This window comes from Oryza glaberrima, chromosome 12, assembly GCF_000147395.1.
Source record: "Oryza glaberrima chromosome 12, OglaRS2, whole genome shotgun sequence".
NCBI classification, from domain to species: Eukaryota; Viridiplantae; Streptophyta; class Magnoliopsida; order Poales; family Poaceae; genus Oryza; species Oryza glaberrima.
In genome coordinates this window covers 13618427-13689864 of record NC_068337.1, presented here as the reverse complement: position 1 = coordinate 13689864, position 71438 = coordinate 13618427, and the positions used below count along the sequence as shown (strand labels likewise).

The window sequence follows — 71438 nt, the reverse complement described above, 5'->3', positions numbered from 1 at the left end:
GGAATCTTATTGTTATTCAGAATTCTAATTTGGTACAAGAAAACTAGGCTTGCACAGTTAGAGAAGACTTTAATCATCTGAAATTATTCTGAGTTTCACTATTTATTCAGATCATATACAAAGGGATATACACAATAAATTTGCTAGTGCCATCTCAAAGAAGGGTAACTTGGAAAATAGCACTGCAAACTTGGGCTGGTAAATGCCATTGCAAAATCTGTGAATTGCAAAATACCACTGCTGTCCATTTTGTCCATCCAAAAGTAACGGCGGGTCCTATTTTGGGGAGAACATTGAAAATGTAAAAACTACCCTGGTTTGTTTCTTGTTCTGTATTATTTCTTCTTCTCTAGTCCTCTAATGTACAGTCAGTTGGAAATCAATCTCTCTTCCATCTGGCCCCTAATTTTAGAACGTCATCCTCAGGCCATGCACTGGGTTGGAGGAAGTGGGCAGCGGCTGATGGGCACATTACATGGAGTACATCAAAGGAAGGAAATAAGAAAATAGTTCGGCCTGCATGATTGTTCATTTGAGGCCTTTGGATGGAAAATATCACAGCAAATGTTATTCTCCAGCTTATGTGACATTTGCGTGGTATTTGGCAGTGCGTTCCTTTAATTATCTACCAGTACTCAGTATTAAAACCACATCATTGGTTTCTCAAATTAATCAATTTTACCAACAAAACTATCATAATGTTATTTATATTTTAAGATTTTGATATATGACGTAGTAGCCATATTGGATTTTATACTTGGATACTTCAATTTAAGATGTATTGATTTCTTACTTCATATAACTAAGCTGGCCAGAAGCATCACTGTAGTCAGAAAAAGAAACAAATGTTGCGTCGTATTATAAAAACAAAATATGTATACAACTGTCTAAATGCTTCTGAAAATTCAGGAAATAGGTCATATAATAGCAACATAAAAGTTTGCAAAGCGACAATGAATCACGCAATTTTTGCTATCTGCATCAGCTATAGTTTCATAAATGCCCTCAGTGCCATTTTTTTTACAGAAAAGTACCACTCAAAGTAGAGTACCAGTTTATTTGTCCTATAATAACTTCAACTTCTCACCCAAATTAAGGGCAAGTTCTAAAGAGCTGATTAAACTTAGCTATTCCTCGATTTCCGTTAACACACTTTTCAAACTACTAAATGGTATGTTTCGCTCATCTCAAAAAAAAATGGTATGTTTCGTGCGGAAACTATCTATGTAGAAGATGCTTTAAAAAAAATAAATCCATTTTTCAAGTTTTTAATAATTAATACTCAATTATTCATATGCTAATTATGTTTCTCATTTTGCATGCAGCTAATCAGCCAAAACAATCCCATAAAAAGAACACGGCCTAAGGTGTGTTCTTTCCCATGGGTTCCCAACCCATCTCCCTCGTTTTCCGCGTGCACGCTTTTCAAACTGCTAAACGGTACGTGTTTTGCATAAAGTTTATAGGAAAGTTGCTTTAAAAAATCATATTAATCCATTTTTCAAGTTTTTTATAGGTAATACTTAATTAACCACGTGTTAATCTATCGCTCCGTTTTCCGTGCGAAGGGGAGGGGTTCGCAACCCCTCCAAAAGAACACAGCCTAAGTTTGACAACTCCAAATTTAAAGACCAAGAAAACAAAGGGAAAACAGCAATTTCTTTTCCAAGGAACTAACATTATTTACCTAACACTGCAAACGTACAACAGCAACAAATAAATTACTGATAAGCCTTTTCCTTCAATGCACATATTACTCATAAAACTATGCATGACTACTCATATAAGAAATGGTGCAGAGAAGAATCAAATAGTTACCATGGGCAGATGACCCTGCTGTGCTGCCAGTGTTAGCTCTTTTAGATGGATTCTTGCCATCTAAAAGTCTGGAAGCAGACCTGATAAAAAAGAAGGAACATAAGCTACATGGAGGATAAAATTTAACAGACAATTGCAAGAAGTTTTAGGAGACAACTTTTCTACAAGTCAGCAATTGAAAAGAGTTGATTTTTGTCCTACTAGCTGGCATCACAAGCAATCTAAATGGCACAAAAATTCCAATGACAGAAAAGGCACCAAATCAAAATCTAAAAAAAAAAAGCATAGGAGAACAATAGGTTTGTCTGGCATAACTTTTTTGTAATGCAAATGGCAGTAGCACACCGCCCTTCAATTAAATAGACTAGGGCATTCCCCAAGTTAATCCCAGGTCAAGGCATGTTTTCAGAGTTCGTCTGATAATTGCCTATCTTACAGTTTTAACTGTAGCCTAGCACTTGTATCATCCAAGAGACTACGATATGGATTTTACTTAGTTCATAGATTTTTTTTTAAAGGGAAACAAGTTTCCAAAATCATCCAACAGCTTGTATCAAATTGATGGCCTTCATGCAAAACAATGTTTCCATTGATATTTGACAAAGATTCTGCAGATGGTTTTTGCTCAAAAAAATAGAGCTAAACTACATTCTGCTCAGGCAATAACTATGATGGGATGAATTTCTGTTCAACAGATCGATAAAAATGACAGTAAGTCAATAGCTTAATATCAAGTGAGGAAAATGACAAACAACGCTAGATTAAGAAGCAAGTTCCAGGGAGGATTATTTGATCAAAAAAGTTTCAGGAGGGACATGCTCAGTTCACAAGTAACCATGTCATGAAGAAAATAATCTGAAGCTGTTAATTGAAACTCTAAAACTGAACATTGTACATTGCAAAAATGAGGTTTAATATTGTAAAGATGTCGTAAGAGCGATGTACCTTTTCCCCTTGCTGCTTTCTCCTGGAGTCCTTGATCCTACATCTTTTGCCTCATTTTTCTGTTTGCTCAACTGGAGAGATCTGATTAAAATGTTTGTGGTGTCTGTGTCTATAACTTGTCCCTCTAAAATGACAAAAACGGTGATCAGTCAATGAACAGAGCAAAACAGCCTTAAAATGATCTGTTTGTGTCATCAGTAATCAGCTTTATCATAAGAACATAAGTAATGAAAATATGTAAAAGATCATGGTCTGACAATAGATCATATACTAACAACTGCCACTATAAAATGTAAATCATATACGTCCAAAAATGATATTCAAAAGATAAGACTCCTAAGAAACACATGGCAAAAGTTTTGTGACAGCAGCACAATGTCTCACTCGATCCGAAGAAAAAAAAAGCAACATCAGAAATTCTTCTCTGTAGCTTCATTTTTTCCTTAGGGACAGCTCACTTTAGGTAATCACTAGAAAACTCAAAGGCAGTAAAATTCACTCCCAAACACTACTAAATCTAAATTTCATTGAATGGAAAGCAAACCATTTATCCCCATTGCCAAGCTACTAAACTCCTACACTGTACATCCAGAAGGTTTAAATCTATTTAACCACCAAAGAATGGTTCAGTACAATTTTTCACAAACACCTGCAATTCTCACTCCGAAAACCTGTAAACTACTCCAGGAAACCATAAAATAAGCATGACAACAGTCAACAGTGCCACCACAAATCCAAAGAACAAATATAGACTTTAGCTTTCCTGCAAGAGACATTCTGAGTAAACCCATAGAAATTCCAACTCTTAACATCAGCAAAACAAATTCAGTAACCACAAATTAAGCATGATGCCAACAGCATTGCCAATCGAAAGAACAAAACCTAGGCAAGATGACTGCGTTCTTACAAGGAAAATTCTACATAAAACCCTAGTAGAAAGGATCATCCTTCTACTTCAAATCTGTCTCTCCACAGTACACACCACTAGCACTACAATCAGCCCTCATTCCTAAAACAACAAATTAGCACCATCACAATAATAAAAGTAAAGCTTGATTATCCTAGAAAATCACAAACAAACCTGGAGGAGCGGTGTCGTGCAGGCAGACATAAACCGGGAGGCCTCCCTGCGCAAAAAATAATAATAAAAAATCATAAAAATCAGAGGGCTTTTCACAAGAACCCTTCTAACATGCCAAGAAAAAGGCTGGTCCATTTTAGGGGTGGGGGGGAACGAACGCACCATGCTGGACGCGATGCTGTCGGCGACGAAGTTGCCCCGCGAGGGGAGTCCGGCGAGCAGGCTCCCCGCCCGTGCCGCCTCCGCTGGCTTCCCGGCCGGCGACGAGCTCTTCCGGCCTCCGCCACCGCCGCCATCGGCGCCCATCGCCCGTGCCCGTGGGTGAGCACCAATGGCTCCACCGCCCAGCGATTCGGAGACTGTGAGACAACAACTGAGGGTGGAATCCGGGAAGGAGAGGAGAAGATCTGAGCAAGCAGAGGCGGCAGGCAGCGAGAGGGAGGGGAAGAGGAAGAAGAGGAAAGGTTGGAGCTTTTCTCAAGAATTTTGGAAGGATTTTGGGGGAAGGAGTTTGATTTTGTTTCTTTGTTTACCTGTGTTTAATTATTATTGTTGTTGTTGTTATTGCTATTATATACTCCCTCCATCTACTTTTGATAGTAATATTTCCAAATCTGAAAAATCTATTTTTGATAGGTATATTTTAATCCAACAACCTATCATCTTAATGTCTTTCTCGAATTTAATGCGTGATTCTCTATTCCTCCACACAAGATTGGCTACATGGGCATCGAGAAATGAAAATATTAATGAATCGTTTGTTCACGAGGAATGACTAGTAGCATGTTTAAATGGATGATAAGTAGAATTACTTATCGTTAGTCTGTGTGCCAAAATGAAATATGACTATCAAAAGTAGATGGAGGGAGTATACAGTAAGCAATAATATTAAGTGAAGACTTTCCAAAACCTAATGTTTTGTCTTGTTTTTTATTTAAAAGAAATGGTTGTGGGATATAATTATAAAATCTAATAAACGAACTCTCGGGGTTTTCTAAAACTAGCTACTCCATCCATTTCATATTAGAAGACTTTCTAGCATTACTCATATTCATATATATCTTAATAAATCTAGATATATATAATATAAAACAGAGGAAGTACTAACTAGCTGCTTCTCATAATTTGAACTTCCCAATTAGGGCCTATATAGGCCCTCTATTGATTTTTTTTAAGATGAACTAGGTATTGATTCTAGGAATCAAGACTTTTTGCATTTAGTGTATAAAAGTTATAGCAAGTTTTTCTAAAATGCTATCTAGGCCAGGGTTTACGATTCCGACATGCCCTTCCGTTTCGGGCACCAGCGGAATTCGGAATTTCGCGAAATCCGGTGAAAAACCGGTAAATTTCGAACAAATTTCATAAACCAAAATTTGAATACAAATTCCCTGAGTTTGCCGATAAGTTCTCAAAACCAGTCGGTTTTAGCGAAATTCAGATCGAAATCATCGAAATTTCGATCAGTAACTGGGCCTAGTACATATATTCTGGCCCATGTAAGTGTTTTCCTTTTTTTTAAATTCTTTATTCTTTTATTTTCTGAGCTAAGTTTTAGTAAACACATAATACATCATTTTTTAAAAAATTTATATCCTAATAGGTTATATGAATATCATAGTATTTATAAGATTTTTTTTTCTTTTTTATCAATTCAAATTTGAATTTGGATGAAACTCCTCGAAATCTCATATGGTTTCTACTTTTGAGCCTCATCGAAACGTCAAAATTTCGCGAAATCCAACCAGATTTCGACGGAATCGTAAACCCTGATATAGGCAATATTAGATGTTGGGATTAGTTTTCTCAAAAAAAAAACATGAGGTAGGAGTTAGGCCCCATTTGTTTGGTCCATTGGCTTCAGCAACTCTCTTGTTATTCGTTAGCATCTTTTTTCGAAGAGCGTGTTTTATGAAAATAAATTGTATATATGATTTTTTTTAAAAAAATCAAACAAATCCATCTTTTAAGTTTATTATAATTAATATTCATTTAGTTATACGCTAGTGATTTATCCCATTTTTCAAGTCTTCAACCGTTTGTACACCTAATTTAAACTTAGCCTTAGTTTTAAATATTTTTCAAAAACTAAAATACATCCTGTAGGAATACAAATTAACATACATTTTATTAGATATCACCTATTGCTAAAGGTTAGAGATGCTTGATACGAAACTTCACACTGCTATGTTTTTGTAGCAATGGCTTTGTAGCAAAATAAAATAAAGGTTTTATAGTTTGAAACATTTTGTAGTAAGAGGGAAGCTTTGGAGGCTTGTTTATTTTAGCTCTTCTTTCTAAGATAGGGTATGTCCATTCTTAGTTAATGTTGTCGAATGATAACCGCGTCATGTCGAAGGACGTGGAAACCCGTTGGGTGGTTAGAATAGTAAAACAATATATTAATTGGTTAAAATTTTTGGGGTCCCCCGTTACATGGCCCTAGGGGGCTATTTATAATCCTAGTACAGGCTCATACCCACTATGGTTTGGTTAGTACAGGGGAATTTATATTGTTACCCTTATGATAGGGATATTACAATGGGTATACCGTGCCTTTTATCTTTATGGGCCCCGAGATGGTCTTCCTGGGCCGGCCGTTAGGTGGTGAAGGGCCTCCATGGGCCACTAGGCCTCTCGGGCCCTTAGCCGAAGGCATCTTCTACTCCAGACGACGGCTTCATGCTTCGCTTGACGGCCTTCGTCCTTGGTAAGCCTTCGGCCGGTCACCAAGCTTGGTGGCGAACCCATTGATCTTCATCGCCAGGCTTTGCCCGATTCTTGGTGACGAACCCCTTGGTCTTCGCCCTACGGCTTCGCCTGGGGGTTTCGCCCAAAAGACTTGGCCGATATTTTTGATGGCTTAGGTGGTTTCGGCAGGTTAGTCGAAGGTCCTCATGACATACCTCCAAAATAGTTAATTTAATATATCATAAGGAAACTTTTGGTTGAGTTCGTCTTATAATATAGTTCTTCTAGTTTTTATAATGTTTGATGTTGTTGACTTGTGGACATACATTTGGCAATTTGTCTTATTAAAAATTTGTGTAATTATTACTTATTTTATTGTGATTTGTTTTGTTATTAAACATATTTTAAACATGACATATTTTTTTTCATATTTGCACTAGTTTTCTAAATAAGACCAATGGTGCACGGATGTTCAAAAGTGAATGGTGTTAAATATTAAAAACCAGAGGGAGTAGAAGTTAGAAATGTAATTTCATCTTCCATATCAAAAACTGCATGAAACTTCCAACTAAAAAATACAACATAACTCAAACTAAACAAATGCCACCTTCAACTATAAATGCTAAATTCACCTTGAAAACAAATTATTTTCAACTAAAATGTGCAATACTTTCAATTGAAGAAAAAATGTTTCCACAAGATTTCATTACTTGTAATCACTAAGGGCGGCCTCAACTGCCATTAGCCTTCGTTCCCCTTCTCCTTTGTCTCTAGTGTTTGGCCAATGACAAGGGGAGGGAACCCTTTTTCGACTTACTCCAGTAAGGTTTTTAGGTTTCTTCCAAATAAAGTATTTAGAAGATTTAGGTATATTAGTTAGATTATGATTGGTCTTTTATGATGTCTATGAAGCTAGCATTGTCTAGAGTTTTTTACTTTCTTTTTCTATCTATTTATTGATGTTTGCATTTGGATCATTGATGAAGACTTAGGAATGTTTGTCTACCAGGTTGCGGATTGTCCGGTCAGTGGCAACAGCTTTGGTGTTTGGATGACTGATTTTTCTGGTGACTCCAACTTGTAGATTTGCCATGGTATTGGAGATAGTGCCCTATACACGTTCATATCTTTTATGGTGTTTCAATAATGTCGAGCATTATTGGTAGATAATGTCTTATACACGTTCATATCTCCTGTGGTGCCCTATACATTATCTTCTATTGTACCAACATAGTTTTAATCGTCTTTTTATATCGGTTATAATCAACCTTGTTATTTCTATCTACATGTATCAAGCTGGTAAAAGATTTGATCCTCCGTAAGGCCCAACAAGCCCAAATGCAACCATACCCCTTTTTTTTTCTGAAATGTGTAGCCCAACCATATCTAGTTGGCACTTGAGCTTAGGGGCAAAAATAGTCCCACTAATACATGATGTGTACCCATAGAAAAGAGCATTGTTGTACGTATGATTATTTTCATAGAAAAGAGCATTGTTGTACATATGATTATTTTCTACGATGGTTGTATGATGAAACGTTTCTCTCCTAATGTTTTTTCGATAAAACAGATCCCCTTTCACTGTTGAGCCCATATCGAAAGTCCAAGCTGTAACAACCCTCCCCCCAGAACCACGTAGCTAGTCCAACCGTCGGGCAGGCCCACTTACACATACCACTTCACTTACACTTTCGTCCTCGCTTCATGTAAAAAGTCCAAGTCCCGACAGACAGGCACACTTACATATACCACTCCACTTACACTTTCATCCTCGCTTCATGTAAAAAGTCCAAGCTATAACAGCACTCCCTCCAGAACCGCGTTGCCAGACCAAACGACGGGCATGCCCACTTACACATACCACTCCACTTATACTTTCGTCCTTGCTTCGTGTAAAAGGGTTAACCTGGCATGGTTGGAGGGAAGAGGCTTTATAAGTTGATTCCACTCATGCTAAACTAGCAATGTGGTACTAAACATGCGCACACAGCTCACATGGGCCACACAGGCCTTATCCTAATTGGGCCAGGCTGTCACATACACCCCTCCTTAAAGGACCCGACGTCCCCGTCGGTCCAACTTACCCATCCAACCGACGGACAGGCCCACTTATACATACCACTCCACTTACACTTTCGTCCTCGCTTGGTAGGCCCACTTACACATACCACTCCACTTACACTTCCGTCCTCGCTTCGTGTAAAAGGGTTAACCTGACATGGACTTCGTGTAAAAAGTCCAAGCTGTAAGAGCCCTCCCTCCAGCCAGCCCAACCGACACACAGGCATAGTGCACGCCGCATAGCTAGCCCAACCGATGGGCGGACCCACTTGCACATACCACTCCACTTACACTTTCGTCCTCGCTTCGTGTAAAAGGGTTAACACGGGAGTGACATGGTTGGAGGGAAAAGACGTTATAAGTTGGTTCCACTCGTGCTAAACTAGTAAGGTGGTACTAAACATGCGCAGACAGCTCACATGAGCTACACAGGCCTCATCCTAATTGGGCCAAGATGTCACACAAGCTCCCGACGTTTTGGGCTGCTATCTCGTTGGCCTGATTGCACAACCAACCAAAGCAATCTTCTTCCTAATCATATCTTATATAGTACTTGTACTTGGTGCTCAACATTGAATTTATCATGTGTCATCTGATTCATTTTGGACCCCCTCAGCAGCAAATCATCCACATCAGATTTGGCAATGTCATCTTGTACTTCATTAGTAGACAAGTTGGTCTTCATTGCTGAAACTGGTAAATTGAAAATAATGGCATGTCTTGCAAAGCAAATTTTCAGATTAAATCTATAATAAAAAAAATACAATCATTTTATGGCCATGGACATTGCCTAGGAACATAAAAGAGAGAGACTAGTGCACCAAAGAAGATGATTGTCAAGCTGGAAATCAAGCAAATAAGATGACATACCTTCGTCTTAGGATGGCGTATGCTATCTGAATTAGTTGCAGACTTGCATATTAGATGAAACCATGGAATAGGGAACATTAGGTTTAGGGTTCAACAAAGAAAGATGTAAAGTTAGATGAAAAGAGGTGAATTGACCTTTAGGGCCCACGAATGCTCTTGGACTGCCCCGTACGCGTGAACTCGCGTTAGGTTCTCTTACAGTCTGTGCCGTTTCATTTGATCGTATCAAAACCATAAGAAAATGATCCTATGCCTAGCATTTTTCTTTTGGTAATGCGATAATCTTTTGGGGGAAAAACTATTAATTACACTTGTATTTTTTTTAAAGAATATGTGGATTTCTGTGTTCCGAAGGAGCAGCAGAATCTGTAGATGATCCTTTTGTTTCCAACGGAAATATGTGGTCTAAAACTAAGCACAATTCATCAATATGTATGCAGTTTTTCTGTCTGTGTTACGATGGATTTTTTTTCTGCTGTCATGAAATACCGAATACTATATGCCAGAAAGAAAAAAACATCATCTCATTTTAAATACAGTTGTGGGTTTATTGTATCCAACGTGTGACCGTCCATCTTATTTAATTTTTTTTATGATTAGTATTTTTGTTGTTATTAGGTGATAAAACATAAATAGTACTTTATGCGTGACTTATTTTTCAATTTTTTTCATATTTTTTAAATAAGATAAACAGTAAACGTTAGGCACGGATACCACAACTATTATTAAAATGGGACGGAGGTAGTATCTACTATTAAAGCACAAGCACAGTCGTCCTTCTTTCCTGTCCTCACCAATTCTAAGTATTAAAATAAAAACCATTTTCAAATTCCACGTATAACAAACCGTTCCAAGAAACCGGTGCATAAGAGCAGCAGGTACAATAGCAGGCTATTAGCCAGCTATAAATATATTTTAATAAGATAAACGATCACTGGTGGACAAACCCGTCTTAATACCGGTTCGCAACCCCCCTATAGTACCGGTTATACAACCGAGACTACGAATCCTAAAGATGCCTATTTTTAGTCCCGGTTGAAATAACCGGGACTAAAGATGGATCTTTAGTCCCGATTAGTGTTAAAAACCGGGACTAAAGATTTAGTCCCGGTTAACAACCGGGACTAATGTTCTTTTTTCTTTTTTTTCCTGCTTTCATATTTTCGAGCACCACCATTCATATTATCCACAAATCATTTTAACACCACGGATCCTTCCCAAAATCCCCAAATACATCAAGCTGCATTTTTATCCCTAAATACATCACAGATCATTCACAAAATCCCCAAATACATCAAGCTGCATTTTTATCCCCAAATACATCACAAATCATTCACAAAATCACAAAAACATCTTCACAAATTCATTCACACATCACACATCACACAGATCGAAAAAAAATCGACATCGCACAAATCAGCCGCACATATCACATAGATCAAGAAAAAAAACATCACAGAGATCGGCGCCGGCCGTCCGCCGCCTCACCGGCCTCCCACCCGGCCGCCTCGGGCTCTGCCGCCGTCCCGGAAGCGCCGCTGCCCCGGGAGCACCGCCGCCCGCCCGGGGAGCGCCGCCTCGCCGGCCTCGTCGGCCGCCTGCCCGGCCGCCCGCCGCCTCACGGGCCTCGCTGGCCTCGCCTGCTCGGCACCTCACGGGCCTCGCCGGCCTCGCCTGCCTGGTCGCCCGGCGCCTCGCGGGCCTCGCCCGCCTGGCCGCCCGGCGCCTCGCGGGCCTCGCCAGCCTCGCCCGCCTGGCCGCCCGCCGCCTGCCCGGCTGCCCGGCGCCTGCTCGGCCGCCCGCCTCCCTGCCGCCGCCGCCCGGCCTCACGTGGAAGGAGGATGAAGAGAGGAGAAGGGGGAGGAAGGGGAGAGGAGAATGGATGGAGGAGGCTAACGCTGAGAGGGATAAGGTAGCTAGCGAAGGGATGGAGGACGGTGGGATCGAAGGGATAAGGGATAATTAATAAGAGAGGAGAGGACGGTGGACTGGCGCGCGGTTCGGTTGATTTTTGATCCCGGTTGGTATAAACAACCGGGACTAAAGATCCATTTTTAGTCCCGGTTGTTTATACCAACCGAGACTAAAAATGAGTTGGGGCCTAACTCGACCCGACAACTTTTTAAACCGGGACTAAAAGATTAAGGGACTAAAAATGATCTTTAGTCCCGGTTAGTAACACCAACCGGGACTAAAGGTCAAAAAGTTTTTAACCGGGATTAAAAATCATCTTTAGTCCCGGTTTTTATTCGAACCGGGACTATTGTGGATTTTGGGCTACTGAGCAAAGATGGTTTCTCCACCAGTGGATGAGAGAGAAGAGCAGCGGGCTACAGATTTATAGCCAGCTACAGTACGGACTCCAAGACAGAATGTGTGTATGACAGGTGGGACCATATATCAATAGTATAGTAAGCAACTATTATATGAATTGGCTATTAGATTGGCTATAGATGAATTAGAGCTAGTAGTGGGTTATACTATTGAACTTGCTCTAAAGAACTAACCGAGGAAAAAAACGATGCCTCGATCAAAAACTAACCAAGCGAGAAAACAAAATAAACCATGTCCCCCCAAAATCCCGATGAAGGGTAGAAAAAATTGAACCGGTTTTAATGTTCCGTTTCAACGCAGGCATCCATGCATATGACTAGTCGGGTAAAGTGAAACTCGTTGATCATTTTAGTAATAATCAATCAAGGAGAATATGAGGTGCAGTTTAGAAATGTCTTCGGCCATTTTTATCCATTTCATCCGCATATGCACAAGGGGAATAGTGACAGTGTGATAGAGCGTATATAAGTGTGTGAAAGCGCCTTAACAAAAATCTAAGGTTAGTCAAGCTTAATGGCTAATGCTAATGACTGTATAGGCTAATGGACTACTCCATATCTCAACACATATGCAGCAGATAGCTGAGTGTGAATACAATAGAGCTTGGAAACACATTGGAAACGTGCGTTAGCTGTTAGTTATAGGAGGAGGGGCAAAGACTAATTAATTAACCACGGATATTATTTCAAGATGAGACAAGATATGACAATGATCTTATGCATTTTTTTTTAAAATTATTATCATGATTAATATTTGTGATGAACAATTGGCTTTACAAATGATTTATTCGATGAAATTGTTTTGAGAATGTACTGTGCATGGATGTTGGTGAGTGTGGGTAATGTGCGTTGATCATGTTGTGATATCTGAGTACAGAAATGGTTATTTTGTCTGATCGTGTGTATGTGACTTGATCAATGGTGAGGGCCGGGATTATGCGCGGGGAGGAGCAAAGGTCTAGTGCGGTCGGGATATCATGTGAGAAGGTAACTAGAGTTAAGGTTCTTGGAGGTCAACTTCGATCAACGGTGAGATCGGGACTAGACTCAAGGAGGAGTTGAGTCCAGATGATCAAGGATGCTGGTGACGAAATTGGATATGATGTTCACGGAGGAAATTGGTTAAGAAAAACTGGTGTAGCGAAGGTACTGTATCATGCAGTACGTTCGAGAGGGTGTTCACGGAGGAAATTGGTTAAGAAAAATTGGTTAAGACAGCCGACTTTCGAGAGGGTGTTTTCTCTTAAACCATATATGTGTTTGCAAATCGCTCTGGTGGCGTTGTTTCTTGGTTTGTCTAGTTTATTCATTTAAGTTTGTAACTCGATCCAACAGTTGGCTTAAGAGAAATCGAGTTTTTACATAAGTTTTGTCGTGCTGTTTTCTAGGCTGACGGTCAGACCGGCCAGGCCTCGGTCACACCGACCCTAGTAGGTCGGATATACCACTGGACAGGTGTTCTATTGGTTTTTAAGATTGGGTTGTGTTTGAACTATCAAGATTCGATTATTTGACTTCCACTGATGTAATCTACCATTTACCATTTCTAGTAGGTTTGGTTACTTGAGTTCGATCCTATAATTTCCCGGTGTCACCTTCAATTTAATTGCAAAAGAAAATAGAAAAAAATAGCATATCCTCGGTCTCTTCAGATTATAAGCAATGTTAGCACATCTGTATATACCATGTGAAACTACGTAAGTTGTTGTGTGAGTTTAGTATGATAATAACAAATAGAAATAATGTGTAAAATATCTAGACAACATAATCTTATATAAGTTGATTTGGTTTATGATAATTTAAATACTATATAGAATGATGATTCAAATATGAAAGTAAGATGATGTGGTTTTATGGGAGAAGAAAAGTAGGGATATAATTTGGATCATAGATTAATCATATAAGAGTTAGAAACAATTGAGGTGATATGGCTTATGAGACAATAAAAGAAGGATGATAATTTGGATCATAAATCAATCATCTAAGTGCTATAAACAATTGAAGTGATATGGCTTAATAAAAGAAGAGAGAAATAGCATTAATTAAGTGATGATGAACTATATAGGCATATAGGATATTATAAAAAATGATGGAGATATATATTGAAATATTATGTGAATTATGTAGGATGAAAATTAAAAAATCACCCCAGAAGTCACTTTGACATTTCACTGTATAAATTATTTTTTTTTGTTAGTTTTGTTGTAAAAACTACCCCAGTACGTACATGCTTAACCAAATCAATATGATTTTTTTATAAATTATGAGTCATCACTATGGACTTTACCAAAATTACATACTTCTTGGAGTATAGTATTGACACTTTTTTTACAGATCCATCGAATAGAATTGCTGACAAGAGCTTAAATGTTATTGCATCGAGTTTCGCTATATGTAGAAAGAAATTTAATGAAAGATGAATAATAAATTTAATGCAAACACTTAGACAAGATTGACTCAACTAACTTAGCTACTGGTGGCTTGACTTAAAAGTATTAAAATATGAGTTAAAAGTTTTAAATTTTGTATTAAATGTTTCGAATTTTGAGTTGAGAGTTTTAAAATTTGGGTTTTTTTAGCTCATGAGTTAAAACTTTTTAATTTGAGTTGAAAGTTTGTAAGTTTTTATTTGAAAGTTTAAAAATTAGGGTTTTCTGATATAGGAGTTAAAAGGTATCAAATTTTTAGTAGAAGTTTTACTCGATTTTTTTAAATTTGAAATGACCTTTCAGTTGAAATGGTATCTTAGAAAAATTGTACTCCATTTGAGTAAGTCTTCAAAAAAAATCAAAATATATCAAAAATAACTTTCTAAAATGTTCATTTAGATAAATTTCAATCTAATATAAATTACTTTATAGAAAAATTGCTTAAAAATTGTTACTACCTAGCTATGCAGCCTATAAGCCTACCCGTGTGTGCTTCTAGCGAGTATGCGCTTTTAGATAGTACACATGTATGTAAAGATTTTCTTTTGAAGTGTGTGCTTATAGGCTTAAGCGAGTGTCTGCTCTTAGATAGTACGAGTGTCTAAAAAAATCAAAATATAATGAGTGTGTGCTTCTAGCGCGGCTGCACCGATTAGCCTTCGTACTATATACCAAATACTAATTGGATATTTCCTATGAGTTCTCATGTACACATCTAGCCATTGATTAAATGGATCATAATATGACAGCCATTGAGTTATGAAACAGTTATATTTGTCCTCCGAACATGAAAGTTAATTACAATAACCGATGTATTTCACACAAATTAAAATTTTAAATCTTTATAACATAAATAACAGTAGCCTGTGTAATTTACGGGTTGGCGATTAGTATTATCCTAATCGATCGATTATCAATGTTTAATTGACGACTTGGTGAAAAATATTTTGGCACAGAAAAATTGGATATGGGCATCATAAGTATCCAAAAGCTGGACAGCATTTCGGGTGTTGAAATAATGGCCAAAATTTTCATAGCGTCCCATAATCAAATAACTTGCATGAGGATTTTAGGGGTGTGTTCAAATGGCTAGCTACCAAGTTTGCTGCCTAAGGGCGCAAGTTTTCTCCGTTTCTTTTTTTAAAAGATATACCACAGTATGAACGAGACGCGCATATACACTCACGCATGTGAACATACGTGTTAAGAAAGTGCATGGTGATCTCATCTGTATAAAGGGATGGGATCGCAACCGAAGACAACCACGCCTCTTACACTCGGCGCTCCTTGGCAACGGACGCGATGGAACCATCGCATCTACGGTTGCCATCCCTTCCCCATCTATAAAATATACCGCATTATCAATAAAGGAACTCCCTATCCATTCGCTCAATTCGCTTTTTTCATTCAATCTCTCTCGCACTTTCTACTCGCAATAATACGCACCCTATCCGTTAAAGCTTGTGTATCCAATATACTGCCTATCATTAAATGGATAATTAGTCGACATAAATAATACTAATTAATTCTAGTATTTGTAGTTTGGTAAAAAATAGTCTTAGTATTTGTCACGGACAAATATAATCTTATCCACGAACATAACCAGTTGCTTAGTTCGCATGCCATCGCATCTCATTTGCATGAACTACGGCTGAAAAATACTAATGGAGATACTTAAAGATTGTCGCAGTAATTATGGTATGGAAGAGAATTTTATAGCTCGAGAAAATCAAGTTTAGAAGGACGTACAGAGTTAATTTGGAGGAATTAAATCTGAAACCTGGATCGTCCTTTCGGCGGTACACGAAAGTGTAAAAACACTACTGGAGAAAGCGTTTTTTCTCTCGGTTGATAACCCCCTGTACTCCCAGTTTTGCAATCGGAAGTAGAAATCCGGAAAATCTTTAGTACCGGGTAAAATAATCGGGACTAAAAATCCATCTTTAGTCCCGATTGGTGGCAGCGCCAATCCCGATTAGACACTATTTTTTTAATTATTTTTTCCCAAATCAAGTTGGAACTGCACAAATCGAGTTGCTCCCTGTATCCCCAATCATATCCTCAAATCAAAATCAAAGTATCATCACAAACATAGATTCACATCACAAATTCTCAAAAAAAATACATACAAATTCTAAAAGAAATACATCACAGATTATACATCACATATCCAATGGATCACAACTTCTAAAAATTCTCAGATCCAATGTATCAAAAATTTTAAAAAAAAAACAAAATCGAGTTGCCGCTGCCGGCTGCCGCCTCCCGCCTCCCCTCTACCAGAGGGGAGGGCGCTGCCGGCCGCCGGCTCCAACCGCCCTCCCATCCGCCCGCCAGCGCGGCCACGCCGCTGCCCCATCCGCCCTCCGCGCGGTCCGCCGTGCTTCACGCGGCCCGCTGCGCCAAACGCCGCCGCCGGGCTCGGCCGCCTGGAGAGGAGGCGGGGAGGGGGAGGAGAGGGGAAGGGGGAGGAAGAAGGTGAGAGGAGAGGGGAGATGACTGAGATGGAGAGAAGAGGGTGTTAATTATTTAATGGGAGGGGAGGAGAGAGGAAGAAGGAGGGGATAAGATTGACGGCGACTGATCAAGAACGAGGCGCGCAGATCGGGGTGAACTTCTTGGTTTGTATAAGCAACCGGAACTAAAGATCTATTTTTAGTCCCGGTTGTTTATACCAACCGGGATTAAAATAATTGGAGCCCTGACTCATCCCAACAACTTTTTGAACTAGGACTAAAAATGATCTTTAATCTCGATTGGTGTTACCAACCGGGATGAAAGATCAAAAAGTTTTTAATCGGGATTAAAAATTATCTTTAGTCCCGGTTTCTATTCGAATCGGGACTATTATAGATTTTGGACGATGGTTTCTCTAGTAGTGAAATACTAAAATATGTCCACACTTGCAGTGTGAATACTAACGTGTATACATGCGTACGTATAGGCTCGTGTTTATATATAATACGACGCATTCATCATAAGCATGCATGTAAACATACTTGCCGAACCAGCACCTCTAGCTATGGCTCGGAAGATGTGTAGTCCGATCGATCTCGCTGGCAAATAGCAATGCGGTAAAAAAGATTAAAATATATGTCGCGACGAATAGTCTGAGCTCTAGAACATGTCACGTTCCACCGATCGAGTTTGTTAGAACTCTAGAATTTATTATTTAGACGTCTCCGTAACTCATTCTCTATCTGTTTTATATATTATAAGACATTTTCAATTTTTTATTTTCAAATTTAATCAGGTTTGTAGAAAATATAGAAATATTTTTGACGTAAAATAAATATATCATAAAAAATATACTTAATATTTTATTTAATATAAAACTAATTTGATGGTGGAGATGTTGTTATACTTCCATATTAACTTAGAATGATTCATCATATTCCCTCTGTTCCTTGTTTCTTTCTGTTTGACATCGTTGCAACAATTATAAAGGTATTTTTTTCGGACACCTCTCTTTATTTTGAAAGGTGATCCATATGAAAAATTCATTGATGATGTTCGATCAAGGCCTGTTTGTCAAAACCGATTTTCGTAGACGAGCTTCTTACTAGGCTCCTTTGAGAAAATAGCTATTTTGATAGACAAATCTCTTGATTAAGAGATATGTCTACGAAATTGATTTTCACAAGGGGGTTTCTCTTCTCCTCCTACCTATTGCACGCTCCCCCATCCTAATATCTTTGTTCTTTTCCTCTCCCCTTTGCCTTCCCTCTCTTCCCCTCTTTTATTTCCTCCTTCGCACTCCCACCCCCACTCTCACTCCCCTCACTCACTGCTACTTTTCCTCTCTACTCTTCTCTCTCTCCCAATGGGTCGACTAGCCTCCTTACCTCTCTGAATGGAGATGGCGGACTTCGGGCTTGGGGCGGTAGTGGTGACCGTGGCACCAAGAGCAGTGACCACGAGTCCACGACCACAGCGCCGTCGGTAGGCTTAAGAGCGGCGGATCTCCCCTCCTCCCCAACCCGGGGGGAGGGGGGAGGGCGGATCCATTGCTCGCAGGCTCTAGCGCGACAGAGAGGAGGCGGAAGGGCAGCGCAGTTAAAATGGAGGCGGAGGAGCTGAGGCGTGTGGACTGCGGCGGTGGCCTCACGATGACCTGGCTAGGGTTTTGGAATTCTTTTATTTTTTTTATTTTTTGAAAAAAATAATTGCTTCCTTATTTGGCTACTTGGAAAAATTGGGTCTTTATAATGACCTCCTTAGGATGTCTATCTGTGAAAATTATTTGTTACATCCGGATGTGATGCTCGCACGTTAAAATACCGATTTTCGTAGACACCTCACACCTGTTACTTGAGATTGGAGGATTTTTTTTTATTTTTTAGACTTTTATATTTTAATTTTATTAATAGACCATTTCCAAAAGTATTAATTTGGCCACGCCAGCCCCTTGGTGTGGCCAAATAACTCTATCATACCAGCCACGCCAGCCTCTTGTCACGCCACCACTGATGACGTGGCAGGACATCGCTGGCACGCCTAGCCAAAAGGTTCAGTTTTCGAAAATACTTTTGGGAGTGGTCTAATAATAAAACTAAAACATAAAAAAGTCTAAACAAGTAAAAAAAAAATTCTGAGTGGAGCTCCCTGATATGAAAACTAGCTTTGGCCGTTTGTGAAGATCCTTTCTGCAGTAGTTTCATACATTACGGGATGATGAGGATACCATATGTGAACGGACGGAGTAATTAAGCAACGTGCTTGTTCAAGTTTAACCACCAGTCCACTAGCTTCTTCGGCGTTTTGCACGTATACATTGACCGTCAAAAACAAACTGTATCTATCTATCTATAGATCGATCAGTCAACAGACGACCTGGTAGTCATCACAAGACGATCGACGCAAAGTCGTCGTACATATTCACGCAGTAGCTATCCAGTACTCTATTCCTAGCTGGAGTAGTAGCTAGTTCAGTACTACTACAAGTCAGTCGTGTGTACAAATTGTTCATTAGCATGATTTAATTATGGCACGTGGTCCTTACCTTCCACGTGAGAAATATTATTGTTAGGGTAAGTTTTTATATGAACCTACTACGAAATTAAAACCGTTTTTTCTTCACGACAGTGTGGCTCGAGCGCGAAGGCTAGCTAGAAACTCGTTTATATTAGCGATTAATTTCCATGTTCACACGCACATCGTCGCGCAAGTGGCCGGGCCGCACGCGCGCACGTGTGGAAACGACCGACCGATCGATCTGGCTAGTGACATTTGTTTTTTTTTCTCTTTTGTGTCGCTGTTAACTACGTGTATCTTATGAGTTTTTTTTTTTTAAAGAAAAAACACTATGTGCCCTCTCAACAAAGAAAACACTATGTGTAGCTTAGTTTTCTTCTCGGTATGATCATATATATACTTCCACTACTGCTTTGTATACTACTCACTCCATCCTAAAATATTTAACAACTTCTAACATTTAATATTTATCCCAAAATATAACAACTTCTCCACCTATACATTCTCTTCTCAACCAATAACAATCTTCCACCCTTCAAATTCTTCTTATACTCCTCTTCTCATACAATCACATACCTCCCCCATTTAATTTCACCTACTTTGTTAATACCCGTGTTCAACTCTAAAATTTCTCATATTTTAGGATATAGTTAGTACTTATCACTAACCACTATTCATATTTAAACTTTTTTGCAGGGTATTCACAGTTAATCTTTAACCATTCACAATTTTCTTCAAAAATCTAAATACACAAATAGATGTCATCTCATTGAAGTATATTGCATACTATTAAAATTTCTTGCATCATAATCTAATTAATTAAAAATAATAGTGGTCTCAAAGTTACAACAATACTGGTCACCGGTAACAATCTTAACAAGTGAAAGACAATCTGATAATACAAGCATAAAGAGCCACATAATGTAGTAAATAATGAGCATAGGATTGGTAAAAGGACAAAAACAGTAGAATGAATCTCAGCCATCCAATGGGAGAGTGGCAAGGATGGTGCTACATAACACTGGAGGTTTTGAGTTTTCAGGACTGGTAACCTTTTAAATGTACCTTACGTACAATTAAAAACTCCTTGTTTTTAGAATTTTGGAAGTTTGGAGTTTTTATGACTGGTCTTACTATTGAAATTGTATTCTTTACAATTATTTTTTACATTGTACTCCCTCCGTCCCCTAGTATAAGGGATTTTGACATTTTGCTTATATTGTTTGACCATTCGTCTTATTCAAAAAATTTTGAAATTATTATTTATTTTTTTACTTACTTTATTATCCAAAGTACTTTAAGCATAACTCTTCATTTTTTATATTTGCACAATTTTTTTAGAATAAGATGAGTGGTTAAACAGTGTGAGCAAAATATCAAAATCCCTTATATTAAGGGACGGAGAGAGTATAAACTATCGATCTCCAGTTTTGTTCAGCACAAAAATTAACCATCTCAATTTTTTTTGGCAATGAGCAGATCTTCTGAACTGAAAAATTATGAATTTAGATTACCTAAAATTTTAATAAAATAAAACAAAACTTACAAAATTTTATAGGTTAACTAACTAAACATAAGTAAGAATTAAGATGAATCATGAGCAAGTGAATGGATATTGGGTTAGTGTTAAAAACAAATGAATCCTCAATTTATACTAAATAGATCACAAATCCACCTCCTTATTAGTGTATCTATAAACAATATAATTAATTAGTTCAACTAGCATATAAAAGCATTCAATATAGAGGAAGGTTAAGGCATATAGTAAATATAATTTATTACTACAAATAATATATTTTTTTAGATAATGCAATATAATATCTCATCCTTTGCTCAAGAAGAGCTACAACCAATTATTACAAAGTAGCACTCGAGATAAAAGTGTAGTTCAAATAAAATAGAACACACCAAACATTTAAATAGGAAAATTCAAAATAAGAAGATCACATTTATTCAAGCCTATTTGTGAATCTCCATCTATAGTTGGCAAAAAGTTGCATAACCGACGTTTCCAACTTACGACATGCAACTTTCAGAAATTCTCCATCTTCATCACACCTTTGTAATTGTGCCTAAAACCGGAGCCAATGAGTTGCCCTGAAAATTACCTTTATAAAGAAAATAGATGGTGATTTGTCAATAACCATATCATTTCTACTCAACTATATAGCCCAACAAATGGCCGAAGCTCCGACAAATATCAGTTTACTATTTTTCTTGTCAACCCCTAAAAGCCACCTATCAAAAATATGAGATATACTAAGTGAAAGATTAAAACCAAAAGAAAACTGAACCGCTTTCCATATAAATAATATATGACGGGTGAAAAACATGTGCCATGTACTGTGTTGTTGAACACCATGTCATTCAGCAACTTGTTGTGTACTATTATCACTACCACAAATTGGCAATATAATTAAACCCGGCTATCGCTGTCGGATTGGTTATAATTGGCAGTGATGAAGTTCTTTTAGGCCAGTTTGGTCTGGTGTCAATTTTTTTCTAGTTCTTCAGCTCTTTTTGTTTTCCACCAAAACTTTGGCAATGCCAATTTTTTTACATCAAACCAAATTGGTGTTGCCAATTTTTTTGGCAAGCTTGCATGTTTGCACATCAAACCAAACAGGCCTATAATCTCCTCATGGCTAACTGCCTATATATTGCCAATATATTTGTCATTGTATAATTGACACACTCCTTCTGCTAGTTTGTTTTTCTATAAAAATGTTTGGTATCTCCTGGTTTATGTTCCAATAATGGTCCAAAGGTATTGATAGTAATAAGCATGTGAGATGTTCCCAAAATAATTTGCATGCGCGTATATTGAAGAAGACAAATGACGACCTTCCTGAACAACAAAAAAACTGTTGCACCCTTTTGTCATGGAAGATGTTATTGACTTCTTCAGTAGTTTTATTGGATATATGCATGAAAATAATATATGAATAAATATCTTTAAAATATTGTCATAATGTTTTGCAAATATATTATCATAAAAGCATTGATCAAATTTGCATTGAACGTAGTGTTTGGCATACTACCTCCCGTTTCAAACCAACAAATTTATAACACATATAATTATGTAACTAATTAAATAGTTAAACTAAGTAATAGTGTATTAGGCTCCCCCAAGACTCGACTCTTAAGCCCTTTCTTTATGTACATCCTAGCGAACCGTCACTGTGGTTAACTGTGTTTAAGTTGACATACAAACCAGGGGGAGTATTTTGATAATGGAGAGGGCAAATGTTGGCCATGTGGAGCTACCGCCATACTACTCTATACTTATAAAGGAAGTCGTTTAGGACAATGTTTAAGTCAAACCTTGCGAATATAAATCATGAATAACTCTCAAGTTGTTGAGTTTGAAAATATAAAAATTATATGTATAGATTTGTCTTGAAAAATACTTTCATAAAAGTATACATATATCACTTTTCAATAAAATTTTTATAGCAATAAGAAGTCAAAGTTATATTTTAGAGACCGTGTCGCTGTCCTAAACGACTTCCTTTACGAGTATGGAGGGAGTACGTGGGAAGGACATTGAAGTGAATATGGGTCATAAAGTGGATACCACGTTTTTAAACATATAGAGTTTTAATTTTTAAAGCTTTGAAAATACTGTTTGAACTACGTATGTCTAATTATTCCGGTACTTGAAAAAAGGTTACGTTGGTCGATCGCTTTTCTCACCCTTCCAGTGATGATTTAACCTCATCACTCTCCTCTTATATATCCTACATTATAGACCAAACTTAACTCTCCTTTCCTAGAAAATGGACGAGAAATGAATAAATTTTGATTTGAGGAATATTTACAAATAAAGATAAAGATATTCAAACTTAGAAAAAAAATGTACACAAAAGCATTTAACATATGTACTAGGGCAAAACATAGCGAAAATTACACAATAACATCCATCAGTCCACCACTGGCTTTTGCATGACGATCTTGTCAATGGAAAATCTAGAAAATTGAGATATTGGTGTCATAACGTAAGTGTTAATAATGCTTAGCTATGGTGTTATCTTCTCTCCTATACCATCCAACATTATCTTCTACTTTCTGTCTGTTGTTTTTCTTTGGCGTCATTTAAGCCACTCCCCATCGTTTTCTCCTTAGTGAAATAATACACATACTTAAAAGAATATTTTAGTTATATATATTCATGGTACATCAAGTTGACAAGTAAATACAATTTAGTGTAGGAACTTGATAAATGAGTATGGTAGTACAACAACTTGATAAGTGGGTGCAACATAGTATAAGAATTTAATAAATGAGCGTATGGGTACAACTACTTGAGAAGTGGTGTAAAAATTTAATTATTTTGAGAATTTTTAACTATATGAACTCAGTTTTTACGTACACACGGTTATTCAGTTATTGATATACTTATGTAGATTTGTATAGGCATACTTTTTTTTTGTCATACTGCGTAGAAATTTTTCTATTTGGTATTTGAGACGGTGAAAAAAATAATCTAAATCGATGGTGCAAATTAGTTGAGCAATATATTCTTATAGATTACATCAAACATTATAAGATAATACTTCGGGATTGCTACGTGATGACAAATTAACATCGTGAAAAAACTTACATAGCACCAATTAACCAAAATAGCATATATCTAGCCAAGTTATTGCACTAAAATACTAAAGTACCAAATTCTTTTATTAAAGCGCACCCTTGCCAAGTTATTGCACTTAAATGTCCCATTCTCAAATACTAAATCGCACCCACCTGTCTACTTATTGTACCATAGGTGTAATTTACTCTATTTTAAAAAGATCGTAATACTTAACCCAATGATTTTACTAGAAATACTCGGCACTTCAGAAAATAAAAGGTAGAAATTTCGTTAAATTTAATCAAAATAATGCATATATCTATTCAACTTAAAGTCACCATAGGTACATATATCTATTCAAATCAAAACAATGGAGAATATTTGTATAGATATACAATAAGTACTCCCTCAATTTTTAAATATAGATGGCACTGTTGATTTTTTAACACACTTTTGATCATTCATCTTATTAAAAAGTTACTTAATTATTATCTATTTTATTGTGAGTTATTTTATCCTGTTGAATAGTATAGGAAGAGAGAAATACCACGAATATTTGACCCATTTTATTAAGCCTTTATAGGGCCGGTATATATAGAAGTATGTTGGGAGAAGATAAGAAAGGATTACAGATATGAAGGAGTCCACACACAAATCAATCATATTCTATTATGACTCTAATCAATTCCTCCAGGCAACGGTGTAGACGATGGAAAAAATAAAGGAAAAATGATGGCCGCCCTTGGAGATCGCTACTCCCCGCCGGGGAGGAGGGGCAGCGGCGGCGGAAGCGTTCGAGCGGCGCTAGATCGCCCACTCGATACCATGTTGAATATTATAGGAAGAAAGGAATACTGTGAATATTTGACTTATTATATTAAGCCTGCGGAGGCAGGTACATATAGGAGTACATAGGAAGGATAAGGAAAAATTACATATATGGAAGAACCGAAGGAATCCACAATGAGTCAAATATTCGCAGTATAAGATATTATGACTCAAATATTAATATCTAACTACCATATACAATATATTTCACAAATACTTTAAGCATGATTCATATCTTATACACTTACATTAAAATTTTTTTTAACAAGATAATTAGTCAAACGTATATTCGAATGTTAACAGCGTCGTCATCTATTAAGAACCTATTAAGAAAAATACTAAAATTGGCTTCATGTCTCGCACGTGCCATTTTGCCGCTGCCTCCTCCTCACCGTCACCTTGAGGCCGCCGGCCATGTGCGCGGTGAGCAGCGGCACGAACTCCGGCGAGCCCTCCGGCGCCACGGGGCGGAGCTCGAACCGCCGGAGCACGGCGCTGGCCACGAACTTCATCTGCACGAACGCCATGTCCTTGCCGAGGCACGTCCGCGGCCCGCCCTGGAACACCGGGTACTTGAACGGCGACACGCCGCCGCCCGCCGCCGCCGCCGCAAGCCACCTCCCCGGCCTGAACTCGCCGGCGTCGGCGCCCCAGATGGCCTCCATCCTGCCCATCCCGTAGGGGAAGTAGGTGACGCGGTCGCCGCGCCCCACGCGCGTGCCGTCCGGGAGCACGTCGTCCTCCGCCGCGTGCTTCGAGTCCCACGCCACCGGCGGGTACAGCCGCATCGTCTCGCAGAGCGCGGCGTGGAGCACCCGCGCCCTGCGCGAGCCCTCGAGGTCCACGCCGGCGAGGCCACCGCCATCGCCGCCGTCGCCCATGCACGCGTCGACCTCGTCCAGGACCTCCCGCTCCACGTCGCGGTGGCGCGTCATTAGCCAGAAGAACCACGTCAGCGCCGACGACGTCGTGTCGCGGCCGGCCATGATGAAGCTCACCACCATGTCGCAGATCGCCTCGTCGGGGTACCCCGCCGCGGCCATCCGCGACACCAGGTCGTCGCGGCCGCGCGCCGCCGCCAGCAGCTGCTCCCGCCGCCGGCGGCTGCTGCTGTCACGGACGAACTCCATGATCGCGTCGCGTATCACCTTCACCTCCTCCCTGAGCCGCCGCTCCGAGCCGACGCCCAGCGCGCGCTTCACCTTCCACGCGGCGGCCACCGGCGCCGCGCCACGCCTGGCGCTGATCGCCGCGGCGGCGTCGAACGCCGCGGCCAGCCTCGACAGCGGCAATGCCAATGCCACCTCGCCGCCGCCGCCGCCGAGCGCCACCCTGCAGATCACGTTGAACGCGAACTGCCTGAGCAGCTCCTGCACGTCGACGACGACCACGCCGCCGCCACCCTCCGCCGCCGCGTCGAGCGCCGGCAGGAGCCTCGCGCGCGCCTCCCGCTCCAGCGCGACGCCCACCGCCTCCCTCATCACGCGGGCGCTGAACTCGTGGCTCACCAGCTTCCGCTGCGCGAACCACCGCTCGCCGTCGGCGTTGAAGATGCCGCCGCCGAGCAGATCGCCGAGCACGTCCGTGAACGCCTTCCCCTTGGGGTAGTTCCCGAAGTTCGCCCTGAGGACGTGCTCGACGTTCGCCGGGTTCGCCGTGACCACGGTGCGGCGCGCGCCGAGGCGGTCGACGACGATGGTCTGCGACGGCGACGCCGCGAGGAGGCCCGTGTACCACGCCAGAAGCCGCCGGCGGTTGCGGTAGAAGTCGAGCAGGCAGCCGACCAGCGGGTAGCTCCGGGGAGCGGCGTGATCGTCGGAGCCGCCGCAAGAACCGCCGCCGCCGGCCGCCGCCGCCAAGGCATAGCAGGTTATGGAGTAGAGCAAGAAGAGGCAGCACGTCAGCAATGGCAGCACGTAGCTGCAGCTCTCCAAATCCATGGTGTGCATTGCAAATGGGGAATTATTGGTGATGATGATCAAGTGAGGGTTATGTATTTTACATGCATCATTAGCTATTGGTGTTAGTGTGTATATATATATAGAGAGAGAGATGTATATAGAGAGACTATGGTGTGTGAAAGCATGTGTTCACTTCATGCTGATAGTGTGTAGTGGGGCCCACTGAGGGGGCTGGAAAACTTTTAGGGGTGAGTCAATTTTAATTTGAGGTTTTGAGAGGGACATGCATTTACATAGTTGTTGGGTTTGGGGAACAGGGTATTTTTTTGATCTTTATATCTTTGATTGCTCAGAAATATGCTCGATCCTATATGGAAAATCATGTGAATCAGCACCTGTGCTTCATGGAAAATGGATTCTGATCTATGTGGGGAATCTATCACCACACAAACAAGACTAATTCAGTTGTGAGTAGAAGTGTGTTTATATTAGACTTGAAAATTTTATAGGGATGTCAAATTAATATTGTACCATGTTTGTCAATCTTATAAAAAAACAATTTTCATTGTATATATATATATATATATATATATATATATATATATATATATATATATATATATATATATATATATATATATATATATATATATATATGTTTGAGGAACATATCTGGGGACTGGGGGCATATATTCCATTCATGAAATTATATAAAAATAATAATTTCCTGTAGATGAAGTTACTGAAAGATGGCCATCATGTAAAATATCACCATCAGCAGGGGTCGATGTTGTGATTGTTCATCCGTGACTAATTAATATGATTTGCTTTCCTGTATGTGTGTATGTGGTACATAGGCTGTCTGCGTGTATAATGTTGTTTGGACAGAATGTCGCATGAGCTGTTTTGCGTGTTCATGGTCGTGGATGTCTTTGTTTTGTGAGATTAGGGAGACCTAACACCTAGATCATGTGCACTAATTGGTGCTTCATAATCATGCCTGACTTTGGTCAAGTTTTTATATGGCAGAGGCGGATGTTTTCGTTTTCTACTGTCCAAGAAAGGTTTTGTTTTTAGCTGTCATGGGCTTGACCAGTTAAATTAATCGCGCGTATACATCTTTTGATGTATAACGCATCAGCCACACCAGCCAATCACTACTAATCCTTCGTAGGTGTCAGTTTAAAGCTGACACCTATGAACCTATTTCCACTTTCACGTGTTGAAAAAAATATAGAACCGACACCCTTAAATACTATAAGTATCGGTTCTATAGAAAAAATTAATAATAATATTATAGGTGTTGGTTTTTTAAAAGAATCGTCGCTTATACTTATATTACAGGTGTCAGTTATAGAGAAAAAACTGATACCAATACTATAGGTATTGTTTTTTAATAGAATCGACACCTATAAAGTATGTATAGGTGTCGGTTTTTTAAAAAACCGGTAGGCATCTTGCCCCTCTTCCTCTTTATCTTTTTGACCGAGCGCACAACATCCACTCCGCCACTGCTTTTCCACCCCCTCGACCGTCCTCCCTCCTTCTCCCCCGCTGCCACTCCTCCCCTATCCAAGCATGCACATTAAAGAAAATTTAATTTTTTTCTTGTCTAAAAATGACTGTTTAAAATACTGTTATATCTAGAAATTGCATGAGTTTTTATGGATCTAAAATTTGTTTTAAACAGAAGTAAAACTGTAATTAAGAGCCGTTGAGCATATAGCACTTGTCGAGTGATCAAACTTATCACTCCCATTTTTGACGGGTAAAACAACAGGAGAGGCTCCTACTGTGCTTTGTTAAGAAACCAAGGGAACAATTTACAAAAGGAGAAAAAAACAGAAGAGAATTACAGAGGGAAGGGAAATAATTAATCAAAAGGCTGAATCCATGATTGCCAGAGGGTTTGTTCAGATTTCTTTACTCTATGCATATGTAGAGTAAACTCTTCCTTGAAATCAGATCTCCACCTTTGAAAATTGACTGGAACATTATTAAAAATAAAATCATTTCTTTTGCTTCAAATGTTCCAACAGCAGATTGCAAAAGTCTCCATGAAGAAAGGAAATTGAAAATTCTCTTTTGCTTCTATTATCATGTCCATGAAGGTTTTGTGAAAATTCCCATCAATGCCAATGTTGTGCCAGCATTGCTGAGCAAAGCTGCAGGTGAAAAACAGGTGGAATGAGTCTTCTGTGGTCAAGGAGTTGCAAGTTACACATCTATCATTTCCTTGGGTATTGAAATGTTTTCTTTGTAGGAGGTCCTTGCTGTTTAATCTATCCATCAAAAGTAACCAGAGGAATACTTTCAGCTTTATGGTGCATTTGTTTTCCATATCCAAGAGATGGGTGCAGCATGCTGGATTTGAGCAAAGAACAAATTATAGACTTTCCTGGAGAGGAAATGCTGCGAATTCCACCGATATGACCATTGATCCAAACATTGTGTGTTGCGCAATTCCTGAATGAGGTTGGACAAGAGATGCCATTGCTGTAAAGCTTGAACAGAGAGAGGAATGTGAAAAGCCTGTTCTAAACTCTCGAGCTCTAAAAAGTTTTGACAGGAGATGTCCTTATTCTTAGCAAAAGAGAATAGGGAGCTCATTTCATCTTGTAAAAACTTGCCAGACCAGTTATCTTTCCAGAAAAGGGCCGTGTCCCCATTGCCAATAGTGATCTTTGAGACTGCTCTGAAGATGGGAATCAATCTAAAAATGTCCTTACACCAAAAGGATCCTTTTTATGTGTGAGCATGAGGAGAGTCAGACAAAGAGTATTACTTGTTCCATATTAATTTTACCTAGGGCAGGTCTTTTTTGTTGAAGAACTTGTCCAGATGTTTGGTCAGAAGGGCAATGTTTTGCAGTTCCAGGTTTATAATGCCCAAACCACCTTTCTTCTTTGGTTGGCATACCAGGTCCCATGTAGCCAGGGAGTGGATCTTAGTGTTTGGATCATTTGACTTCCTCCAAAGACAGTGTCTTCTTGCTCTGTCTATGTGTTGAATCACTTTTTTTGAAGCTTAAGAGTGCACATGTAGAAATTAGGGGGAGCAGATAGAACAAAATTTACCATTGTTAGTCTCTGACCATGATTGAGAAAAGCAGCTATAGATGGGAGCCATCTCTCCACTCTGTCAACCAGAGGGGCAAAGTCAATAATCTTTGGTTTTGTGGTCCCCATTAGTAAACCTAGATAAGTGAAGGGCATCTCCCCACTTGTGCAGCCAAAGGTTCTAGCAAGAACTTTCATTTTTTGACTGTCAACATTTATCACTCCCATTTCGGAGGCTATTCTGATTTATTTCTAGGGATGGAACTTTCTGAGACAAACCGATATCGATGTGTCGTTTCAGAGTTTAATAAAATAACAGACATTTATCATTATTACATTCAATTGTGTGCATATAATATTCCAATGACTAAATCCCTTCTTTATAAAGTTATGACACACTAAATGCAATTAAGACCCTAAATCTCAAACCTCAATGTTCCACGTCATCATCAATTCTCAGCCGTTGGATCACTGGATTAGATTACATTTTAGGCGTTGGATGAACAAAACGCAATAGCCACCACATGAGGCCCATGTACCACGTGAAGTACTTAGGGTTTCTTCTTTGATTAGTAGGGTCTCCTTGTGGAGTCGTGGTGCTAGAGGCAGTTGGTTTTCTCCATTGATGGCAAGTGGTGCCCTAGCGTGCCCCGCACGTGGTGTGGCACTGGCCTGATGAAAAAACAACATGCATTACCTTATTGCTAACAGACGGTAGCCATATATATTGACGCTAAGCTTCGGATACCACCACCTCCAATGACCTTTTCCTCCTTAATTTGCAGTGCTCATGTGTGCTTCTTTTGTTTACACTGTTCGATTTGACCATTTGATTGTTTAAAGTTAGTTGTTTCTTCTTTGCTTTGTAGATCCAACCATATGTTGTCGGATGATTCAATTTTCTGTTACATTTGTTCCATGAAAATATTTTCAGATGTGCATGTCATATGTTCAGCACACTGCCTGAATGAGGATCATATTAGTGAACCCCTATGATGTTAGCTTCATTAGTATCTTCTCACAACAAGTTTATGATTTTTATTATTGTGGTTTCTTAACCTAATTGCGTAGTATAGTTAATTTTTACCTACATGTGCACACTATCATCTCATTATATCGATCAATTTGTATCAACTGACATGATTCTATTGTAAAATCAATGTGTGTTTTGATTATATTTTGATGATGAACAATTGGCATGGTAGGTTATTGGTTTTGATACTTGGAGATTATTGGCGAAGTGGTTTGGTGCTAATTATGTGCTCTGGTCAGGCCGGATAGACTAGGCCGGTCAGACCGGCGTGTGTTGTGCGGTCAAACCGACCAGCTTGACGATCTAATTGGCTAGTTCCTGACTGGAATCGGTTTTGGGTTGTTTAATTGGATATCCGTGATTATTGTTGATGGTCATTAAGTGCGAACTTTCACTATCAACTCCTACATAAAAGAATACCAAATATAATATCAAACTTATTGGTAGGGGTTTATTACTAACTATTTCCTCTAGTCTTGGTAAATAGTGGTATGTAGTTGATTTCTGAAGGAAAAAACACTCGTCATGCGATTAAATGTACCTCTGACCAATCATACGTAAGCACAAGGATCGGAGAGCCCACATGTCAGTCAAAATCGACTAAATTTGAGCTAATCCATTGCCAACCGCCATAATCACTCACCTGGCATACACTAGAGAATGTGGGTGGCCAGATGCGGTGTGCCTGGTTCGATCGAACGAGGGGTTCGACCAAACCAAGGTTGGCACCACCCTCCTCCCCTCTCCCCGCCACCTCCTTGCACTTGGCGACCCACTATTGGTTGTTGATGGTGGTTGTGGGTGCACCAACCTCCACAACCGTCATTCCAACCGTTATATGGAGGCTATAAAAGGAGAGGCTCAACTCACATCCAAAACACACAACTCAAGTGAAGTACAACTCAATTTCATATTTTAGGCATCACTTTAGTATGTGGAATTAGGTAGATAGTAAGGGGAAGCTCTAGAAGGAGTGTCCCAAATATCGACGTTCTCTCTAGGAAGTCCGGAGGAGTGCCGGGTTCATCAACATTGTTCCATTGGAATTCTAGAGAAGCGCAGGTGTTGTTGGCCTTCTTGTCAAGCTTGTTCCTCGACGGATGCTTCTTTTAATAAAATAAGTATTCGAGATCTCCTTATGGTATCTAATTTATTTGCTTGAGTGAGACATATTCACATCGTTATGGGTTCCTCGCTTAGTTGAATTATTAAGTGCTCTAGTACTAGGACTCTGGATAAAGAAGGAAGTTCCTAACTTCCTATGCGAGGCTAGAGTAGTAATCAATAACTTAGGCATGGTGTCTAGGTTAGCGGTTACATTCATTTGTTGTGTGGTCCACGGAAAGTGAGGTAGGTGCTAGGTGGTGACAGCCTTGTCCGTCCTTTACATCCCTCCATGTTCGGTTACATCATAGAGTCATAGGCCGAACTCAGATTGACAGACTAGGGGAGAGACAGTGCCCAAAGCAATCGATAGGGTTTTACCTTTAACTCCAGTCTAGTAAATTAACCCATAGGAATCCTCTTTAGCCTTAGCCCATCATTAGTTGTTGTCCTTGAATAGAATTCTACTCTTACATATACACACACGTTCCCTGTGATTCAATACCCTTAAAATACTCTGAGGTCAAGTGCTACAGCGGTCTCCATATGCTTGCGGATTGATCTGTGCCGTATCAAATACCAACAAACATTTCTAGCACCGTTGCCAAGGAACGGTTGCTATATCATATTCGAACCTGATTCATCCTCGTATCTTTTCATTTCTCTTCTTACCTACCATGGAGCACCTTTCTTTTCAAAATCTTTCTATTCCAAGGGCCAAGTTATGTGAGTCACCTTTTTCTTCAAAACCTATCCATTCATCTAGCTATAAATTCCATACTGATTTTATAGCCATGGTTCGGGAACAATCCTTCTTAGGACGTGAAATCGAAAATCCCTACCATCATCTGCGTTAGTTTGAGCAATTGTACTCATGCTTGACAATCGTGGGCATGACACAAACAAGCTTAAATTGGAAATTGTTTCCCTTCTCTCTTATAGAGGGGGTAAAGCAATAGTACACCCATACCGGAAGAAAACTGCATGGTGAATGGGAGGAATCAAAAGGTAGGTTCTACCTTGATTTCTTCCTGTTAACCCGTGTAGTCTCTATACATAAGGAGGTTCTCAACTTTTGACAGAATGAGAAAAAAATCCAATGGTGCAGTATGGGCTCTTTTGTTCTTGTTAACTCAAGACGGCCTAGATTTGTCTGCACCCGATCATGCGTTGTTATAACACTTTCACTCGGGTTTAGATAAGGAGTCTGCCATGTATCTCAATACTTCCGCTGGAGGTTCGTTCGCACACAAAACGACGTCAGAAAGTAGGGAGCTCTTGGATTGTATCCTAGAGAACACTTCCTTCGTTCGCTGTGAAACCGTCCTGAAAATAAAGAATACACGTGAGGAACCATCGACGACCGAAATTGGATTCGACCGTTGAATTCTCACCCAAACCTCGGGAACTGAAGGTAGAAGAAATTCAGCCTTTGAAATTCCCATTCCAGTTTGATGATGATCTTTTTGAACATTATGAAAACACCTCAAATTATTCCTACCAAAAGAGACCACCGGTCCCGTGTAATTCTCCCACACCACTCGATGAGAATCTCTTCAAAGAGACGGTGCAGAAATTAACTACCATCATGAGTGATGAGTGGTTAATGGAGATGGAGGTTTCTTCTGAAGTAATTCATATTAGCTCCCAGTCCTTAACTATTCCATATCTGATGAGAGAGGCCATGGTGCAAACTCTAGATAATCCCACTGTTGGTGCAAACATTATGTCTACAACCTTTGCATTAAATTGCTTCGGGGGCGAACTATTTGCGCCAACAAACAAAAACTTCTGGAGCCCATCTAGTCCCATCATCGAAGGTTATGGGATTCTTCGTAGAGTGTCGATCCAGCACAATGATGTCGAAGCTATCCTCGACTTCAATGTTTTGAAAGTCTCTTATTTCGATCTTTTCATTGGCCATCCCATAGAGAAACTTCTCCTTGATGTGCCGCATACCGGAGTCCTTGACATTAAACTCGGGAAAATGGTGTTTTTCATTTTGATCTTGCGATTGAAAAATTCTATGATGGAACCCATTCCCGATTCCGAGCCAATTGAGGAAGTGATGGCTATCTCTCCTTTTGAGGCCCCCGAATCCCTCCTCGAAAATGATGCCAATGCATTCGTCGAGGAGCTAGGACGATCATAGAGAGATGATCGAGTTACCCAAAACCGATCCGCATTCATGACCTCCAGATGAGCTCAAATCTCTTCTTTCAGGCTTTCCTTATACCTTCTTGCATGGTGATACGGAGTCGCCCGTCACCATCAGCGACAAGCTGTCTACTGACGAGACCTCCAACCTCAAAGATGTGTTAGAAAAGTATCGCTCTGTTCTAGGCTACTCACTTCAAGACCTGAAGGGGATTGGACTGGACCAACGGTCAACAATAACCGGAGCCTCTTTGTTGGTCTGGCTGGTCGAGGCCCCAATTCAATTCTCAAGGCGCATATGCCTAACCATTGGGATTCATCCTCAGGTCGCAGGGGCTGAGAGATGCGCGCTAGCTAACCCACCGTCTCATCGCTTCTGTTGGTAGCAAATATTTTATTACCGACTATCTAACCACTTGACCACTAACAGAGAGCTTGTTTAGTTTATTCATCAATCCGGACTTAATAACTATGATATCATAAAAAACATAACAGTATGCCACCTGGTGTGTATATTTTTTAGTGACAGAACGGTACGTGGTACCAAAACGGAATTAACAAGCTTAACTATGAGCGATTCCTTTCCTGCTAGTTCATGCGCACAATACATAATTTTAGCAATATATATTTTTTCACACTCTCAACTAAATGATCCAACAGAAAAATGTAGATAGATCACAATCATATATGCGAAATCTTAGTATTAAATATTATGATCACCGGAGGTGCCCATGCATAAATAAATAATATGATGAATACATCATTAATTGCCCTCAATTGACTGATATGTCAATTTCGTTACTTTTTTGGAACGAGACAGAAACCGCGATGTTATGAGATAGAGATCCGACATGACTCATGAGTGTCATCAGCAACAAGATATTCGACTAAATTTCACCGTAATAATGATCATTCTTACCTAAACTAATATATGAAAAATTTCATATATATAACCCACTAAACTTTAAATGGAAGTTCATCCAACACCTCTAAATTAAAACCAGACAACCAACCCCTAAACTTAATAACACCATTCATATTACCCCTATCTTCTCCTCTAACTAATGAGATTTTGGACAGTTAACCGTGTCATATATTAAAAACAGAGGTATTATATTTTTATTTGAAAAATAGATGTAGTTCGTACTAAATAATTTACCTTTTTTGTATAAGTGCACTTTGTGAATCAAACCGCCTGTCTACAAATTACTCCCTAACATATTATTTGGATATTTAGTTTTCCATAATATGCATTACTTGATTTTTTTTCTCAACTTCTAAGTTTAAGTTATACTCAGCATGTAACTACCGAATAAATATACACTTAGTGTGTACTCCTAAAAACACCCCATAGCTTAGTCATGCACATATCCACTGAACGCGCAGGCGTGTGTACTCCTAAAATACATGCCAACCACACATCCTAGCTACTGGATATAAATATCTGAATTTACATTAACCAGATTTAATTTTCAACCTTTCATCCACAGACCTCATGTGCTAATTGATCATGATGAAGCCTCCCAAAGTATGCAAAGCTGCATAACTAAAAAAAAAAAGTTGTAAGTTTATTAGCGATAAAAAAATATTTTATGAGTAAAATTTTTATATACACGTTTTAGTAACTTAAAAGCCAATGCTAAATTACGATGAAAAAATTGAACTCTAAATTAAATTTTAGTTGCGGTCAAGTTTACTTAAGAAGCAAACGATGGAGCTGTGTCTACATCGATCAGTCCAGATGGAGACATTATATCATGTGTACGACACAATTTGAAATGGAACAGCGCTAGCGGTCGACCTGCAAACGAAATTATAAATCTCATGTACGGATTAGCACATGCAAATTAAGATTAAGAAGCGTGCAATTAAGGGAAAACCACACTTAACTATGTGGCGAACTCTAGACCAATACGAATCTGGACATATATGGCCAGATTCGTATTACTAGAATGTGTAGCATCCAGTACTAGTACTAGTTTGGTTTAGTTTCGTTTAGGTAGGATTGTTTTTTTTTATTTGTAGTATTATAGAATTAGGATACTACCATAAGATCTGGATAGTTCCAGATTTTACAAAGTATAATTTAAAATATATAATATGCTGTATAAATTAAAGCATATAAATTGATTTTAATAAATTTAACTGGTTTTTAATGTAAAGTTAAGTATATTTATTCATATTATTTTCAATCCACCTTATTTTAAAAAATATTTTGTAGGATCGTATGATCGTAGAATCATGATACTACTTAAGATTTCGTAGAATGGTGTGTAAATAAGTAGTAAATCGGGATGCTATGAAAATTAAGATACTATGTGGGAACAATAGCGTGCTTAGTAGGATCGTAGTATCGTAAGATATAGGATACGGATCGGGATACTGATAACCTTCCACTGGACTCGTCTTGTCATATGACATCATTGACATGGATAGACTACCAGGAACAGAGAGATTTATCACGAGTTAATACCCCCTGAAAATGGTATATGTACCTGCTGCAAATGTATATGCCCTGAAAACTGAAAGTGTCAAGTAGCAATTAAGAAGGTGGTGCATTATGTGGCATGCCTTAGACCAGAACTTTTTTTTAGGAAAAACATCAAACAATAACTTGCTTGATAACAATGGATCAACCAAGAATGGTACTTGACCAAAAGAAAAATAAATGGTTTGGGTAAAAGAAAATGCTGGCATATTTGTTTAGGCAATTTTAGTTACTTTTTTTAGCATACTATAAATAATGCCCGTGCGTTGCAATGGGTAAATGCATTTTTTTAGCGATACAACAGCTATTAAGAGCCGAGGAATAAATTGAAGCATCAATATCACTATATACATTATAATTGAAAAAGTGTTGCCTCCTACCTCCCTTCACTTTACTTGCCTCTCCTTAACTTCCGGAAGACAGTTTAGTGCCCGTCCAATGCTGGAGCAAATAATCCTATCAAATCTAGCCGAATATTTCTCAATCTCCTAAAATTGATTGAGGGCTTTTGATCCACTTAATCTCTTCATTCAGTTTTTCCCAAATCGGAGCGAATCCATAAACTCGTGATAAAAATGGCTAAGAGAAGATCGCCGGCCGACAAAGCTTAAATCTAATGAATTAAAGCCGAATTGAAAGGGGAAATCATGGGAAACGTTAACTGTTAAATGGAGATTAAATCTGGTGAAGTAAAACGGAACTGTAGGAGGAAATCAAATGATGAGGGGTAGTGGGGAATCAATTTTTGCAATTAATTAGGGTAGGAAACGCACGGAGAGACTGATCAATGTTACGGCGGCGCTAGGGTTTGGCCGGACAACAGCTTGCTAGGGTTTGGCCCAACAACAGCTTGAGATTAAATCCCAGCAATGGAAAAAAACCAAGTGGATTAAAAACTTAATCCTCACCGCGTGCAAAAAATATGACTTAAAAAAATAGTGACGGAAAAAAGCTTATGAAAAAACCGAAAAAAAGGTGAAAAAACATGCAAAAAAATGATGTGTAAAAGGTAGTGGAAAAAAAAGAAAAGAAGGACGAAAATAAAGCGGACAGAAAAAACGAACAAACAGCGTCGAAAAACATTGGACGGAAAAAGGGGAGTCGGACGGAAAAAAAAAAAGGAAAAAGGTCGAAAGAAAAAGGCCGGACGGAAAAATAAAGAAAAAGGGTTAAACAAAAAGAAAAAAGAGTGAAAAAATACGACGGACAAAAAAATCACGGAAGCCTTACATTTTTTTTATTAGATATAGAATTACGAGCTCCAATGGTTCGGCAACGATGTTCCAGTGTGCACAAGTCTATTTTCATATCTCAATTCATTCCCTCAGCTCTTCTCTCTTAACTTTTGTTTTGGTTTGCTTTTTTACTTATATATCCATTAATTTACACTAATATCTTCTTTTTTTAAGAGTCAAGTAAGGTGATCACATGTTTTAAAGTCTCATTTCTTTCATGCAACCAATATTTGTAAAATTTAGTGTAAATTATACATGTTAAAGTGTGATTTTTTTTATGTTTAAATCTTTGAAAAAATATTGACAATCCTAGATATATATATATAAAGGATTGTTTTGCAGTAGGTAGTACGCATTCATAATGAATCAAATCTCCAAGATTTATATATGTCATGTATTTATTATTTACTAAGCTAGGACGCTCTAACATCAATAGACAAAAGCATAAACAATATGAACTGTTATATTAATTGTAACTGGTTGAGATTATGATGGTGTAGATTATAATCGACATAACTATACAAATATAAGTGGATATATATAATAAGCTGAAGCAAGAACTATGTATATAATTCAGTTATACTTTTGAATATATATCTTCACATATAATTACAAGAAAATCAGCTAGTTAGTCTAATTTCAACTTGTGGATAAATCATTGAAGACTAAAAGGATAGCAAAAACAAGTACACCTGGTATATTTGTTAGGCCTAGTTTGGTTTGTTGGCCAAACAAACCGTATCCAAATTTTGGTATGCGAAATGTTGGCCCATTTTGGCATTTCCAAGTAATTTTGGGATGTGTTTGGTTTGATGCAGTTGCTAAATTTTGGTATAGTTTTAAGAGTAAAAGATTTCAGAAGTACTAAATTTTGGCATCATATATAGCAATGGTTAATATGTGTTTTCGTTTATTGCCCTACCAAAATTTGATAGTACCAGAATTTGGTAAGGTTAATTAATGAAAACATGATCATCGGGACTAATTAACCATGTTTGCTAAGTGCGGAAGGATTTCAATGCCCGATGATTAAATGTGATATAATGATTCATCCATCAAGAAGTTATTCATCCCGGTGATTAATAAATGGGCGTCTAAGATACATACTAAAGGTAATTGTCCAGTCTTCAACAAGCAAAGTGAAGATTAAGGACTCCTATTCACTAGTTTACCACATCGAAGGAGTTGGGAGTGATGTAGTCATTGAATAGGGTTTTACTCCAAACTATAAAGAGGGGTAAAGTTAGTAGATTGTCCAGGAAGCTAGTGTTAGTAACTCATGTTACTGGACCTTGGGCTGAAGCTACTAGCCCACTGTGGCCCATCCGATTGGAAGAATGACAATACAAAAGAACAAGCATCAGTCAGGGAGAGGGGATCGATCAGAAGAAGAGCCGGACGGCGGCGGTGGTGGTGACCTGGAGGCCGGTGGGCTCCTTGTCGATTTCTTCTCCACCATTCCTCCTACCTCCACCCTCTTGGTTCTAGAACCCCTTCTAGAACTTGTATCCCTTTTCTTCTTCCCATTTTCTCCACCAAACAAAGAGTTATACTGAATATTTGTTGCAATTTCGCTTAGAGAAGTGGGTCTCTAAGGGTCTCTAACAACTAGGTGTGAAGCACACTAGCGCCGTGTTTAGTTCCAAAATAATTCTTCAAACTTCCAACTTTTCCATCACATCAAAACTTTTCTACACACATAAATTTTCAACTTTTCCGTCACATCGTTCTAATTTTAACTAAACTTTCAATTTTTGTGTGAACTAAACACAGCCTAGACCTTTTTCTAGCACAATATCTATGCTTTTTCCCTAGTGGAGTTGAGCCGGAGCAAAGTTTGGATTGCGAATCATTAATTGTCCTTGAGTCTCAGTGTACCGGACGGTCCAGTGCCACATCAAACAGTCCGTCTAACGGATCATGTGTTGATGAAAGCATATTGTGTGTACGTATCAGGTAGGCCGTTGTTGACTAGATAGTCCAGCATGTTTTCTTCCAACTGGACCATGTGTCGATCCAGGCCATACCGTGTGTACGGTCCAGAAAATCCAACTGCGTGTCAGACTGTCTGGTGGATGGATCGTTCGACCAGACCATGTGTTGGTCCTGACCGTGTTTGTGTACATGGATCGGACAGTCCGACAGATGACGGATCGTGTGGCCAAACAATGTGTTTGTCTGAGTTAAGACATTACATTTACTGGACAGTATGGTGAAAATCAGGCAATCCACTCAAATCACATGGAGGAGGCCTAAGGATTATATGGATTGGACAATCTGGTGTGCAACCGGATAGTCTGCCTTATACATGGGTCGGATATATAGTTTTGATATGAGTAAATTGTCCGGCTTTTTATGGTCTAACGGCTAGTTATATGTGATTATTGAAAAGTTTATATAAAGGGACAAACAGTCCTACAATACATCGGACTATCTAAATCTATGCTTTTTTTTTTTGCAACACACTTGCAACGACTAATTTGAGTGGTTAGGGTTATAAATACCCAATTGTTTAGACTTCCCTCTAGCTTTCTAGATATAGTGTTAATACAGTGAAGCATCATCTTGTTATTGTTGGCATCTCGATGTGCCTAGACGGTTGTGGAGGTGGTTCCTGTGATCTCTCAAGAATATTGTGGAAGACTCGGGTGACGTGTGGGGCTTGGAGCTCGCTATCCAAAGTTGAGAAGAGCTAGCTATCTCTCGATAGTGCTCGACTTCATGACCATGAGACTTTTGTGTACAGTACTCAACGAGGACTAGTAGAGATTGCCGAATTTCCGATATCTCAGGAAAAACTCGTTGTGCCTTGGTGTTTGCAATATCTCTTTTTCTGTTCTTCACTTGATATTCTTATTAGTTTCAATATTTAGCTTGTTCTAGAATTGTTAGGATTTCAACTAGGTTGTAGAACTTGGGCTAACTAGCTTTTGAACCTAGGCACACACATAAGCTAGATTTTGGAGTTGCTCATATTGATGTCATTTCAAACTATACTATTTTTTTTAAAAGTTATCAAATATGTGTATCCATTTAGTTTTTTTTACCACTCTGTTAAAAACATAAGAAATCATACCAAGGCTTAGCAATATTGACAAAATTTTGACAATGCTAAATTTGGTAAGGTTTATTTGACTATAATCTAAACAGACCCTTTATTTTCTGAATTTAAGTTTAAATTCGGCCACATCTTTGATCCACGTCTTAGAGCATATATCGTTATTCCCCCCCTGACCTACCTTTTTCTTTGTACGCGTTAAGCCCAATGTGTTGGGCTGGTCCAAAGTTATTGTAAATACTCCCTCCATTTCAAAATATTTGACACCGTTGATTTTTTAGTACATGTTTAACCGTTCATCTTATTAAAAAAATTTGTGAAATATGTAAAACTATATGTGTACATGAAAGTATATTTAACAATGAATCAAATGATATGAAAAGAATTAATAATTACTTAAATTTTTTGAATAAGACGAATGGTCAAACACGTGCTAAAAAGTCAACAGTGTCAAATATTTTGAAACGGAGGGAGTATATTTTATACACAGAAATTTTATATGTATGACAACTTTATGCATACAATGTATGTATAAACTTTGTACATATATGGAAAATTCATACATGAGTAGTATACGCATATATACGTACATTTTTTTAACGTACAAATTTAAAACATAAAGGCACTTAGGAAAAAAATTAATTACTGTAACATTATATCCGAACTTTGCACGTATAAATAAACTTTATACTTATGGATCTTAAAAAATTCAAAATTTATTTTGAAAAAAAAACGCGCAGGTGGGCTAACCTCCCTCGAATTCGGTATGATCTGTAAACACTAAAAAATGCAAAAATCCATATAGAAAATAAAAAAAAAGCTTGATCGTTAAACACGCAAAAACTAAATGTGGCCCAAATAGCGCGGGCGAAAAAAAAAGAATAAGTTCATCTGAGGTCCCTTAACTTGTCAACGAATCCGATTTTCGTCCTTCAACTGAAAAACCAGATACAACGGGTCCCTCAACTATCAAAACCAGTGCAGATGAGGTCCCTCGGCGGTTTGGATGGCGGTTTTGGCTGACGTGGCGCTTACGTAGCTAATTTGACTCGGTCTTCATCTGACGTAGGGTTGACGTGGCGCTTACGTGGCAATTCGATTTGAAAAATAATAAATCTCATGGGACCCACATGTCAGTTTCACCCAAAAAAATAAATTAAAAAATGGTGGGGCCCACATGGCCCCACATATCATTCTCACCCCTCCTCTTCTTCCTCCTCTCTCACCATCTCTCCCCTCTCCTCCCTCCAGGTGCCACGGGGCCATGGGAAGGTCCGGCGGCGGCGGCCGGCGACGCGGGAGAAGGGTAGTGGGCAAGGCGTCGGCGGCGGGAGCGCTGGGTCTTCGCTCACGGCGTCGGCGCGGACTCCGCGCGGGGGCTCGTGGAGGAGATCGGGGCCGCGGCGCCGCCCATCTCCGATGAACTAGAGCTCGTGCGAGCGCGGTGCCAGGAGCTACACGACCGCCGACGAGAAGCAGAGGAGGTTCGAGGTGTACAGGAGCAACGTTGAGCTTGTTGAGAAGTTCAACTCCATGTGCAATGGCTACAAGCTGGCTGATAACAAGTACGTTCGCTGACCTGACGAACGAGGAGTTCAGAGCCAAGATGTTGGGGTTCAGACCTCATGTCGCAATTCCTTAGAGCAATGCCTGGAGAGAGCAGTGATGATATTCTGCCGAAGAGCGTAGATTGGAGGAAGAAAGGAGCAGTGGTGGAAGTGAAGTACCAAGAAGATTGTGGTGTGTGAGCAATAGCATGGTAAAGAAAGATTCAAACCTGTAAAAATGTTGGAGATTAATCGATGGAAATCTGGGTGTTGTGTGGATGCAGGTTTTTGCTGGGCGTTCTCCGCCGTGGCGGCGATAGAGGGGATCAACAAGAACGGCGAGCTGGTGTCCCTGTCGGAGCAGGAGCTCGTGGACTGCGACGACGAGGCCGTGGGGTGCGGCGGCGGGTGCATGAGCTGTTAGAGTTCATCGTCGGCAACCACGGCCTCACCAGTCACCACAGAGGTGAGCTAGCCGTACCACGCCACGAACGGCGCGTGCCAGGCGGCGAAGCTGAACCAGAGCGCGGTCAGCATTGCGGGCTACCGGAACATGACACCCAGCAGCGAGCCCGACCTGGCGAGGGCCGTGGCGGCGCAGCCGGTGTCCGTCACCGTCGACGCCGGCAACTTCATATTCCAGCTCTACGGCAGCGGTGTCTACACAGGGCCGTGCACCGCCGTCCGCCGACGTCAACCACGGCGTCACCGTGGTGGGCTACGCCGAGTCCCCCAACACTCCCGCCACTGACACCCCGCCCTTCCCCGCGTTGTCGGCCGCCGCCGCCGGACCTCCCCGTGACCTCGTGGCGCTGGAGAGAGGAGAGGGGAGAGATGGGGAGAGAGGAGGGGTGAGAATGCTACCCACCATTTTTTAATTCATTTTTTTTAAACTGACATGTCCCATGAGATTTATTATTTTTTGGATCGAATAGCCACGTAAGCGCCACGTCAATGCTACGTCGGATGAAGACCGAGTCAAATTAGCCATGTAAGCGCCACGTCAGCCAAAACCGCCATCCAAACCACCGAGGGACCTCATCTGCACTGGTTTTGATAGTTGAGGGACCTGTTGTATCTGGTTTTTCGGTTGAAAGACGAAAATCGGATTCATTGACAAGTTAAGGGACGTCAAATGAACTTATTCCAAAAAAAAAACAAAGAATCAGAGTGATCGTGCGCGCGGGCCGGCGGCTGATCGCGAAAGCGATTTCGCTATTTAGAGGCTGCGTTGGACTCTCTTCGCTAACTTTCAGCTTAAGGAGGTAGGAAAAAGTACACCGTATGTCCCTTAACTTGTCATCGAGTTGCAAAATCGTCCCCCAAACATAAAACCGGATACAACGCATCCCCTAATTTACAAAACCAGTGCAAACTAGGTCCCTCGGCGGTTTTGACTCTAGTTTTGTCCGATGTGACAGCTGACTCAGCATGGGACCCGCGTGGGCCCACACGTCAGGGTGTCCATGTCATCATCATCTCTTTCCTCATCTTATCTCCCTTTCTCCTCTCTCTCTCTCTCTTTCCTAGTTTTCTCATACGGGCCGACCATGGGTGCGAGGTGGGAAAGGGTCGCCGACGACGAGTGGTGTGGTGGTGCGGCAACACCGGAGAAGGGGCGACGTGCCAGCGGTGAGCGAGATGTCAAGACCGCTCTTGGCGAGATGACACAAGCGACGGGAGGGGCTCTGCGAGGTTCACTGGCACGGGGGACGACGGCGGCTTGGGGGCATCGAGGCGCCACGCTCGGTCAGAGGCCACCTCAGCGTGCGCAAGCAGGAGGAGCGCTGGCACAAGGTGGCGCGCCGAGAGCGGTATTACCCATCGCCGCCACTCGCCCACCGCCGCCACACTCGCCCGCTCCTCTGCTCCACCCACGTCCGGAGCCGCTGCTTGCCCGCCGTCGCCGCTCCGTAGCCGCGCTCGCCCGCCGACGTCGCCACTTCGCCTGCTCCGGCCGTGACCTGGCGCCCGCTGCAGCTCTGCCGAGAGACACGCGGTGACAGACAGGGAGATGAGTGGAAGAGCGAGCCCATATGAGCCACAGTGGAAGAGCGACCCATGGAGAAGAGCTCACCATTGTCGTCGAAGTCGAGCCCTAATGAGCAGCCGCTCCGGCCGTCCTCCTCCGTCCTTGCGCCATCCCTCCCATCCCTCAAGCTCCCAGCGGCGGCGCTGCTTGCACGGCTCCAGTAGCGGCTGCTCCGACCACGGGCGGTCCTCGACTGGCCGCGCCGCCGCCATGTTCAAGCCCGTCCTCGGTGGGAAGCGAGCGCTGGGATTGGGGCAGCGACCGACGGGGAGAGGGCGGCACGCTTCATCTACAAGCCGGCGCCGTCTGATGCTGTCTTCCTCTCTAGTTGCGCTGCCCGACGTCGTCCTCCTCTCCCATTGCGCAGATCCTGTTCGTCGGCCGGCACCTCCAATGAGGGCCACCACCGCCGAGTTGGGAGCGGCGGAGGGCGCAGCACCCAGGGGGACACGTGGGCGAGCGCTTGAGTCGCCTCTCATCGAGTAGAGAGGAGAGCGAGGTGAGGGCGAGGCCGTCGCCGGTGGTGCCGTCGCCGCGTCCGTCTCCACCTCCGCTCCTCTCCCCGCCTGTCGTCAGCCACGCTTCTCAGTCCTCCCGTGCCACCGATTGCCAAGAAGAGAGGAAAGGAAGTAGTCATTGACATGTGGGACCTACGTAGGCCCCATGCTAACTCAGCTGCCACGTAGGACAAAACCGGGGTCAAAATCACCTAAGGACCAGAGTGACCCGATTTTGTAAGTTAAGGGATGTTATATATCTGATTTTTGGGTTGAGGGATGATTTTTCGGTGTACTTTTTCCTAAGGAGGTATAAATGGGAGCGTATCCTATGCACACAGGCCCTCACATGTACACACCGTGTACACCAACTAAAAATTATCACAAAAAATTCTAGGAAAATTCATACATATACTTTCAATAGTATTACATCTACGTGCAAAGTCGCATCTTCAAATTCATTCTACATAGAGAATAACAAAAAAGATAAAATTCTGACAAAATTGCAACCTTAAAACTGTCAGATTTTTTGTTTTTTTGTTACGGCTAAAATATAATGAATTTGATGTTAAGATTTTAACCCTAGGTGTAATACAATTGAAAGTATGTGTATGATTTTTTCTAGATTTTTTGGTGACATTTTTTAGTTGGTGTGCACGTGTGTACACGTGAGGGCATGTGTGCATAGGATATGTTGCCGGTATAAATAGGCAGCCCATTAGAGTTCGCTCTTACTTCTTCTGCTAAGAACTGGGCCATTAGGTAGATGGGCCCATTTCCTGTTTGGGCAAGCTGGGCCAGACACAGTCCACCTCTGGGCCTATTGGGCCTTCTCGGGGCCTTACTAAGCCTGGGCCTCGTCTACCCTAACCCACCACGGGCCCGCCTCCATTGCCTCCTCGCTCGCCGCCGCCGCCGGCGACCACCACCGCCACCACCACCACCACCCGCAACCGCAGCAGCCGCCGTCTCTTCACCCGCCGGTGCCGACCCATCCAGCAACCCTCACGGCCAGCCACGCGCCGCAAGAGAGTCCAGATCTCCGCCTCGATCCGCGCGCTGCCGACGCCGACGCCGACGCCCACCCGGACCCGGATCTGCGCGCCGCCGGCACCTCCCCACGCGACGGTGCGCTCCCGATCCAATTCCATCTCCATACCCTCCTCACTCTGGTGCGACCCTCTGCCCTGATGGTGTGTCCACGCCGCCACCGACGTCTCCCGCTATGTGAATGGGAGAAAGAAAACGGGAGTTTTCTTGGTCTATTATTAGTTGCAGCAATCAGATGACAGCGACCTGAAACTCCGGGAATTCACACGTTTTTCTGCAGAATTTTCTTCAGAGTTATTCTTTTCTTTTCTTTTCTTTTTTGCTACCATGGATGCTGGAGTTTTTTTTCGCTATGGAAGATTCAGTCTCTGCATCTTAACCAGTTATCATACCAGTGCAAAAAATTTATGATACACTTGCTTTGGTTTGGTTGGAGAAGGCATCAGCCTCAAGCCATCAACTTGCTGAATTTGACGGTGTCCAAGCTCTGAAGCATTCTATTGCTTCCACTGGATGGATTGATGGATGGATACAGCTTTACCATTTCTTACATCCCAATCTAACGCGGTAACTTTTTCCAGCCTGGGTTTTTGCATCATGTGTTGTTCTGACCGACCCCAATAATTAGTTGGCTGCTGCTGTAGTTGACTTATGGAATATTAAAATGCTGTTAATTTACTTATCCCAAGCTGTACATGATGCTGTTACATGTAGCTTCATGGGTTGCATGTAGACAGCCATTTCGGTTCCCCATGTCTGACCTTTAGTTAGTTGTGTACACCGAATGGCAGTAGAGATAGATGCGTAAGATGGCGGCAAATCTGATCACATGCTGTTCAATTATACCATAATGACATAGCAACCATTTTTTAATTAGCTGTTCTTTTTTCTTAATTGGTTAGCTTAAAGAGGTTTGGTGGTGTGTCATGGACTCATGGGAACCTTTTTTGATTAGTGGAGGTTTGGTGGCCTCTTGGCAAAGCATAAGACCAACTCACACCTGCTCATTTATTCCAGATTTCTGACCAGCCTTGACACGGTAAATTTTTCGGAGGGGGGGTAGATCTGATCTGCTGGGTTTGTGGGAAGGGGCATATAAGGAGCTGAGGCCTCCCTCTGAGTGCATATCGTAGGCAGCTTCCCTCTGCATACAAGAGGCTGCCTCCCATTTCTCTTCTCTGTCGGTGTTCTCCTCAAGATCTGTCTTAAGTTCTTGAGATCTGGTAAGATTCTTCATGATCTCGTGCATACTTCTGGGGTTGATCTGTAGTTCGAGTATGGACCATGCAAGCTGTGTGGTTTCCTGTTTTAGTTGTTCATCTCAAGATACTTAATGCTGGGAATCTCTGAATTTGCTTGAGATTCATGCCTTGCACATATATGATCCCTTGCTAGATTCAGTAACTTGATTTACTCTGTGTTTGTGCCATTAAATTTGTTTCCTTTCACCCCTGTTTGGAACTATTTCCTTTTATTTTACTGCTTGCTACAGTGTTGTCGTCGTTGATGAATTAGAGGCATTATTATTCTGCTCGTAACTTGAATTCGTTAGCTAAACTTTTTGTTAGTGTTGTTGTGGTGACGGATCTCCATCTGTCATTCTCCTGATGCAGTTTGACACCAATAGGCACATATTATTATCATGAACTGCTCATTGGTTTATCAGTTTAATTGTGTTCCTCAGAACCTGACTAAATGTATTTCACAGCCTAGCAGTCTTTGCATGTTTCTTTTGACATATTGGTCATTGTGCTTGTAAACTGTGTATCTAGATAGCTTCTATTAACTCAAAAATGCTGCTTACAAGTTCTGATCTATATAATTACTTTTAGTGCTTATTCTTCAATCTCCTGAAAATCAGTTTTCATTATCACAGTTTCAGAACTAAGCTGAGAAGATGGTGAAGATCTGCTGCATTGGAGCTGGCTATGTCGGCGGCCCAACCATGGCCGTCATTGCCCTCAAATGCCCAGCAATCGAGGTGGTGGTTGTTGACATTTCCAAGCCTCGCATTGATGCCTGGAACAGCGAACAGCTCCCGATCTACGAGCCTGGCCTCGATGAGGTCGTGAAGGAGTGCAGAGGCAGGAACCTCTTCTTCAGCACTGATGTGGAGAAGCATGTCGCCGAGGCGAACATCATCTTTGTATCTGTCAACACCCCCACCAAGACCCGTGGTCTTGGAGCTGGCAAGGCTGCTGACCTCACCTACTGGGAAAGTGCTGCTCGGATGATTGCTGATGTCTCCAAGTCTGACAAGATCGTTGTTGAGAAGTCCACTGTCCCTGTCAAGACTGCAGAGGCCATTGAGAAGATCTTGACCCACAACAGCAAGGGCATCAACTACCAGATCCTCTCAAACCCGGAGTTCCTTGCGGAGGGCACTGCGATCGAAGATCTGTTCAAGCCTGACAGAGTGCTCATTGGTGGCCGGGAGACCCCTGAGGGCAAGAAGGCTGTTCAGGCTCTCAAGGAGGTGTACGCCCACTGGGTTCCTGAGGACAGGATTATCACCACCAACCTGTGGTCCGCTGAGCTCTCCAAGCTCGCAGCCAACGCGTTCTTGGCACAGAGGATCTCCTCTGTGAATGCCATCTCCGCCCTATGCGAGGCGACTGGTGCCAATGTGGCCGAGGTTGCTTACTCTGTGGGAAAGGACTCCAGGATTGGCCCCAAGTTCCTGAATGCCAGTGTTGGCTTTGGTGGATCCTGTTTCCAGAAGGACATCCTGAACCTTGTGTACATCTGCGAGTGCAATGGCCTTCCCGAGGTGGCCAACTACTGGAAGCAGGTCATCAAGATCAACGACTACCAGAAGAGCCGGTTTGTCAACCGCGTTGTGTCCTCCATGTTCAACACAGTCTCCGGCAAGAAGATCGCCGTCCTTGGCTTTGCGTTCAAGAAGGACACCGGTGACACCAGGGAGACACCAGCCATTGATGTGTGCCACGGTCTGTTGGGTGACAAGGCACAGATCAGCATCTACGACCCACAGGTCACCGAGGACCAGATCCAGCGGGACCTCGCCATGAGCAAGTTCGACTGGGACCACCCGATGCACCTGCAGCCGACCAGCCCCACCGCATTCAAGCAGGTGAGCGTGGTGTGGGATGCATATGAGGCCACCAAGGGGGCCCATGGTGTCTGCATCCTCACCGAATGGGACGAGTTCAAGACCTTGGACTACCAGAAGATCTTTGACAACATGCAGAAGCCTGCATTCGTCTTTGATGGGCGCAATGTGGTCGATGCCGAGAAGCTCAGGGAGATTGGGTTCATCGTCTACTCCATCGGCAAGCCGCTTGATGCCTGGCTCAAGGACATGCCCGCGGTTGCATAATAATTTTCCATATTCCACACCTGAACCTCATAGCTCTCTACACTCTGCTGGTGCTGAAGAGAGTCTGCGTCGAAGAGAATTTGGTTGACCATCATTTTTTATAGCTCGTTGTTCGTCTTTACATACAGGAGAGGCTACCATTTTGTCAAACAGAAAGTTGATTTCTGTTAGTATCTTTGTTCAAGTTTTTCTTGTGTTGCACCATTGTAGATCTGAAATCTTCAGGCCTCTACCGTTTGAGTGCCACCCTCAATCTTGTATGATGACATGAATTCTTATAGCCGATTTATTCTTCAAATGTATTCTTGTGTCGCTAAAGATTAATGATGCAATTTTTTCTTGGCCAAACTGCAGCAGTCTTGTTTGCTCTGGTTTCATTGTTTTTGGCTCGGCAATAAATGTGTAATATGCTGTAACTGAATGAAAAGATTGGTCCAATTTTTTTGGTGCTGCCTCTCCTCTGACCAACCACTGGAGAAGAGAGCCGGAGATGATCCGGTGACCGGAGCTAGACAGCGACAAGGATCACAACTTGCCTCCCAATTCTTGACCAGGAGGGGCAGCTCTGGTACTTAACACAAATGTTTTCACAAATAAGAAAAGAAAACCCGGAACAAATAACGGAGTTGGACGGTAGTGATAGAAAAGGGAACACGGCAAATTCGAGTGGTATTTAAGTGTACCATGGAATTTCATGAAATTTTAGTTCCAGGTATATAAGGACCTATAAATATAGAAATATGTTAGGAGAAAAAAAACATTAACGGCAATTAGGCGTGAGCAGGGGCAGTAGGCTAACATATAACCACTGTTTTTTTTTTAACCGAACTAACTGTTAGAATAAATGGGCTAGGCCCGATTTTTCTATTAAAATCTCAAGGGCCCATAATAAATGTTAAAGATAATAATATCACCCTGAGAATTAAAAGTGGAGTATCTCAACTTAAATAGAGAGTTATTGGAGGCTACCTGTTAAGAGGTGGGGATCGGAAAGCCACACGCGCGCGCGCGCCGAGCCGAGCCGAGCCGGCCGTGGGCGAGGCGAGGCGTGTGTCGCGTCCTCAACGGGTGCGGATTCCTCTCCGACGCTATTAGGAAACAGAGACCCCCGGTTAGATCTCTACGCTTTCTCCCATCACTGGTTCTTCCTCCGATTAGATCTCTACGCTTTCTCCCATCGTTGGTTCTTCCTCCACGCTTGCGCCTGTGCTGCTTCTGCTTCCCCGGTTCTGATCGCTTGCGCGCATGAGTGATCGGAACGAGCAGGGTCTCCGAAACCACACCTTCGCCTGAGATCTGCACCGGGTAGGCGGGTGATCAGGTTTTTGAGGAGTGCTTCCGCACAACTGCTCTCTCTTCATCATCGTCGGTGGTTCTGTTCGGTATGCGTCGCGGCGATGTCTACTGGTGGCGGCGTCAACGGAGGTGCGCTAGGAACTGGAGACGCACTGATCGACAACAAAAACGGAGGCAGTTCTGTCTCACAATCCAGCGGAGGGACCTTTACAGGGTATACCATCCTACTGCTATCTCTGTTTTTGTTACATCTGTTAGTCGCAATGTTATTGCGTTCTCTAAATGATGTTGATGCTTATTTTATCTTAAGCATGCTCCTGGTTATGTTTAATTTTATCACTAGATCACCTCACATTGTTCATGTCATGTTTATTGTCTTAATATTTTGGATTAAAATATGCCGATATATGACCATATTTCCAACACTAACACACAACCATCCGAAAATTTTCAATCCAAATTGTCTCAGTTAGGTCAGAAATGTGCTCACAAATTGCTTCTATAGTATCCTACAATCCCTTGAAAATAATCCTTATCATAGGTCATAACATGTGACTTTATGTGTATAACACATTTAAATATATATAAATATTTGGTTACCAGTTTGACGTGTAGTTTCATATTAAATTCCTTTATTTTAAATATGCTATTTTCTAAAACAAATCCTCATAAGAGATGTATGTAGGCTACGCATATAGATATTCTTTTAATAATTATTAAATGACGGCTCTTCACTCGATATTTTTACTTTGGACTAGAAATTTTTATATTTGTTTTACTTTCGACCACCTCAACTTTCTTCGTTAGTGACATCCACTCTCTCCTCTATCAAAGAATTGATGTGGTTTGCACGTAAGTGAAAGACAATAATGTGCAAGTGTTGTTGTACTTTAGACCGTTCATGTATTTGAGATGAGAGTTGGGGTGATCCAAATTTCTAAAAAGACTAGGTACTCAAGGTGAAAAGTAAAAGGATTGATTAAGTTATGATCCAGAGTGAAATTTTAGCTATAACAGCTAGCCCAAACTGCATTTCCATTAGAGTATTCACACGTTTAATGACTCTGGTTGATCACAAAGTCCTAGCAAGTCTAATAGTCAATAAATTGTAGTAGTATTTCATCTCTGGAATTCCAAATTGTAGTTTAGATCAAGTTTTATCACCAAAATTTATCTATTGTCTAATCCTTTTATTTCAGACTAGGTACTTTTGTTGTTTTAATTTACTTTGGATCACCCTGATTGTCGTTTCTAAGCCATATTTAGCAAACTATATAGCTTGGGCACATAGGTGAGGGGAGCTCGCAAGCATGTTGAAGCTGATCGTCAGACCGGTCATTGATGTGTTCAAGAAGTGGTTTGAGGTGATCAGAACTACTACCACACATCTGTCTTAGAATAATTGTATTTCTACCATTTAAATTTTATATAAAAAAGCATTTGTAATAAGATAGAACCCATCCAATTAGTCAGATAGAGATATCCTGCCTTCTGTCCTACCATCTTTCCATCCACATTTGCGCCAACCTTTCTTTTATTCAGTAGGTTATTATAGTTATCCGTGTTTACTAAATTTTATAATACAAATATTTTAGGAAAAAGGTAGTAGAAAAACAGCAAAATTATCTAGTTTAAAAGTGAAAAGCTTGGATAAATAGTAAAATTTTGGTAACGAAAAATTGATAACAAAAATGACCTAAACTAATTGTTGTTTTTTTAATAATAATTAAAAAAGTGCTGAGTTGCCGAGCAGTAGTAAGAGCAAGTTTAATAGTATAGCCAACTACTAGCTCCAATTCAACTATAGCCAATCCAATAGCTCATTCATACAATAGTTACATACTACACTATTAATATCTGGTCCCACTTGTCATACACACTGTCTTGAAATCCGTGCTACAGCTGGCTACAAATCTGTAGCCCGCTGCTACTCTCTCTTTTTATTTATCTTCTTAAAATATGTTTATAGCTGGCTTATAGCCTCCTATTGTACCTGCTCTAAGCTCCCAGTCCAAACATTTCTCCTCCTCGCTCTCCAGCCATTCTCCCCGTCCCCGCCGCCGCCGCTGCTCTCGACGCCGACGCCGACGAGGCAGCTAGGCCGGCGACGAACCTCGATCTCGATCCGCTCGCCGCCGTCCGTCGCCGATCCGCGCGCCGACACCGACACCGACCTTGATCCTGATCCGGCTCCCCGTGACGTACGCCAGCCACGGTGGGCTCCCGATCTGACCCCATCATCCATCCACCCTCCTCACTCTCCGCCCTAGTAGTATATCTCAGGAGGGCCACCAGCTGAGCCGAGGGAGGAGAACTGGATGCCTCGTGCGCACTCAAAGGCCGCAGCTTTAGCCTTTAAGCTTCTTTTTTTTTCTTTCTTATTTTGGGGGGCTAGTTGTTTATAGTTAGTTAGTTGGCTCGTTAGCTTCCCTCTCCTGCGTCTGCGGTTGCAACCGATTCGATTTCCAGGTTGGTTGGTTGGTTGGTTGTTTGCACTGATGGGAACCAACCTTTATGCATAAATTAGCTTGCGTGACTTGCACTTGTGCAGCTAAATGTGACAACCTGCTGTTGCTGTTGCTGTTGATGTTGTTGTTGATGTGCGTTGTGATCTCTGACCAACCTGAAATTACCGGGGAGGCCAGGGTAGATCCAGTTGTTTTGTGGTGAGTTGTGTGGTTGTGGAGAGGAGGGCGCATGATATAAAGAGCTGGGCTTTGCTCCCCTCTGAATACAAAAGTGACAACTTGGGGAACTAGGCAGTGCCTCTGCATAGCATAGATCTTCCTGTCCTTTCTTTCTTGCCTAGTGGTGAGATCTGGTGAGGATTTTCTCCTCAAGATTTCCCTTTTTTCGGTTTGTAGTTTGTTCTGAACATCTGTGGTTTGTCATGTCCTTCCATGATCTAGCTGTTCGTTCTGAAGATCCATAAAGATATAGATACTTGCTGTCTTGGGAACTGGGGGATATCACTTCCCTTTCACCCATATGTGAATCGAAGTTTATTTTATTTAGTTTACCTCTTAGATTCGTCATTTCGCTTGCTGTCGATTTTGCCTTCTTTAGCTGTGTAGTCGTGATAGAATCGTTGCAGCAATGAATTTTGGTCGTGTGTCCTTAGGACTTAGGAGTAGTTTGACGTCTTCCCAGAACTACTGCTGTTTCTTTCTCCATTCAGTTGGGTGGTAGCTTTCTCAGAACCAGAGTTCACAGTCCTGCACTCTTCACATGTTTATTTCGGGATCCTGGTTGGTGTGCTTGTGATCTGCAAAACACGGCTGCTTATGTTCACTCAGAAATGCGCACATTCCTTTCAGTTTACTACTCTGCGATCTCCCTCAAAATCTAATTTATATGACAGGTTTGCAGTAAGCAGGCAAGATGGTGAAGATCTGCTGCATCGGAGCTGGATATGTCGGCGGCCCAACCATGGCTGTCATTGCCCTCAAATGCCCAGCAATTGAGGTGGTGGTTGTTGACATTGCGAAGCCTCGCATTGATGCCTGGAACAGCGAACAGCTCCCGATCTATGAGCCTGGTCTTGATGAGGTTGTGAAGGAATGCAGGGGCAGGAACCTCTTCTTCAGCACGGACGTCGAGAAGCATGTCGCCGAGGCAGACATCATCTTTGTGTCTGTCAACACCCCTACCAAGACCCGTGGACTTGGAGCAGGCAAGGCTGCTGACCTCACCTACTGGGAGAGTGCTGCTCGGATGATCGCTGATGTCTCCAAGTCTGACAAGATCGTTGTTGAGAAGTCCACTGTCCCTGTCAAGACCGCTGAGGCCATTGAGAAGATCTTGACCCACAACAGCAAGGGCATCAACTACCAGATCCTCTCCAACCCAGAATTCCTTGCAGAGGGCACTGCGATTGAAGATCTCTTCAAGCCAGATAGAGTGCTCATTGGTGGCCGGGAGACTCCTGAAGGAAAGAAGGCTGTTCAGGCTCTCAAGGAAGTTTATGCCCATTGGGTTCCTGAGGACAGGATTATCACCACCAACCTGTGGTCTGCTGAGCTCTCCAAGCTCGCAGCCAATGCGTTCTTGGCGCAGAGAATCTCCTCTGTGAATGCCATCTCTGCACTATGTGAGGCGACTGGTGCCAATGTGTCCGAGGTGGCCTATGCTGTGGGGAAAGACACCAGAATCGGCCCCAAGTTCTTGAATGCCAGTGTCGGCTTTGGTGGCTCCTGTTTCCAGAAGGACATCCTGAACCTCGTGTACATCTGCGAGTGCAATGGCCTTCCTGAGGTTGCCAACTACTGGAAGCAGGTCATCAAGATTAACGACTACCAGAAGAGCCGGTTTGTCAACCGTGTTGTGGCCTCCATGTTCAACACTGTCTCTGGCAAGAAGATTGCCGTCCTTGGCTTTGCGTTCAAGAAGGACACCGGTGACACCAGGGAGACACCTGCCATTGATGTGTGCCATGGCCTGTTGGGTGACAAGGCTCAAATCAGCATCTACGACCCACAGGTAACCGAAGATCAGATCCAGCGGGACCTTTCCATGGCCAAGTTTGATTGGGACCACCCAAGGCACCTACAGCCAACTAGCCCCACGGCGTTTAAGCAGGTGAGTGTGGTCTGGGATGCGTATGAGGCCACCAAGGGAGCCCATGGACTGTGCATCCTCACCGAGTGGGACGAGTTCAAGACCTTGGACTACCAGAGGATCTTTGACAACATGCAGAAACCTGCATTTGTCTTCGATGGGCGCAATGTGGTCGATCCTGAGAAGCTCAGGGAGATTGGCTTCATTGTCTACTCCATCGGCAAGCCGCTTGATGCATGGCTCAAAGACATGCCCGCGGTTGCATAATTCTGAATCCCCACCTGGAGCGCTCTGCTGGAGCTGAAGAAATTTGATAAGGAAACAGAACCAGTCGACCACTATTTTCTGTAGTCTGTTTTTGCAGGAGACAGCTACCATTTTCTCAGTCGTAAGTTGAATTTCTGTTAGTATCTTTGTCGAAGTTTTCATGTTTGCAGCTTTTGCTCCTTTGTAGATCTGAAATCCTCAAGCCTCTGCTCTAAGAGTGCTACCCAAAATACCTCTTGTATCACATGAACTTCTTATAGCTGATTTATTCTCGTATTTCAAAGACGCTACAGATTAATAATGCATTTTTTTTTTGCCAAATAAAGCAGCCTGTTTGCTCTCATTTCATGGTTTCTTTGCTGTCATTTCGTAGTTTTATGCCTGAGCAACGAATGGCAGCAGATATAAACTGGCTGTGCACAGTATGCTGTAACTAAATGGAAAGAGATTCCTTTTAAGTTTTGATGCTGCTAATTGCTCTGTCCAGCCAGTTTTGTGCTGCTGTGATCTTGCCGACCAGCTTTTTGTAAAAATTTGTGCAAGAGGAATGGATGGTATGGTAAAAATTTGGTTACAGCTGAATCGGTTAAGGTTTTGCATTTGTGAGCATAAGGTGCTGGAACTTTTATCCTCTCAAGAATTCACTGCCAAAAGCTATTGCAACCTTCAGCGGGGCCTTCACACTTCTACAGGATTTATTTTCAGGTTGATCCAAACATGGGAATATATTAGATCACACATGTTTCAACTGCATAGCATGTCTGTTCGATATGTAAAGAAAGAGCATGCTATGCAGGTGTTTTCTGTTGTGGGACTGGCATAGTTCTGCAGCTTACTGAAAAAAAGGGGATAAGCAGTTTTCCTTTGCGTGTAAATGAATTATGCGCATTTTGTTTTTGTTTGATTTTCTTCAATGTTGTCATGCTGCCCTATATGAGAGCACCACATTCACGTGTATCAGATTTTGAAGGACTAGTCGATCAAGATGACCACACGTAACGGAAAACACAATGTCAACGATTAGTTCAATTAAGTTGCTGGGTAAACAAGATTCTGAACCAAACATGATGTTACTTAAACATTGCAATGTCAAGATTTCTGACAAGCAGCAAAACTGCACGGTAAATAGATGTATGTGTATCATGCATTGCTAGTATGAAACTGCAATACATGTCTATGGAGAATCAACGGCTTCGCCAGCAGGAATGAATGATCACAACCGAGATCCGTTACAGATCAATAGCTGCGGCCCCAGAATGACCATTTCTTCGCAGGCTTTCCAGAAGCAAAGCATGTGGTTCCTGAATTTTGGTGCACCGCATCAGAAAACGTTAGTTACAAGTGCATGGAAGAATACGTTGCAAGAAATGCAGTAAAAGACCGAGCAAAAGAGATTGTGAACCCAGGCTATTTGTGGCATTTTAGCTATTGCCTGCAAAGCATACCTTCTGGGAGATCTGGCTGTTCAAATGGTGTACACAATGTCTTGGCAGCTCCCAGGTCACCTTTTGTCCGAGCCTTCACATCCTTCTCAACTTCCTGAACCAGCACGAAAATGGACGATGCCCATGTTGAGTAGAAAATGTTAGTAATCCAGTGTAAATAGTTCATAATGTTATGTTAATAACTAGTGCAACACAGGAGTATATTTGGTAGTAACTAACAGAACTCCAGATATCACAGTGCAATAAATTATTTTGCAGGTAGTATTGAATGTGACCCTCGACCAAGACATTGCAAACCTCATTGAGTCTCCTTCCTATCCCATTTCGTTCTCCATTCTACTTAACTCTCATCTTGGAACTAAGCTCGATGGTGCTTTAAACTTCTATTGGTCACTGGTGTTACCCCTACCTTCCCATTCTCCCTCCACAATCAACAGATATAATAAAGATATACAAATACGCCTTGAACACACTGGATATTCCAAATAGTTAACTAGTGCTAAAAAAATAACATGGTGAGAGGGAGATCTCATAAAAAGGTCTCACGTACCTCTTCATCACACCATGGAGCCAGGATCAATTTTTTGTCATTCAGAGCCACTATGAATTCATCCCAGGTGTTAACAACCTTAAGGCAGGCATCTCTCTTTTGTTTCGCCGTCTCAAACAAGTTTTTCTGAACCTCATCAAGTAACCCATTAACTTTCTCAACCAAGTCAGCCGTAGGAATATCAGCTTTTGCACCATTGTCTCGCCTAACAACACGGGCCTGAAAAACAGATGATGTTTTCATTTACTCCCTCCATTTCATAATATAAGGCACAACTACTTTTTAAAGTTGTTCCATAATATAAGGCATGCATGCATGCATGCCATTAACTAACCCATCTTCTCTACTAAAATATTATTATTTAAATTCTCCACCATCAAGATCTCTAATTTTATTGGATGCATGCATTACATTTATTAGATTAATCCAAACTATAAGGTGATAATCATTATTTCTTGGTCTTTGGGCTAAGGGTGGTTGTGCCTTATATTTTGGAATGGAGGGAGTATTAGTTGGAATAAAGGTTCAGGGAATAGTAGCAAATTAAACAGCACAACAAAATGAAAGTTACTCCATCCATGCCAAACCTATATGAGAAATGGTTGAGGGCACCATTCAGTCACTGGAAAAGATGTGAAAGTTGCTTAATTGAATCAAATTAACATATTTTAAGTAGAAAGAGGAGAAATAGGTTATTAAATGAACTAGCCAACTCATGCATTGCAACGATCTAGGATAAATATAAAATCTGAACTCAAGAACAATATATAGACTTCGGATTGATCATCAGTTCACAAATGATCCTATTATTACGAACCACATGTGCAAATGATATAATTATTCAGATAAAAGAAACACACGTGCATGTATGCACAGAACCCATGGTGATGGTGGTGGTATGGCAGACTTACCATCACCACCACCACTACTAGCTCTTTTTCTCTAACAGTAAAGATATAGCAGTTTTCAGGAAAATGCATGATAACAAAGGTGCCCTTAGTTTATATATTCATTAGCTACTTACTGTTTTGATGCCATTAATTAATCATATTTTCCATAGGGAATAGAGAACAAAGAAGCCATTTACACTTCATCTTATGCTAACAAGAAAAACCAATTTATACAAGTACACTGATCTACTAATAAACTTGTGGATTCTATCATGGATATGGAAGGCATTATTAATTTATCATTAACTACTTTATGAAGAGTCCTAGAAGCATTATAGTAATTAATGTGCCACTGATCAATGAAGTTAATAAATTAAATGGTGTGACCTCTGTACCTGATTGTTTGCCATATCTTTTGGACCTATCTCAATTCTTAGAGGAACGCCTTTCATCTCCCAGTGGGAATACTTCCATCCTGGAGAATAGTTTTCGCGGGTATCTAAGTCTGCTCGAATACCAGCTTTCTCCAGTGTCTCAACAGTCTTTTTGCATTCGTTTACAATAGCTGTTGTGTCAACATCTTTGTATGGAACAGGAATAACAATGACCTGCAGAGGTGCCACCCTTGGTGGAAGCACTAAACCTTTGTCATCTCCGTGTGTCATCACCATCACCCCAATCTGCAAAACAAGCATAGGGTCAATACTACAAATGTGAACATAATTTGGGTAGAGAACTCAGCAACTGGAAATAACAGATACATAGAATTAAAGTAAAAAAAATAATTTAAAAAACTAGCGCATTCTGTATTTTAAAATTACCAGAGAGCTTAGCACTCAAAGCTAGCTCCTCATTCACAATAAAAGCCTCATTTCTTTTGTAAAACATTACCACTTCAAAAGGGCAAAACAAGAAGAAAATTCCAGGTATATTCCAAAATTTAACAATATATGAGAATTACCGAGCGGGTGGTGTATGCCCAAGAGTTCTGCCACACCATGGATCTTGAGCCCTTATCATTCTCAAAAGTGATATCAAACATCTTTGCAAAGTTTTGACCAAGACAATGTGATGTTGCCCCTTGTACACCACGTCCTGTGTTTGGAATGAAGGCCTGCAAATATGATAAAATTTTATTATTACTAAATATAAAGATAAGTACTCTTCTTCATCAGGGTAGCTACAGAAAAACTAATCGGGTGGAATGAAGCAAACATTTCATATTAATACCTCAACACTTGTTGTATACAGTCCACCAGCAAATTTTTCCATCTCACTTTTCCTCCCTTTAGAAACTGGAACTGCTAAAAATTCTTCATAAATCTTTCGGTAGAGTTCCAAAATTTGGAGAACCTGAACATTGTCATGGATTAAAATAACTCAGCATCCTTTTAAATTAACAACACGTTACTCATTATTTCTGTTCGCTCCATCAGATATTCTACAAAATAGTTTTTTGTGCCAAGCAACCACTGGAGATAAATACAACCTTTTCACATTTGAAAATGTAAAACAAGGTTCAGGAAGTGTAATGAAATTGAAATATTACTGATGTCAAAACGACTATTTACACTAGCAGTATAATAACTTCTTCCTAGAATACTATGCATTGATATTGGGCCAGCTGTTGCTTCACACTAGCCAAAAGCAGGACAATAGTACTTAAAGATAGTTTACAACAGAAACACCAATATTTGTTAAACAAAAGATGCTGCTTATTTAGAACCAAAAATTCCCTGAACAAGTTATGGCCAGCTGCACATGGCAGCAGATTGCCCATTAGGGAGGCCCATGGATTATGGAGATTGCTCATATGGCAAGGCAGCAGCAAAAATGCTAGTGCTGGAAAAGTAGCTTAAGGTTAATTTAGCACATCTTGATTGGAGAGCTAATTTCTTAGTGATCATTTAGTTCTGACAGGGAGAATAATGGAACAGTATTCTCATTTTCCTAAGAATCCCCCCTTCATCCATGCATTCGAGCCCACTTCAATATGGCAGTTAACCCTGATGAACTGCGGTTGCAAAAACAAGTACAGTACCTCTTCGTCAGCCTCCTCTTTAGTTGCAAAAGCTGTATGCCCTTCTTGCCAAAGGAACTCACGGCTCCTGCGGAGAATAGTTACAGAATGTGTCAGCCAGAGATGATGAATATATCCCTATTCCCTAGTGCATAGGTCAACCACCTATTCGCCATCATGGAAACAGGTGGTGTATGATAATGCTAGTATTTACATTCACTAAGAAAATTGAGATCATCCTGACTCATTGTTATGAAACTGATGAATGACATAACATGCAGGTGACAACACATGAGCAGTATAGGAATATATACAATATCGGATATCATGGATATCATGCAGAACCATGTTGGAGAGTGGGACATTTAAGAAAAACCTAACCTAAAAATTCATATGAACACCAAAGTTGCAAAAACAAGATTCCCTTATCTTCCTTTGTCCCTTTTGTTTCAAGTAATGTCGAGCACAATTAGAAAAGAGCTATTTCATGATTTTCTTGGGAAAAGAGAAAATGATAACCCTTGACCCAGGATTACAGAATATTTGAAAGCATATCATGCCACTCATTTCACATAAAAGAATCCATATTCTTCCTTTGCAAAAAGTTTTTCGGATTTGTTAGGATGCAGGCAATCAGGCACTATTGAGGACAAAGCTTGCAAGCCAGGCACTAGAGGAAATAGGGCAGGGAGGGGTTTATAAACAATTGACTACCTTATGAATGGAGTTGGATTGCTAAACTCCCATCGCACGACGTTACACCACTGGTTACACCTCAAAGGTAAGTCCCGATGACTTCTTATCCATTTGGAGAAGTATGGATACATGACAGTCTCACTTGTAGGACGGATTGCGATAGGAGCTTCCAGATCAGATTTTCCTGATTTAGTGACCCATGCTACCTGCAAGATGAATTACAAAAGACTATGTTACTGTATCAAGTTCCAACAAATAGCCTAAAAGTAAAATTTGTATGCAACAGTTTATAACAAACAAAACAGATGCTATTGAACAAATAATAGTTGTCATCAGCACTACCACGTGGCATGTCCAATAGATACTACCTCTTTTTACTTGACATTTTAGACATCGGCACAGTTCTAACAACTATGTCAACTCAATTATTCAGTCTCAGTGATTATGATCATACTCCAGGAAAAAGTGTTGCATGAAAGGCAGTGGCCTGTGCCAACAAATTGCATGACTAGCACAAAAATAGTTAGGTGGTCATACAACAGGTTTACAGGCCATGTGGTTCATGTGATTAAGAGCATCATTTCATATGGCTTGGGTGCTTGAATTTGAAATCTATCCAGAACTAACCTTTAGGAACTTTATAAGAGAAACAGGGAGTTTCTTCAGGAGAAATTATGGGTCAAACATTCAAAGCCCTGAGGTCTAGTTTGCCTCAATAATCAAATAAGAGAATGAATAGTGTCATAGCTTCATAGGTCAGATAGTTTGCATGCCTATGAATTTATGTGCTATCTCACAAATTAATTGAGAAATATTGTGGGTTATCTCACATACGAGTTGAGAAATATTGCTCAGGTCAAGCAAGAAAAATCTTTTGAGTGTTCAGACTTCGGGCTGAAAAGGGAATCGTTACAAATAGTTTTTGCTAGCTTCATTTCATGAAGGTTTGTCAACATGCTCAAATGACAGACGTACATCCTAATGGGTAAAATACTGAATGATGGAGTAAATAGCATGGGAAAATACACACCTCTGGTGCAAAGCCCTCAATGTGGTCTTTCTCCTTCTGTAGGACATTCTCAGTGACAAACAATGGGAAATAATAAGGTTTCAGCTTCAGCTTTTTTATTTCTGCATCAAAGAATTCCTGCACCAAACCACATAGGACTTAGGGAAAAAGAACATGATTATAGTAATGCCATTTTACTTAATAAACTGCAAACAAAGAAACAAAGGCAAGATCCTTGATGCTAAGAACGACACTTTTACACAACTCAATCAGAAGTTACTGATGATATAAAATAGACATGTTGAGATAAACTTATTAGTCCAAAAGGGCATCAGAATTAGCATTTGAAAAGATGATTTGTTAATGTGATGTTTGCGGTAACTGTCAGTCAGGGAAAAGGAGTGCATAAGGTTGACAAGATAAATACTTCAGGCAACACTCTAGACCAACTTGTGGACAGAGATTACTTTTTGTTATCATCACTGATGCTTAGGTTACAAGAGTACAACAGGCAACAATGACTACTTACATTTCATTGCAAAGGGAAATAAATAAAAATTAGCATCTTGATTAATTGAATTTAAGCAGGCATTGAGAAAAAACTTACTTTAAGAAATTCCCAGATCTCCATCGCCCATGGCCTCAAGATATAACAACCGGATATGTCATAGTACTCGATCATTTCACTGTTAACGACAACCTGAAGGAACAAAAAGTAAAAAAAAAAACTTCTATAAGCCCCCTAGCAAGAATGAGATATATTTTGAATTTGAAAAAAAAATGTTTGAGCTTGTTGTTTTGTTTTGGATGGCGATTAATAAATGGATAAATCAACCAATAACAGTTTAGAAACAGAATCTGTGTGTTCCATTCTCCAGTAACAGCTAGGAAATAACTTATATAGTTAACATAACAGTATCATATCCTTGGAGATTACTAATTCTCTCTTCAGCAACAGCATTTGAATAGAGTAAATTGACCCAGAACAGTTTCAGAAAACCAGCAATAGCAATAGCAACTAACAGAACCACCAACATTTGCACTGATGCAGAAGTAAATCTCTGTTAATAAAAGTTCAAACGATTAGCTACCAACACTCCCTGCCAGAACTTGTCACACGCGTCTCGAATACATCACCACCTTTAAATTCAATTCCACACATGAACACCTCATCGCACCCACATTACATTAAAATTCACCCAAATCTACCAACAAAACCTCGCCAAAACCTCATGAAAGGAAAAGGCGAGAAAAACCAACCTCGGAGTACCACTCCCCGAAGTTGTCATCCTTCTTGTACGCCATCCCGAGCTTCGTCTCCTTCTTCACCTCCTTCTTCTTCCCTGCAACTCAACCACCACCAAACCCCCCATCATCAGCTGAAGAACAAAACGCAAAAACCCACCCAAATCCATAGCCCGATCAAACCCAAGTACCCAACCCAACCACACCGCACCTCCGCCTGCGCCTCCCTTGCCGCCGCCTCCACCTCCACCTCCCTTCCCGGACGACATGGCTCCGACCTGCACGGACGAAGAGACAGACAACACGGAAGTCAAATCTCAAACCCCGGAAACGCACGGAGAAATGGAGAAACAGCTCCGGTTTCGTGGATCCGGGCGCTAGCTAAGCTTGCCTGCTGCTACGACGCGGCGGGATCAGGCGATGCGAGGGCGAGGCGAGCGAGGCGAGCAGCTAGGGTTTTAGTAGTGGTGGCGGCGGCGGCGGCGGAGGAGGAGGAGAAGGAGATGAGGGGAGTAGGCGGAGTAGGGCGCAAGTAGCCAATGGGGACAGCGTGGCGGGCGCGCCACGTGACGTTGCTGACGTGGACGGAGGAGGTCGGGGATGGGCCCGGGGTGTCAGTGAGTCTATGCACGGGGTAACGGGAGTAGTCGTGGGTGTACTGCTCGTACAGTTGTGGAAAATTGGTGGCCTAACACAAAAGGTGCTTTTTTTTTCAAAGAGGTGATTTAATTTTATTAATTTTAAAATGGGCAAAGGCACGTCAAGTTGGGCCGAAATTTTTACATTTGAATCCTTTAGCAATACTTCATTCATAAATATGCCTCTATAAAAATTAATTTATGAGGAAATGGATCACACGTTCAGCCGCTACCGTGTACAGTGCTAATGGTAAACATCGCAGTAACAATGGTCTTACTTACCCCCGATCTCGATGCCAATAGCCGAAGCAGCTAGCAAACTGATGTGGTTATGTCAAGGTTACGAATAAGACATACATCATATCCTATGACTTATGGAATATACGAGTATGGTATACCTTCATGTACACGGGTTGTTTTCGTATGCGTTGTAGGAATCCGTCATGAATTATGGAAAATATCTCTACCGGTCGAGTGATTTACAAAGTCCTAGTCGGTAGGGATAGAGTTTCTATTGTACCATATGGGATCCGATGTCTCCAAGTCTTACTTAGAGATCAAGATGATCCACGGTATAAAAGAGACCCCTGGGAGGGGTGCAAGGCATCGAATCTTATCACGAACACACCCACCATAGTCTACAAAGCCGGAGCACACAGAGCCAAATCGCCGGGAGATTTCGTCGAGTCTATCGACTACGATCTCGTCGGTATCGTCGGATCCATCTACTCCCATTGTATTCTGTAGCTTTTCCATATTAATCCCATATAAACTGGACTATGGTTATTACCTGATAAGGGGCCTAAACCAATATAATCATTGTCTTCTGTTTGCTTGATGTTGTATTACGTAGATCCTCGTTCCAACATACCCGAATACCCTAATCATCCGGTCTACGAGTATCACTCATCGACAGGTTGACAATAGCATCAACGAACCTATCATTGAACCATTGATTCCAAACCCTAAATCCTGAAGTTAGATATATCCAAGATCTTCAATTTGGTCTTACGGAGTTTCCTGTTGAACATGTGTGGTACCGGAGTATGGGTAGAAATGGAGAAGCTGTGTAGCTACTCTTCTGATAAGAGCTAAGACAAGTGTGGCAATCAATGATGTTAATAGCGACCCTTTTAAACCTAGGAGGGGATTGAGGCAGGGAGACCTATTGTCCCCACTTTTCTTTGTCGTGGTTATGGACACTCTATACGCTATGTTGCACAAGGCCACTATAGGACTAATTGGTAAGGTGAATATAAGAAGTCGAGTACCTAATATCTCGATGCACGCCGACGATGCGGTAATCTTCTTCAAGCCGATACAACGTGAAAACTATGCTGATCAAAGCAGTACTTGACCTGTTTGGGACTGCTACTAGAGTACACGCGAACTTGTCGACAAGCGCCATCACACATATCCAATGCTCGGAAGAGCAGAGAAACTTGTTCAAAATGTGTTGATTACATATCTGGGCTTGCCATTATGTGTACGGGAACCTATAAAACTTGAATTACAACCCATCCTAAACCGGTTGGCAAAGAAAGTAGTAGTGTGGAAGCTGAAGTTGCTCTTGCCAGATGGTAGGTTGTGCCTGATCAAGTCGGTATTGATGGCAATCCCTATGCATGTATTGTCAGTCATGCAACTACCAAAGTGGGTTATTAAGGATGTTGAGGGAATATGTAAGGTTTTTCTATGGAAGGGGCAAGAGAAGGTTAGCAATATGTATTGAGGGAATATGTAAGGTTTTTCTATGGAAGGGGCAAGAGAAGGTTAGCAATATGTATGCAAATCGAGAACAGAGGTCTGTGTATAAAGGATCTAGCTCTTTTTGGAAAAGATCTTAGGTTAAAGTTGGAAGTCAAACGAACCGAGCAGAAGGGGAGGCCGCGGACGATGGTAGGATGGAAACGAAACAAGGAACTCCAGGACATCTTTAACTCAACAGTGATACATGTGGTGGGCAACGACCAAGATACAAACTTCTGAAGAGGTAATTAGCTACGAACTGGGGGCAGCATCACTGGTAACATGCCGGGAACTAGCTACCTGCCGGAGGCAACATCGTTGGTAACATGCCTACGCTCTTCAGATTTGTCGATAGGTCAAGACAGACAATGGGACAAGGAATAGTTGGCTACAGATGAGGGAAAGATCTCCAAGGATCACTCTCTAACAAGGCCTTAGTAGAGTATTTATTTCTTTGGGATGAACTCCAGGATATTCACAACCAACAGGGGATTGAGGATTCAATAATTTGGAAGCTAACAAGTAATGCCTATTTCACCATCCCATAGCGTCTCCTCTGCTTACAACCTATTCTTTATGGCGATGATGAAATGTCCTTATAGCGAATTGATCTGGAAGATTAGAGTGCCATCGAGGGTCAGATTTTTTGTGTGGTTTGCTGTAAAAGGATGATGCTTCATGGCTAACAACCTTTTCAAGAAAGGATGTCTGTTCGTTGTGCCAATCCGAGATGGAAGATTGTGACCATCTGTTCATCAAGTGTCGTACACCAACAGAGTATGGACAATACTATGGGACTGGATCAATGTGGCCTTTGACCCACCTGGTCAGCAAGGTCTTCATGTGGCATAATGGTGGCAGCAAGCGCAATCTTGTTTTCGAGCGAGCTACATGAATGTGTTCGATATGCTTTTCATGATGGTATGTTGGCTCATTTGAAAAGAACGCAAATGGGAGAGTTTTTGAGCATAGGTTAAAAAAATTGCAGAGCAGCTCGTTGGAGATAGTAAAGAGGAAATAGCCATTTGGAGAACTACTGGCATATTTCAATCTTGTGATGAGTAGTCTGTTTTAGCTAATATGCCATATGCCGTTTGCTTTTTTTTTTCCTGATTCTTTGGGGAGATTTTTCCCAACTCAAATGTCATGATTAATCGCAATAACATATAACACCCCCTTACAATCTTAATGAAATTTGGTTGGCCAATCTTTCAGCTGACCTGGAAAAAAGAACTCCAAATACAGTTGCATTAACAGTATCATGTATGGCGAATAATTAAGATCCATATCAAGGAGTATCCGTTGCCACAATATCGAGGCATACCAAGAGCGGTTACATACCGTGGCCAAATGCTACATACAAATTTATCTTGAGTTAATCACTACTGGAGAACTAATCTTTGCTCGGATGCCAAAAATCACGTTTGTCCCGGCTCGAATAGGAACCAGGACCCAGCTCGAATAGGAACCGAGACTAAAGATCATTTTTAGCCACGGTTCAATAGCTGTCAGGCCCCTAACGATCTTTAATCCCGGTTGATGTTACCAACCGGGACTAAAGATCAATGTTTAGTCCCGATGCCGACCGGAACTAAAGATGGAGGATCTTTACTGCCGGTTGGTAACACCAACTCGGACTAAAAGTTGATCATCAACCTAGACTAAAGATATTTTTAGTCCCAATTGGTGTTACCAATCCGGAGTAAAGATGTCTCCAATGTTAGTTTAAAAAGAAAGCACATCTATCCAAGTCAGATATGCATAGTAGGCGGGATGGTAAGTAAGTGAGGGCTAAAGTGAGAGATCTTGAGTCAAATCCTACATCCCTCATATTTTTTTTTTTACTTGACATACATCTTTAGTCCCGGTTGTTTCAACCGGGGCTAAAGATGGATTGTGCTCCCGGTTGCACAACCAGGATTAAAAAGGGTTACGAACTGAGATTAAAGTGACTTTCTCCAGCAGTGAATTAACCTAAGTACTGGTGAATGTGATACGGAGCTGGTAAAAGAAACATTTTGTGAAGATATGTGGTAGGAGATGAAGTGGAGGATATAATAGCCTCGCACTTTGACCCAACCCCAAGGGCATTATTTCAGTTAAATCTGCGTATGGAAACTGTGAATTGTAATGGCCAAAGTTCAATACTAAAGACCATGTCAAAAACTAATCACTTGGTATTTTCCAACGGAGGGAGTAACCGCTATGACTTTGTCAAAATTAGCATAGGGCAGTTTCATCGAATCTCTGACAGAATTAGGCCCTGTTTTAGTTCCCCAAATTTTTTTCCCAAAAACATCCCATCGAATCTTTGGACACATACGTGAAATATTAAATATAGATAAATGAAAAAACTAATTGCACAGCTAGGGAGGAAATCGCGAGACAAATCTTGAGCCTAATTAGTCCATGATTAGCCATAAGTGCTACAGTAACCCACGTGTGCTAATGACGGATTAATTAGACTCAAAAGATTCGTCTCGCGGTTTCTAGGCAAGTTATGAAATTATTTCTTTTTCATTCGTGTCCAAAAAGCCCTTCTAACATCCGGTCAAACATCCAATGTGACACCCAAAAATTTTCATTTCGCGAACTAAAACATGCCCTTAAACAAACCACAAGAAAGCGAAAAAAAAACATCATAATTAGGATATGCATTCAGCACCATAGTAACAAAATAGTTCCTTTCAAAAAAAAAAAAAAGAAGCTGAATGCATACAAATAAACACCGTTTTACTGAACATTGGTAGCTTGCTTTGCAACGAATGAAAATTCCAGCGACTCCTCAAAGTAGCTTCTTTTGAAGCACCACAAGACCAACTCATACAGCATCACCAACTGCCAGCATATTTGACATTGAGCAAAAATAAGACGCAGCCAAACCATCAGATTTGCAGCGCCTTTGTCAGTCTTTCAGCTGAGAGATAAGGAACACCTGCATCAGTGATCACAAGTAGTCTGAAGGCATATGGCTGCACATGCGGGGGTGCTTCATTGTCCTCTGTCGACTCTCGCAAGCATATGTTTCGCATGCTTTGCATGGGAAAGTATCCTAGCGCCTTCAAGGCTGCAAGTAGAGCATCATGAATTTAAGAGGTTTGACTTGCACAATCCCAATTCATATGTTAGATCCACCCAAAAGTTTACATGAAACCAAATATACAGAAGAAACATTGTGCATTTAGATTGGCGATGGTAGGATGCAACATAACATACTACATTAAAAAAATTCTAAGATATTTACTCAATGAAACGAAAAGACAGTGCATCAAGGTTGCCAGCTAAGAATCAGAAGTCGGAAAAACAAAAGGAGTGATTGATACTTATACAGTCCACTGAAATGAGTAACTGATCTAACGAAGCAGCAACCCATTAGTAAAGCAGAAACAGACTAATGATTAAGAATGTGTAGTTTTGCTTTGGAGTACAGAAGCTCCCCAACTTATCTTTATTGGAATATTAAATATTACTACCAGCAACAAATCGCCAATCACTATTAAGGACCTACTTTTTCTCACATTTTTCTTGGTTCTCATACACAACATGATAACAAGAGGCACGTGCAAGTATTAGTGAAGGTCCAATATACCGAGTAAAAGCATAAAACTACTTATCTTTTGGCATGACTATTCAGGTTTTACTTACTTTCAACATCTCCCTGCAAATTAATTTGCTAAGCTCCCAAATTGCCTGTTCCATTCTTCATAAGTTCCCAGTTCACTTGAGGAAACAGAAGGTCTAACCTCCTGCAAAGCAGTCTCAAAATCCTACAGACCCAAAATTCAGAATAAGCTTTTACAATCAGAATGCTACATGTTGGGAATGATTCATCGCAACAAAGGACACACAAAATAAACATATAATAGACAATGCAATCAACTGTTTATCTTTTTAGTGATCCTAAGTGCTTAGCTATCTAGATTCCAGCACTTATTTGACTAGAATAGTAGTACCTTGAGCATCACCGGCCGCATGTCCTCCTTGTTTAGCTTTGTTATGCCAACACCCTGCTGAAGAGCTTCCCTTAGTGGTCCCATTGAGGCATCTTTCACAAGATTTTTCATGTCGGATCCTGAGTAACCTGCAGATAACCAATGATGCAGAAATATCCAGAAAGATGGCATGATACCTCAGAATTAGCAGCAACAAGAAGAAACCTGGATGATTATGAGTACCTTCTGTTAACTTGCAAACAATATTTGTTTCTTCCTCTGAGAGCTTGAAAAGGCCATCCTTCTCCAATAGATTGCGAATTATCCAGGCCCGTGCCTCTTTAAAATAAACCATGGAACAATGAGATTCCTGAAGTTATCCCCATAAGAACAGAAATGGAACATTACCTGGTGAAGGAAGGGGAATATATAGACGTTTTGTAAGTCGCCTCCGTGCTGCTTCATCCAGTTCTTGAGGTCTGTTTGTTGCTCCTGCCATCATTTTTTCTCCATGACATCAGTCCAATCTAAGTTCCACCATTGGTCATGACCCCACATTTAACATCCACCTCATAGACATACAACACAACTTCAAAGCATAGACCTTTAGGCAAAGATGGATATGCAATAATGCATTTCACAAGGACAATAGAAAAGCACATACTATGTTGATGCTCAAACCTCATACATATAAATATCCTGTAATTCCTACCATGACATAAATTAATGTACATCACACTTGATATTTTCATCTTTTTAACACATGAGGTACCTATAAGTAAAATTTGATCATTTCCACTGTCAAAACCTTCCATCTCGATTAGAAACTGTGTTTTCAACCTCCTACTTGACTCATGTTCACCATCTGATTTGCGCTGAAATCATGTGTAAGGGTGTTAGGTGTCAACTGATGCAACATGTATGTGCATAACAAAAACAATTCACTGAGCATAACCTGTGATAGTAGTGAATCGATCTCATCCACAAATATGACAGCTGGCTGACGACAACAGGCCACCCCAAATAGTGCTCGAACTAGCTTTTCACCCTCGCCAATCTGCACAGCAGGAGAATTAACAGGCATTATCAATCTAAAGGTATCCCTTCACATTCTATTAGTCATAATGTATTTTTGTTGAAAAAAAGATTGCGTAATTACTGTGCACAAATGAGCAAACAACATAGTTTGACAGAGATTAGGATTTCTACTTTCTGAGGAAAGGGCATATAAAGGCTGGGATGAGAGAATTAGCAAGTGAGAGATCACAAACAATTGTAGGGAGTACAAGCATGTTCCACGCTTGTACTAAATCTTGGTTCTAATCCTTTTTTTTTGAGGGGATAATCTTGGTTCTAATCCTTATAGACTATAATTCTTTGAAAACATTAATAAGATGGATTTATTAGCATATAAACAAACGAATTTGTTTTCCGTAGCAACTTTATGATTGATTAAAGATATGCAGACCAGAAAGATGTAACTAGCCTTGACTTTATAGGATACAAATGGAACTATGTTGAAAATTAAAACAAGCAGCAGACAGACCCATTTGCTTGTCAGTGAACTTGCAGAAATGTAGAAAAATGTTGCCTTGGCTTCACCAGCTATTGCTTTTCCAATCATGGTTTTGCCTGTTCCCTGTGGAAATTAATGCACTTATCTTTAAATTGAATAAAATGGGGAAGAGCAACATAACCAGATGAGATAAATACCCACAGGAGGTCCAAACAATAGAAGACCTCTTCCAGGAGACCGACAACCGCGAAAGATGTCTGGACGTAGCAGTGGCCATATCACCATTTCTGTCACGCACTTCTTTGCATGTTCCAAACCAGCTATTGCAGGTTGGCATGAATTAGCTACAAGACGCAAGTTCTGAAAGTACTAGAATGCAATTATGTACCTATGTCATCCCAGCGGACATTAGGATCTTTATCCATTATTTCATTACTGACATGCTCAATTAGGCGAGGTTCCAGATTTCTCAGCTTCTCAGGAAGCTCACCATCAGGTCCACAAAGCATTTCTAAACTGATGAT

At 41.1% G+C, this 71438-nt stretch overlaps 6 protein-coding genes and 1 pseudogene across 12 annotated transcripts in view; 3 read left to right on the top strand and 4 right to left on the bottom strand.

Moving 5' to 3' along the window:
• LOC127758076 (uncharacterized) overlaps positions 1 to 4358 on the bottom strand; it is a 7753-nt gene extending 3395 nt beyond the window's left edge. For both annotated transcript variants that reach the window (XR_008013584.1, XM_052283705.1), the window contains exons 1-4: positions 4007 to 4358; positions 3845 to 3890; positions 2764 to 2887; positions 1819 to 1898 (exon numbers count right to left, since the gene is read on the bottom strand). Coding sequence is in view for 1 of the 2 variants with exons in the window: in XM_052283705.1 (XP_052139665.1) it covers positions 1819 to 1898; positions 2764 to 2887; positions 3845 to 3890; positions 4007 to 4150 (394 nt within the window). In the remaining variant the exon portion in view is untranslated. The remainder of the gene's footprint in view (positions 1 to 1818; positions 1899 to 2763; positions 2888 to 3844; positions 3891 to 4006) is intronic.
• Positions 4359 to 24808: 20450 nt separating this feature from the next.
• LOC127757822 (cytochrome P450 94B3-like) lies at positions 24809 to 26597 on the bottom strand. The gene has a single exon (XM_052283405.1). It carries the CDS (start codon positions 26550 to 26552, stop codon positions 24954 to 24956), a length of 1599 nt encoding a protein of 532 aa, XP_052139365.1. The 5' UTR covers positions 26553 to 26597; the 3' UTR covers positions 24809 to 24953.
• A 15305-nt stretch (positions 26598 to 41902) lies between these two features.
• LOC127756291 (ervatamin-B-like) lies at positions 41903 to 47114 on the top strand (annotated as a pseudogene).
• LOC127757417 (UDP-glucose 6-dehydrogenase 4) lies at positions 46797 to 49404 on the top strand. Its single transcript, XM_052282917.1, has 2 exons — positions 46797 to 46987; positions 47641 to 49404. The coding sequence occupies exon 2, from the start codon at positions 47662 to 47664 to the stop codon at positions 49102 to 49104; it is 1443 nt and encodes a 480-aa protein (XP_052138877.1). The 5' UTR covers positions 46797 to 46987; positions 47641 to 47661; the 3' UTR covers positions 49105 to 49404.
• Positions 49405 to 52400: 2996 nt separating this feature from the next.
• Positions 52401 to 55567, top strand: LOC127756476 (UDP-glucose 6-dehydrogenase 5). Of its 5 annotated transcripts, none has more exons than XM_052281808.1 (2): positions 52401 to 52615; positions 53770 to 55567. In XM_052281808.1, exon 2 carries the CDS (start codon positions 53782 to 53784, stop codon positions 55222 to 55224), a length of 1443 nt encoding a protein of 480 aa, XP_052137768.1. In that variant the 5' UTR covers positions 52401 to 52615; positions 53770 to 53781; the 3' UTR covers positions 55225 to 55567. The 5 variants fall into 5 exon arrangements, with proteins under 5 accessions (XP_052137768.1, XP_052137765.1, XP_052137766.1 ...); XM_052281805.1 differs by having other exon boundaries at positions 53762 to 55567; XM_052281806.1 differs by lacking the exon at positions 52401 to 52615 and adding an exon at positions 52719 to 52869 and having other exon boundaries at positions 53762 to 55567.
• A 658-nt stretch (positions 55568 to 56225) lies between these two features.
• Positions 56226 to 63612, bottom strand: LOC127756475 (proline--tRNA ligase, cytoplasmic). Its single transcript, XM_052281803.1, has 13 exons — positions 63471 to 63612; positions 63291 to 63357; positions 63095 to 63177; positions 62442 to 62534; positions 61856 to 61972; positions 60844 to 61031; positions 60151 to 60217; positions 59340 to 59462; positions 59071 to 59223; positions 58505 to 58789; positions 57220 to 57438; positions 56670 to 56763; positions 56226 to 56525 (listed from the first exon to the last, which is right to left on the bottom strand). The coding sequence occupies exons 2-13, from the start codon at positions 63346 to 63348 to the stop codon at positions 56461 to 56463; spliced, it is 1545 nt and encodes a 514-aa protein (XP_052137763.1). The 5' UTR covers positions 63349 to 63357; positions 63471 to 63612; the 3' UTR covers positions 56226 to 56460.
• A 4285-nt stretch (positions 63613 to 67897) lies between these two features.
• Positions 67898 to 71438, bottom strand: part of LOC127758017 (ATPase family AAA domain-containing protein FIGL1) — a 9135-nt gene continuing 5594 nt past the window's right edge. Inside the window, exons 5-14 of one of the 2 annotated variants that reach the window (XM_052283622.1) lie at positions 71303 to 71430; positions 71112 to 71234; positions 70945 to 71030; positions 70354 to 70455; positions 70171 to 70273; positions 69807 to 69890; positions 69642 to 69737; positions 69420 to 69547; positions 69112 to 69233; positions 67898 to 68533 (exon numbers count right to left, since the gene is read on the bottom strand). In XM_052283622.1, the coding sequence (XP_052139582.1) occupies positions 69132 to 69233; positions 69420 to 69547; positions 69642 to 69737; positions 69807 to 69890; positions 70171 to 70273; positions 70354 to 70455; positions 70945 to 71030; positions 71112 to 71234; positions 71303 to 71430 (952 nt within the window). In that variant the 3' untranslated portion in view covers positions 67898 to 68533; positions 69112 to 69131. Of the gene's footprint in view, positions 68534 to 69111; positions 69234 to 69419; positions 69548 to 69641; positions 69738 to 69806; positions 69891 to 70170; positions 70274 to 70353; positions 70456 to 70944; positions 71038 to 71111; positions 71235 to 71302; positions 71431 to 71438 lie in introns of both variants that reach the window. The other variant, XM_052283621.1, reaches the window with a different exon arrangement.

Excerpts from the sequence above, each read along its gene's own strand:
- LOC127757822 (XM_052283405.1), bottom strand. The coding sequence starts at position 26,552 with ATGCACACCATGGATTTGGAGAGCTGCAGCTACGTGCTGCCATTGCTG.
- LOC127757417 (XM_052282917.1), top strand. The coding sequence starts at position 47,662 with ATGGTGAAGATCTGCTGCATTGGAGCTGGCTATGTCGGCGGCCCAACC.
- LOC127756476 (XM_052281808.1), top strand. The coding sequence starts at position 53,782 with ATGGTGAAGATCTGCTGCATCGGAGCTGGATATGTCGGCGGCCCAACC.
- LOC127756475 (XM_052281803.1), bottom strand. The coding sequence starts at position 63,348 with ATGTCGTCCGGGAAGGGAGGTGGAGGTGGAGGCGGCGGCAAGGGAGGC. Across the intron at positions 61,973-62,441 it reads AGATCTGGGAATTTCTTAAA|GAATTCTTTGATGCAGAAAT; the intron begins GTAAGTTTTTTC and ends GGTTTGGTGCAG. Across the intron at positions 61,032-61,855 it reads TTGAGGGCTTTGCACCAGAG|GTAGCATGGGTCACTAAATC; the intron begins GTGTGTATTTTC and ends TTCATCTTGCAG.